Source organism: Rhincodon typus, chromosome 1, assembly GCF_021869965.1.
Source record: "Rhincodon typus isolate 14 chromosome 1, sRhiTyp1.1, whole genome shotgun sequence".
Taxonomy (NCBI): Eukaryota; Metazoa; Chordata; class Chondrichthyes; order Orectolobiformes; family Rhincodontidae; genus Rhincodon; species Rhincodon typus.
The window spans coordinates 79,649,548-79,721,636 of NC_063332.1; the positions used below are offsets into that span (position 1 = coordinate 79,649,548).

The 72,089-nt window shown below is 41.3% G+C and overlaps 1 protein-coding gene across 1 annotated transcript; it reads right to left on the bottom strand.

Moving 5' to 3' along the window:
• Positions 1-13,101: 13,101 nt before the first annotated feature.
• On the bottom strand, positions 13,102-26,841 carry commd8 (COMM domain containing 8). The gene is made up of 5 exons (XM_020532862.2): positions 26,440-26,841; positions 21,810-21,965; positions 19,965-20,117; positions 17,715-17,870; positions 13,102-14,415 (listed from the first exon to the last, which is right to left on the bottom strand). The coding sequence occupies exons 1-5, from the start codon at positions 26,512-26,514 to the stop codon at positions 14,395-14,397; spliced, it is 561 nt and encodes a 186-aa protein (XP_020388451.1). The 5' UTR covers positions 26,515-26,841; the 3' UTR covers positions 13,102-14,394.
• Positions 26,842-72,089: the final 45,248 nt, after the last annotated feature.

The window sequence follows — 72,089 nt, forward strand, 5'->3', positions numbered from 1 at the left end:
GATGGTTTCACTGGGGTCGTGTTCTTGTTCAAGTACTGTTGTCATTGTTTCCCTTGCTAGTAGTATGTCTATTGACGTGAATAGGGCGGTGACATCAAACGATATCATGGTCTCTTCGTCCTCTATCTTTATGTCATTGATGGAGTTGAGGAATTCTTGGGCTGAGTGAATAGAGTGGGGTGATTTATTGACTAGGTGCTTGAGTCTTCTTTGTAGTTCTCTGGCTGATCTGTGCGATGGAGTGCCTGGTAGGGAGACTATGGGTCTGAGGGGCACTTCTGGTTTGTGCACTCTAGGGAGGCCGTAGAATTGGGGTGTGTTGTTTCCTTCGGGTTTCATTCTTAAGAAGTCTGCTTTGTTGATCTGTCCTGTTTGCTTAAGTCTTTGTAGCGTGTATAGGATTTTGTTGCCTAGTTGTGGTGTCGGGTCAGTTTGTACTGGTTGGTATGTGTTCTTGTCAGCGAGCAGTACTTATGCTTTGGAGATGTAGTCCTTTTTATTCATTATCACTGTCATGCGCCCTTTGTCTGCAGGTAGTATAGTGACGTTCTTGTCCTTCTTTAATCTGTCCAGGCCTTGTCTTTCCTGTGTGTCGAGGGCGTTGAGTTCCCTCTTTCTGGTTAGTGTCAGGACTACTGTCTATCTTATAGTTTGTTGTGTTTCTTCGTTGGTATTGTTGGCCTTGAGTGTGGCTTCCAGTGTAGCTAGCCATTCCATTTTGTTGGCATCCCTGTAGTTGTAGTTCAGTCCCCGGTGAAAACGGTTTTTTCCGTGTCAGCTTCCTGTCGGAGAGGTTCCTTATCCATGGGTCAGTTCTGTTGTTGTCGCTTTTGTGGGTAAGTGTAGCTAGCTTGTCTCGCAGGGTCTGTCTTTTCTTGGCTCTTGTGGTCTGTCGGCTGATGTTAATGGCTCGTTCCATGTCGGTTGTCCAGTCTTGATTGGTAGCTTCCTGGAATAACGTTTTTTGGCGCGTAATTTCTCTGTTGTATTTGTAGAGCCGGTTGTGTGCATTGTTTATCATTACCCTTACCATCTTGCGGCCGTTTTGTCCTGCTGTTTTCCGGGCCTGTGGGTGGTTGATGAGTGGTTTGTATTTCACACTGCATGGTAATACCTGGTTCCTGAGGCATCCATGTAGGAAGTAGAGTTGTTCGCGGGTTGCGCTCTCTCGTTTGGCGTAGTTTTCCCATTTCCTTGCCAGTTTGAGCGTGTTGCGCCCGTAAGTCTCTAAGGTTTTGGAGTAGATTTGTAGCTCGGGTTGCGGGTGTTGAGGTTTCATTTGTCATCATTAAACGGACCAAATTAGAAGAGACACACAAACTCATAAACAATACCCTCACCGGAATAAAATTCACCAGAGAGGAGGAGAAGAACAAACAACTCCCATTCCTGGACGTCATGGTAGAGCGCAAGACAAATGGGGAACTGCAAACGAAAGTACACCAAAAAGCCACACACACAGACCAGTTATTGAACTTCAATAGTAACCATCCCAGCACACACAAACGAAGCTGCGTGCGAACACTATTTAAAAGGGCAACAACACACTGCAGCAACATGGAACTACGCCAAGAGGAGGAGGAATACCTCTTTCAAGTGTTCAAGGATAATGGATATCCAAAGAACCGGGTCAGGAGATGCCTACAGGAACAGCATCAGAAAGATTCTACATGCCCCGACACACTCATCACACTACCCTACATCAGGAACACGTCAGAACTCACCACAAGACTTCTACGACCGCTGGGCATCAGAGTGGCACACAAACCCACATCAACCCTACCACAAGGGCTCACCCGAACTAAAGACCCACTCCCCGCCATGGACAGGACCAATGTCATCTACAAGATCCCCTGCAGAGACTACATTGGACAAACAGGAAGGAAACTAACAACAAGAGTACATGAACACCAACTGGCTACAAAAAAACACGACCACTCATCTCAATCCACATGGACAAGGAGAACCACGACTTCGACTGGGACAACACCAAGATCCTGGGACAGGCTAGGTAGAGACAAGCATGAGAATTCCTGGAAGCATGGCACTCCATGAAGCAGGTTATTAATAAACACATTGAACTCAACCCCATATACATTCCACTATGGAGGAAACCCGGAAGTGAGGCAATCCATCGCAACGGACTCTAGAGTTTAAAAACCAGGCGGGAAAACACACCGACGTTTCATCAGAGGCTACACTGAGAATATTACCAAGCACGGTAACAAAACGTCTGTGGAACAACAAACCAGCTCGGCGAGCCAACCAACCTCGACACCCACAACACGAGCTACAAATCTACTCCAAAATCTTAGATACCTTATTTCTTAGGGCAGGTAGCTTATGCTGTGTCAATCAATTAGCTAAATTCTTTTGACCAACGACCATGGGACAACTAGTCATGGTGTCAGATGACCACTATCCCCTTGAACACCTCAATTTGAAGGTTAGTTTTCATTTTTTTCTAAAAACAAAATCTTATTGACAAAAAAAAAGAAACTGCACTCAAAATATGGTATTGTGGTGCCTATATTTCTTTTCTTTAAAGATAAAGTACTGTGAGTGCTGGAAATCTGAAACAAACAATTACAGAATACTAGAGAAACTCAGCAGGCCTGGCAGTGTCTGTGGAGTTAATGTTCCAAATCCAGTATGACTCTTCTTCAGGAATCTTTCAGGACACTTTCAGTGGCTGACAGGAAGCAGATTTCTGTTCTTAACAAGAATTATTATATATTACAAACAAATAACATATAAACAGTTATGAATCACTGACGTATAACTATTGATCAAAACTCTAACCCCCTTATAAACTCCTCTCTACTCATACATACAGACAGAAAAAAAAATGGATGTGATGGATGGAAGTGAGGACTGGGAAGGCAGTTCAATGGTCCCTGTTCACTAGGTTTGCTAAGATAATCCTTTTGGGTTGTCAGGGCTTGCTGCCCCTTGATTCTCCATTTCCAGATAGTTTTATTCATTTGCAGAAGGTACTGGTGGCTGGTTCATACTTATAAAGTCTTGGGCTTTCTGCTTAAAATCTGTAGCTTACACCTATGGACACCAGCAGACATGGTAAGTGGGAGGGAAAGAAGATCTTCTGATGTCACATTAATGGAATTATTGTAAATAGGCTTTGTAATTAAAAGCTTACTTTTCACCATCAGCTGTGTATACAGGGCTTTGTATAGGCAGTAGTACAACATCAAGGGAAAAGAACCTACACATCCTTATGCCTACATGCTGTCTGATGGTTGAAGGTGTGAAGTGAGCAATTCTTGAGTCATGGGATTGGCAGTGGATAAATGGCAGATGACTGCTGCCTTGGTAACAAAGCTCCATCTTTCAAGGTAGTCAAGCTGCCCAAGCAGTAATGGGGTTAATTCATGATTCTCATGATATGGCCAGGAGTGCTTGGGGCAAGGCTTTGCACAATGCAGGTTATTGTCAAAGGGTCTCAAGAAAGTTAGAGCCTGCATGTCTCTTTCAGCTGTAGTGTTTGGATGTGTGTGCAATGGTGTTGCCCTTTGAAGGAGCTCAGTTTGCTCAAAATCTAAGTCCCTCCCTCAAAGAGCAAAGCACTTACTCCAGACGTAGTTGCAGCCATTTTCAGCTCCGTTACGCACTTGTTATTTACAGAACGGTGGACGACAACAGTGATGCACCTCAGACAGTGATTTTCACACTCTGCCTCTCCATGTAGACCTTAAGATATAGGAAAAGAATCAGGCCATTTGGCCCATTGAGTCTGCTTCACCGTTTGATCATAGCTGATGTTTCTCAGCCTCATTCTCCTGCCTTTTGCCCATAAGCCAACTAAACCCTTACTGACCAAGAACCTATTTCTGTCTTAAATACACTCAAAGACATGGCCTCCATGCAGAATTGAGTTCCACAGATTCACCACCCTCTGGCTGAAGAAATTCCTCCTCATCTCACTTGTAAAGGATTATCCCTTCACTCTCTGTCTGTGCCCTCTAGTCCGAATCTTGTAGATGAAGCACCAAGCATAAACCTTTCTTTCTGGTAGCCCTCCGCCTCAATCCTATCTGCATCTTCCCAAGTCCCCACCCAAACCATCTCCAATAGGCTGTATCCACCTACTCTACCCTCCTTCCTCCCTAAGTGTAAACATATCAGATGGTCATGGCAGGTGTGAGAGTGCCCTATGTTCCCCTATTCACTATCAATGCCCTCCGCCCACACAACCCCATTCCCTCCTATGCTGTGCTCTATCTAACCCTCACATATTGAGCTGCCCCCTTCATAACTGGAATCAACTCTCCATCCCAGCAATCTGACTTCAATCACCACAATAAACTTCATCGGCCTCCCTTCCACAACTGAAAAACTGTTCCCCTCCCTGGACTGGTCACACTGGACCCACAGGATTGTTCATGGCTAACTCCTGGAGCACAGGATTATGGAAACCCTGACCGCAACAGCCCTGAGTGGATCCTGACTGTGTCCAAGCCTGTGGGCTCATATCAAAGGCTGACCTACTGTCCAGGACTCCTGGCTAGTGGGTGCCCCCCTGGACTTCACTGCCTACTCCACTTGGACTCCGAGACATGGCAGTAGGGTTGAACATATGCAGTAGTGTGTTTACCGCATACATTTCTGGCACAGTGCAGGTGTGAGAAGTCCATTCCCTTAAGTGATGATCATGACAACCTTGACAAGCCAACTGGCTTTGTGTCTGCCCTAAAAGATGTCAAGGTAGAAAAACTGTGAGTCTTCAAGCTCTGGCTGCGGGGGAAAAGTGCAAAAAGCAAGGCAAGGCAGGGATGCTGTTAGCATCCAAGTAGGCACTAAGTGAGTAAGCACTAAGAGTACAAGTGAGCAGCCTAGTCTAATCTGTGAGGTGAGTGCCTGTCCACCAGCATCAAGTGTCCTGGCAGCAACATTGCAACGGTAGTCAGCAACGTGCCTGAAGTGCACCATCACAGTGCAGAAGGGAACTATGCATGGACTGGAGATGTGCCATGATGGCACGGAGAGGCTGGTGGGTGTTGGATGCCAGCATCTGTAAAGAGGGGTGTGCATGCAGCTGCTGCACAGGAGCTTGCCTTCAGATGGTTGTGCCGGTGTGCAAGATGGCGATCCACGGGAGAAAGTGACAAACTGGAGACATCAGGTACCCATTCAAGACTTTCATGTCAGGAATTCGTAGCATCTAGTTGCTTTCTGGCATGCGGTAGATTTGGAGCCTGTATATTACTAAGTGAGATTTGGTGTTAATGAGGGTGATATGGAGTAATTATCCCTGTTTATAGGACTTCCGCTGCTCGGTAGCAAGTACCTCGTCTCGACATCGGAACTTAGATAGAAATGTGATGGCTTGTTCCTCCTAACACTGAGAAAATCCTTGCTGGATTTCTCACACAATTCTCCAAGATTTCTCATCATAGTCCATGTATTTCAGGTTCCATGAGATCTTACAACATTGTATTTAAATTAATGCAAGATAAAAGAGATAAGTTAACAGCAAAAGTTTGTTTTCAAAATAACTGACAGACGCCTCTACACAAAAAAAAAGCCTAAACCCAACTTGGACAGACTGGTGAGAACACAGGTAATATTTTCCCACTGTGTATGCACTGGGCTGGAACAATCTAATTGGACAGTTACTACCCCATTCACTATATACTAACATACAAAACAGGAGTAGCTGTAGGTCAGATAGTCCCTCCAACCTGCTCCCCATTCAATAAGATCATGAATGATCTGATTGTCCGCACTCCCACTGAACCTTGACAACCTTTCACCCCCTTGTTAATCAAGAATCTATGTCTGCTTTAAAAATATACAAAGATACAGCTCAGCTCCCAAAAACTTAAAAAGCTGAGAGAAAAAAAAACTCCACATCTGTCTTAAACATTGATCCCTAGTTCTAGATTCTCTCACAAGAAAAAACATCCGTTCCACATCCATTTTGTCTAGACCTTACACGCTTCAGTTAAGTTGCCACCTACTCTTCTGATCTTAAGCAGATGGCAAGTCTAGCCTGTCCAATCTTTCCTTTTAGGACAGCTGGCCATTCCACAAAATAACTGTAGCCGTAAAGGACTACGCTCCCATTAGTAACAGACACACAGCAGGTGGTGAATTTAATCTGAAGGTCAACATATTTTATAAAGCAGAGTTTGACACCCCTCTGATAACTAAAACTGAAACACCCAAAGAGCCTCGCCTTGCCCTATAATCTGTTAAAAGAAGTGTGAAAAGTGATATAACCTACCACTCACCCTGAAGCTGTTATAGGGGAGTGGTTAAATGAAATGAACTCCTCCACTCACGCTATAATCAACAAGTAACAATTTATTTATCTAACTTTAACAGTGAACAAATTAACAAACTGAACAATCGCCCCCCACTTAACTACTAAGTATTCCCAAATAAAACAAAATTCTAATAGTATGCTGGTTCAATAAACATAAGTCCCACTTACATAAACCAAATTAATAAAAAAACTTAAAACTTAGTCTCTGAAAATTACATCCAGGATACGTCTTCCAGAATGTTCTGTGCCTTCTCTGCTGTCCTTCAGTCAGGAATGCCTTTCTCTGTCAAATTCTTCAGTCAGAAATATTAGCTAAGAGTGCTCCTATGCCTTTAGTCAGATGATGGTTTTCTGAGAGCTTAGAGCCAGTAATTTTTCTCTTTAGGGCTGCTGGTTGTTAACTCTAACAGATGACAGTTGCACTCACACCAATGTTCAAATACCTTCTTTTTTTATACCTTTGATGACTTACCAATGTCTTACAATAGGATTTGTCCTAGGTTGTCAAAACCATCAGATTTAAATTTAATTGATTTTTAGTCTCTAAGCACCAGGTTTAAATTAATTGGCTGATTCGAACTGGTTGCCTTAATAACAAAACAAGACTATTGCCCGGGTTGCTAACCATATAGCCTTTTGATACAAACGCTTCAATTTTTAAGAACTCTCTGTGCACCTGCAGACATTTTTTCTAAGCTGAGAAAAAGCACATCATCTTTTAAAGGGGCAAGGCACTCTCCCCCCCACCCCCGCCATCATTTTACAAACAAATTCTGATGTCCTGCCTTCCAATCCACAAGTACTCTACTCAACTATTTTGCCTTAGGTAAGGTGGGGCTTTCAAGGTGACTTTAGCCAAAATGGGAGTGGAACCCACACTATCTGTACCACTCTGAATTACAAATTGGCCACCCAATCAATGCAGCTAAATGACCCCCAGTCTGGCAAAGCTCTCACTGCTTCCAATGCACTTACATCTTTCCTTAAATGTTGTGCACAGTACTCCAGATGTAGTCTCACCAATGCTCTTTATAATTGACACATAACCTCCCTACTTTTATATTCAAATCCCTTGGAATAAATTATAAAATTGTATTAGTTTCCCTGATTACTTCCTGTACCTACATAATAACCTTTTGAGATTCATGCACAAGATCACACAAAGCCTTCCTGCATCCTAGATCTCTCTAATCTGTCATCATTTATTGCTTCCTTTTTATTCTTACAGCTAAAATGCGCAATATCACATTTTTCCACATTTACTAAATCTTTGGCCAATCACTTATCCTACACATTTTCAGGTCCCCTTTACAAGTTTCCAACTTATTTATGCATCATCAGCAAATTCAGCAAACACCCCTTTGGTTGCTTTATCCAAGCCACTATTATACATTGTTAAAAGTCAAAACCCTGATCACTGTGGTACACCACTCATTACATGCCAACCAGATAATAACCCATTTAGGCCTAGTTCTGTTTCCTGTTAGTTAGCCAATCTTTAGTCCATGCCATCTTCACAACCACTGGATAGAATACCCCCATACCCTCCTAATTCACCTGCGGGTGTCAGGTCCCAATCCAACAGTTTGCACCATTCTGTTACAGAGTTTTGGGACAGACGAAGTCTTCGTTGACACTGTGCCTGGTTCATCTCACAGACATGGATTCAAGAGTGAAGGACTCTACCCTACTGTGGCCCCAACACAACCTGATGTGTCTTCCAGCTGCGAACTCTTCCTGAGCTTATTGTGGGAACTCTTTTGTAGTCCAGTTGTTATCACTGCTGCCTCACAGCACTAGGAACCCAGGTTCAATTTCACCCTTGGGTGACTGTGTGGAGTTTGCACATTCTCCCCGTGTCTGCATGGGTTTCCTCTGGGTGTGCCAGTTTCCTCCCGCAATCCAAAAATGTGCAGGTTAGTCGGAGTGGCTGTGCTAAATCGCCCATGGTGTCCAGGGAGGCGCAGGCTAAGTGGATTAGCCATGGGAAGTATAGGGTTACCAGGATAGGGTTAGGGTCTGGATGGGATGCTCTTTGGAGGGTCAGTGTGGATTTGATGGGCTGAATGACCTGCTTCCACACAGTAGGGATTCTATCAGCTACTGCTGCTGGGGTGGTGGGGGGGTGGGGTGGGGGGGTGGGGGGGGGCGCGGGGCGGGAGGTGTAATTGTGTCACTCCTGCTCGTCTCCATCGGCCTTCACCTTTTTTAGCAAGGGAGTCACTGTGAGCAACATCTGACCTGTGGCTGCATCCATGGCTCCTGTAGGAGCATGCAGCACCCCAACAAGGAGGGCTACGTATCAGCTTCTTGGGGCTCTTTGAGACCTGGTTATTGTGCTGCCCCAGCTGAGTGAAAAGCACAGAACAGTCTCTTAGGGTTTGTTCCATGCACTCGGAACCAATCCGATCCCATTTCCTCATCAACAATGGAAGCTGCCATTGCATGCAGTGACTTCTATCATTATACTCTCAGAGCAATTGTAGAGGGGCTCAGTTCAGTGCCCCACAGTTCCCTTGAATGTCTCTAGAGTTCTGTGTTGGTTGTGTCCTCTTTTAAATTGTTGCCAAAAATATCAGTGTCCATTGAGATCTCAATCTGCAATTTGCAACAGTCAGTGATATAAGGGACATTGCCTATGACCATCGTTTAAAATCCACTTTCTGTCTACATGCATTTCACACAGTCAATGATATGATTGTAAATGAAGTGTAGCTGCATGTTACAAACATATAATTAATGCCTTTGACCCTCAATGTCCTCCCAACCGGAAGTGCAGCCTGTGTTTTTGCCCATCAAATTGACAGTGACTCTCCCAAAAGAGGAACCATATTATCGCCATTATTACAGTCAAGCCCCGTCAGGATCTTATACATTTCAACCACGTCATCTGTGACTCTTGTAAACTCCAGAGGATATGGGCGTGGCCTGTTACGTCTTTCCTCAGAAGCAATCCGCTCATTCGAAATTGCCAATCTCGTCCCACTACTGACAAGTACAGACTCAGGACCCAGTTTTTCTATCCCAACATTGGGGTCTCAACTCACGATATAACATTCAGCCCGCAGTCTCATGATAAGAGGTTGGCCATTTAGGATTATGACAGAGAAATGACATCATTCAGAGTAGTATGAGTCTTACAAACATCACATTTCAAAGAGCTGTGTGCTTTTCGTCATTGAGTGCATTCAGATTGTAGATTAAAGAGTTTTGGACACTAAAGCAACCACACTATAAGCAGATATGGAGATAAAGTGGAGAAGTGGGTTTAATGTCGATCAACCAAAAACCAATTGAATGGTTGAGCAGGTGTGAGAGGTTTTATGACTTAATGCTACTCCTGTTCCTAATAGTTCTAACTGAATTCACAAATAGCTGTCATTTTACGTATTCATTTCTTTGTTGCCAATTCCGACTTGTGAGGATAGTTATCCTTATCAAAGTAAGCTACCTCCTAAGCAAAGCAAATATAAAAACTTACTGCTTCCACAAGACCATAAAATATAGGAATAGAATTAGACCATTTGGACCATCGAGTCTGCTCTAATATTCGATCATGACTGATATGTTTCTCAATCCCATTCCCTTGACTTCTCCCCATAAACCTTGATTCTCCTATGAATCAAGAACTTATCTGTCGCTGTCTTAAATACACTCAACAACATGGCCTCCATAGCCCACTGCGGCACTGAACTCCACAGATTCACTCTCTGGCTGAAGAAATTCCTCCTCATATCAGTTCTAAAGGGTTGTCCCTTCACTCTGAGGCTGTGCACTCGGGTCCTCGTCTCTACTACGAGTGGAACCACTCTCTCCAGGGACCTCAGTATTCTGTAAGTTTCAATCAGATCCCCTGCCCAATCTTTTTAAAGTCTAACAAGTACAGACCCAGCGTCTTCAACTGCTCCTCATATTACAAACCCTTCATCCCCATGATCAATTCTTATGAACCTTCTCTGGTCTCCCTCCAACGTTAGAACATCTTTCCTGTGATACTGGGCTCAAAACAGCCCTCAATATTCTAAATACGGTATGATCAGAGACGTGTACAGCCACAGCAGTACATCCTTGCTGTTGTATTCTAGTCCTCTTGAAATAAATGCTAACATTGCTTTTGCCTTCCCAACTGTCATGTGGACCTAAAATGTTAACTTGAAGTGAATCCTGAACTAAGACTCCTAAATCCCTTTGTGCTTCAGATCTCCGAATCTGAAATCTTTCCCCATTTAGAAGATTGTCTACGCTTCTATTCTCCATCAAAGTGCATAACCTCACACTTTCCCACATTGTATTCTATCTGCCACTTCTATGCCCACTCTCCCAGCCTGCCCAAATCCTTCTGCATCCTGCTCGCTTTCTCAAAACTACCTGCCCCTCCACCTTTGTGTCATCTGCAAACTTAGCGACAATGCCCTCAGTTCCTTCATCTAGATATTAACATATAAAGTGTATAGTTGTGGTCCCAACATTGACCCCTGTGGAACTCCACTAGTCACCAGCTGCCATCCTGATACAGACCCCTTTATCCACACTCTCTGCCTTTTGCCAGTCAGCCAATCCTCTATCCATGCCAGTACCTTCCTCCTAACACCATGGGCTCATATTTAGTAGCCTCTTGTGTGGAACCTTGTCAAAGGTCTTCTGGAAATCCAAATAGGTCACTTCCATTAGCTTTCCTTTGTCTAACTTGCTCATTACCTCCTCAAAGAATTTAAACAGATTTGTTAGGCATGACCTCTTCTTCACAGAGCTGTGCTGACTCAGCCCTAATTTTACCACGCACTTCCAAGACCTCAGCTATCTCATCCTTAATAATGGACTCTAAAATCTTACGAACAGCTGAGGTCAAGCTAATCAGCCAATAATTTGCTGTCTTCTACCTAACTCCCTTCTTAAACAGTGGTGTTATATTAACCACTTTCCAGTCCACTTTGAACCTCCACAACTCAAAATTGCTGTAGATCACCACCAATGCCTCCACAATCTCCTTCAGAACTCTAGGTGTAGTCCATCTGGTCTGGGTGATTTATCTATTTTCAGACTTTCCAGTATCCCCAGCACTTTCTCCTTAATGATGGCCACTAAACTCACCTCTGCCCCTTGACTCGCTGGTGTCTTCCACCACAAAGACTGTTTCAAAGTACCTATTCAGGTCCTCCATCATTTCTTTGCTCCCCATTACTACTTTTCTCATCTCCTTTTCCAGTGGTCCAATGTCCACACAACTCTTTCTTACTTTTTATATATCTAAAACTTTTACTTTCTTCTTTTATATTATGAGCTAGCTTATCCTTATATTTCAACTTCTTGACCCTTATTGCGTTTTTAAAAAAAGTTATCCTCTGCTAGTTTTTAGTAATAGATAGGGGAAAGGAAAGTGACTCATCACAAGTGAATAATGTTGACAGAATATGACTGGCTGGGTTAAACCAGAATCACAGGTTTTTATCAAAAACATTTCTGAATCTTTAGCAGTGTGGGATGGAATTTTTACTATTCCTATAGTGTTTCTACTAAAAAAATTTCATACCATTTTAAGTGATGTCAAATTTCCAACTGAATTTATATTTATTCAATAGGATGATAAATATTGACAAGAACTTGTTTTGTTATGCAGAGCATACCTCAACTACTTATACTTCAAAAATAAATCAGCAGGCTCTGAGTAGTCTCTCTTTTTCAGATGGATATTCTCTCCATTTCACAAGAACTCACATAAAATAGTTCTCCTAACACAACAGAGATTAGTTTCAGGTACATAGAACACTGACATCCTTTTGAAGGATATCAGTGAACTTCAAACAAGTTCTCAAAAAGAAAAATTTGAGGCATGTTTGGAATTTGCAAATGCTATTACAAGGGATCAAGGGAAAAGACAGGCTGCACCCTGTCATGTACTTGATGCCTCTATTTAAGAGGATGAATTATTAGTTCATGCAAAGTTGATAACATCCACTTTTAGTTCCTCTGCACATTATAGGGATCTATAGAGTTCCAGAAGGATAAAGCAATGAAAATACTTTAATATAAGAATAGAGTTTTGACTTTAGTACAGACTTTACAGATTTTTTGGGGGGTCTGGATTTTAATGGGTTGTCAGAACTAGAGCTTTATTTGTGTTGTTTGTCCAGTCAAAAGGATACATTTTCCCTGTATCTGCACGGGTTTTCACCAGGTGCTCCAGTTTCCTCCCACTTTCCAAAGACGTACGAGTTAGGGAGATTGGCCATGGTAAATTGTTTGCAGTGTCAAGGAATGTGCAGGTTAGGTGGATTAGCCACGGTAAATACAGGGTTATGGGGATAGGGTTGTGTGGTGGGTGGGCTGGGTTTGCCTGGAATGCTTCTTGGAGGATTGGCACAGACTCGATGGGCAGAATGCATCCTTTCTGCACAGTAGGGATTCTATGAATTAATTGCAGGTAAACAAAGGAGCTCTGCTGTTCAAAAAAAAAGTGTCACAAAATGGTGGGACACAGATTTAAAACCAGCTTCAGCTAGTTTCCAAGTGTAGTTGGACTGCTAGGAGGTAGGGGAAAAAAAGAAAAAAAAATCAAATACTAACCTCTTTGGCACGTCTTGGCAAGCTACTTAAAAGCAGGATGAGCATAGACCAGACAGTAAAAGCTTCCCCTTTGCCCCCACAGAAGGAAAGGAAGTTATCAAATAAAATCATAGCTGTAGCTTGAAATAGAGGGGCACAACTGACTGCAAATATTTATTATTCCTATTTCATTCTTGAAACTAGATATCAGTGTGTGGGATTTTAGACAAAAGATGGAGTTATTAAAACTAATTTTGATTTAAATGCTAGAATTTTGTTCACAAGTCTCTTTTTATTATAGACAACTTTCGACGTGAACATTATCGAAGCAACATTCTCCAAATATTCTCATTCCAAAAGATTAAATTATCAAGCACCCTTGTTTACATTTCTTCATGATCCCCTTTTCTTTTTGATCACACACACTTGACTGAACTGAAACTTGTGTAAATGTTTCCAGTAGTCTGGATTCAGCAAAGTTTCATGAACTAAACAAATAAACATTGGAATTCTTGTACCATAGTAGTTCAGTAAGATGAAACTTTGGAATCCTTTGGCGAACTGAACATGGGAACCAGCAACTGCTGCAGCAGAGCAGATCACCAAAATAAAATCCTTCAAGCAAGCAAGTTAACAGAAAAGTGCAGAAAAAAAAATCAGATTGTTTAACATTTTTTACCTCAGACTACAAAAGGAATGTTGAAGGTTTGAATTACCAGGTTTTTAGACATATCTTTGTGGCCACGGACTTCATAAAGTTCCACTTTCTTCAAACTACCTTGCTAACAGACTAGGCCCAGCAACAGGCCACAACTTCTCAGACTGGGGCGATTTGCATCACCCTGCGCTGTGGTATTAGTGTTACTTTGAAGTCTACAAACTGCAACAGTATGTTTGAAGGACAAGTCATCTGGCAATCTGAATGCAATAATTAGATATAAAAATGTAATTAAGTAGGTTTAAAAAAAAATTACAAGAAGTGTACATAGAACTGCGAGATGATTTTCTTGTTGATATAATTATCCTTTTCTCAAAAAGATAATCAATTTACAAATAGTTGACAGAATTGTGCAAACTTAAATTAAGTTACTAGGCAAAGCATTAAAATATTACAGATGAAACAGTAATTGCAATTGTTTCTCCCTCTCCAGAAAATGGAGCTGTAAGATTTACATGAACAATCGTGAGGGAGAGCATATTCTTTGAAATAAAAAAAAATTCTTCAGATAAAGCTCTTGAGTTAAGTAATAAACATGTAAAGAACTTGCAGGTCATCACTCAAAACAAAAAAAAAAATCAGTGCCGTGTATTTCAAATACTGGTGCTAGTGATTAAATCAAATACTGTGCGAGTCCAATAGCTTTAGCTCTGTTGAGTGTCAGAAGTTAATCAAACACTTTAAAAAGAGTTTGAAGTTTCTGTTGTGCTTCAGGCTTGACTTTATTTATTCACAAACTCCTTATGATGCAATTACTCACTGCTTCAGTATCAACTCAAAAGTTATAAGTAGTTCTCAGTTTCCATTTGGAAACTGTACAGAAACAGAAGGCACCGATTATCTCCAGTCATTTTATTTGTAGAACAACCTGTCAAGACAGAAATTGTAAACTTCAGGCCAAGTTATAATTGAATGTGTGTCAAAACAGTTCTCATCTTAAGAATACACTAACATGTTACATACTTTCAGGAACATTCATATTTTCACTTATTTGAGAAGATTACACACACACTAGCTATTTTTGATTTTACAAACATGAGTTTTTGTGTCACATTGTGTCTTCAAGTCTACTATAAACAGGAAGAACTGGCAGGTGAGCTTTGAATTGATAGCTGAAATGCATTAGTGAAACTAATTGGTGATAGTTGTCACGATGATGTAAAATATGGACTATATGTCTTTGAACGCCATCAGCTGATTTAATACCTGGGACTTTTGGGAATTGAGATGGTTTTAAAAATGGTTCTCAAAACACTGTTTTAAAATAGCCACAGCAATCACACAGGTTGGCCAGGTGGGATGAAAGCAAAATGGATTACATAAAAGACCACATGAACTGAAATTTACAATTTATCCAAAAGCAATGTAGCCAACCCCTCCTCTGGCAGTATAAAAAGATAAAAGACTGAAAGAACTGCGGATACTGTAAATCAGAAACGAAAACAGAAATTGTTGGGAAAGCTCAGCAGGTCTAGCAGCATCTGTGGAGAGAAATCAGAGTTAACATTTTCAGTCGAGTGACCCTTCCTCAGTTAAAAAGATCTTAGTTTCCTTTTTGATTTGCACCATGTGAATCTTTAAATGTTATTTAAATGTGGCATTGCCTACAATTATCAAACTACACAAAATGAACACTGCAGACAGCATACACAAACAAGTTGTAATTTCAAGCAGATGTTTCTGGGAGAAGCATAGGAGATGGATTTTTTACTGCAGAACTGAAACATGCTGGAGAAGGATCACCATCTACCAATCCTGAAGAAAAACCTGGTGACCACATGGACTGGAAAGAAATATCAATAAACCAAGAACGTAAAAAATAATTGCAATATTCTCTATTGTTGAAAGTCCACAAAAATCAACATACCATTACGATTTCAGGCTAAAAAAATAATGACACCTCACGGACATTCAAACTGAATTTTTATTAACCTTGGGTTTGTATGGGATTTTATACGGTTAATTTCGAATCTGGGTGCATTGTGTGCACGTGCAAGTGGTGAGGACCTAAGATTCTACACAGAGGTCACATACTTTATTGTCTTTTTATTACATTCTGATCCCAAGAAAAAAAACCTCTTTGTCGTCTTACTTCTTCAGTAAAAGTAGTTAACTACACATTGATTGGAGAAAGGTATAGCTACATGATAAAAATGACTTTAAGTCTTTGCTGCAGCCAAACAGGGAGGTTGAGGAGAGCAGCCAACTAACCCTTCCTCACTTGGGTTGTAATATATTGCAATTGGGCTGTGTGGGGACAGATAAAAATTTATGATGGAAAATTTCTGGTTGGAATCAAAGTTTCCTGCATTTTACTTTCTATATCTTTTAAATTAAGGATCTGAATTTCAACTGAACCGATTCTGGTGGACTGAATATCCCTAAATGGTTATTAAATATCTGATCTCTTTCTTCCAATTTCCAAATAGTCTCAAAAATCAAGAAAATTAGGAACAATTCAAAACATACACCTTTATAGCCAGCTCCTATTAAGCTATAAATATTGATTTTATTCAATTTTCAGTGTAGATGTTTGAAAAATGCTCTAGATAATTCTGCATTTAAATCATCTTAAATTGAAATCAAAGATAAACCTTCAAAGGATGGGCAACAAAAGGCTCTAACCTCAAAAAAGCCCTTCAAGGTTTGCAAGATAACAAGCTTCTCTATCTCTTCCCTCCACTGGGGAAGTCTGTGCAAGTAGCAAGGTCGTTGAAAATCTTTTGTGTTTTTTATTTAATCCTAATTTAAAATGCATTGATTTCAGCAACTGCATTAACCCCTTCCTACAAAAACATGTAATTTACCAGGCAGTTCTTTTGCTTAGTTGGGTGCTGCTTAAACTTTTGCATACTCCAATTTAATTTGTTTGTTCCTGATAATAAAACAAAATTGCTAATTTGTCATTGAAATAAACTTCTGTTAAAACGGATACTTCACAAGCAAAATGAATCCCTGTTTTCTGATTTCCATACATTGGCATTCAACTACGCAGAACTTGCGCTGATTTATTGTCATGTGTGACCTCAGGATGTTCGTAAAGTGCTTCGTAGCCTAAGAAATATTTAAAGCGTAGTCATCATGTATGGAAATGCAAATTAATTTGTGCATAGCTAGTTTCAACAAACAACCATGAGATGAATTAAAAATTAAGCTATTTTAATTATGTAGGCTGAGGAATAAATCTTCATCAACACCCAGGAATAATGGCACTTATTGTTGAATAGTACCAGAAGATCTTTTCTAGCAGACTGTCTGGTGGACTAGTTTAATGTCTCATCCAAAGTAGAGTATCATTGAAATGTGAAGCTAAAGTACACCTCGGTCCCATTTGTAGCAATGAGTGCAAAATAAATAGTGTTGTACACACTGAACAGGGCCATGTGTAGGAAGATCTATCTTGTCCAAAAGAGTCCACCCCATAGCACACAAATTGTTAATGGAATCAAGACAGAACTCAGGAATTTCTTAGCAAATTCCCCCATATTTTAATAACATTGTGGTTCATCAAATCTCATTATGCTTTAAAAGGGATTAAAGTTCTTCACTTTTTCCAATTAAGCCTCAAAATTCACTCTCTCCAGCCATTCCATCAAAGAGTGACTCTGTTCTGGTTGATTTTCCTCCTTCCTGGGCCTACACTCAATATTCATTCACAAGGACTACTCCAGATCTTCACTGACAACTAATTTCACTAAGCCAGTCCTACTCTTGGATCTTTCCCCCAGTTCCCTGCCCCAGAATTCTAAGTCTTTTCAACTGCTCCTAGCAAAAACTGCTTATTAACTTTTTAATTCTCACTCTCAGATTTACTAAAGTTAATGCTCACATGATTTTACCTAGCCCCTCATGGGTTTCCCTTAATACACAGCCACCAACTATTCCACTTTCTCAGTTTCCTGAAACTTGAGTTCTGATTCCAACTTAGTCGTCTATTAATTACCCAGATGAATTTTAACAGTACATAGTCATCCAACTATCCTCTATTTCTGACAGAGTCCCCTCCACAGAATCTGTGCGTAGTACTTCTAAAATAGATACTGCTTCGGTCTCTCTACCACATCTATCCTCACTGTGTGTAATCTTTGAAGTCCTCTTCAGCGATTCCTGAGCTGTCTTGAGTGAAATATCAAATCTTGCATACAGATACAATAATATAAAAATTACCTTATTTGCTGCTTCCAGAGAGTGAATGAGGGTTTGCAGTTCTTCTTTGTCCATCTCAATGGAAACTGGCTTCAGCACTCCATTTTCTTTCACATCAAGGTCAAGATTTAGCAGTGGTGTTTGAAGAAAGGCAATCTTATCACTTGATAGAGGCAACTATAATAATAAAAGCAAGTGAAGCCTATAAATTTAAAGTTTGAATCTTCACTTTGGTTTTGTTCAGTAGATAGTATTAAAATATAGTTCGAACTCGGGGGAAAAAAAATTGATCACCTTTTTCACTACTTATATTCATCTTCCTATTTAAATATCCAAAACATTTCATACAATTTGCATAGAACTTGCACTGTTTCAGTATAATTAATTGGGTCCAGCAGTCTAAAGATCACAATTCCTTGTGAAATTTAAACAAAAATCATAAGCTAGCTCAATATAGGTGACTAGTGTAAAAAATGGAAATGTCTAGCATTTCTTTTCTTTATTCGTTCATGGGATGTGGGCGTCACTGGCCAGGCCAGCATTTATTACCCATCCCTAATTGCCCAGAAAGCAGTTCAGGGTCAACCACATTGCTGTGGGTCTGGAATCACATGTAGGCCAGACCAGGTAAGGATGGCAGTTTCCTTCCCTGAAGGACATTAGTGAACCAGATGGGTTTTTCCAACAATCGACAATGGATTCACAGTCATCATTAGATTCTTAATTCCAGACGTTTATTGAATTCAAATTCCCCCATCTGCCGTGGCAGGATTCGAACCCAGGTCCCCTGAACATTGTCTGGGTCTCTGGATTAACCGTCCAGTGATAATATTACTAGGCCATCACCTCCCGGTTTTACTTCTTACATTAATAAAGCAATCAGCCTTAAGCGAGTATTGAAGTACCCCAAAGCTGGCTACAAAAGGAATTTTACTTTTTTAAAAAAAAAATCATATTACAGTCCATTAGGCTGCTTAAGATTTTGAAAAAAATTCTCTCATGGAATGTGGGCATTGCGAATCAGGCCAGCATTTGTTGCTTATCCCAAACTGCCCTTGAACTGAGCAGCTTGTTTGGCCATTTCAGATCACAGTTTAGAGTCAACCACATGGTCATGGGTTGAGAGTCACAAGTAGCCCAGACCTGGGCAGGGACAGTAGACTTCCTTCGCTAAAAAGGACATTAGAACCACTTGAGCTTTTACAACAAATGACTGTAGTTTCAAGATCACCATTACTCTGACAAGCTTTCAATTCCAGATTTTACTCATCAAGATTAAATTTCACCAACTGCCATGCTAGGATTTGAACCCATGTCCCCAGATCTTTAGTCTGGGCCTCTAGACTACAACAGTTATCTTGGACTCGAAACTTTAACTCTCCTTCTCTCAACATCAATGCTGGCAGATATGGTGAATTACTCCAGCACTTTCTGTTTCTATTTAACATTTTGAGGAGTTGCACAAGTACTGCACCTTGCAACACACATTTGGAAGTATTCCATATAAGAGGATGACACCACAATAGGCAATTGGGAAAGAACAGAGCTGACGCTAGATTCTTAGAGACTTTGGAAATACAGTTCTGAAGCAAAACCCTGCCTTATGATCAAATAAATGAAGACTCAATAAAAAGGGGAGGACAGCACACTTGCCTCCATGTCAAAAAGTGGGAAGTTCAAATCCCTGAACAGAAACATCTGTTAAAAATCTAGGATGACATTTCAGTGCCATAATAATGGATTGTTGTATTTTTGGAGGTGACATATAGAAGAGATCAGGGCTCAATTATCCTCTCAGGTGAATGTAAAAAGTCCTAGAGCATTCCTCCAAGAACAGCAAAGGAGTGTGCATGGTGCTCTAGCGAAATGCTCTTCCTTAAAGAATGTGCAAAACAAGTTATTTGGTTATTTAATTGTTGTTTGTTTGAGGAAACAGTTTGAGGCATTTTGAACACTGCAACATTGACTACACTCCAAAAAGTACTGCAATGGTTTGTTATTAAGAAAAATGTTGAATAAATCCAAATCTTTAACTTCAGAGAAATAACATCGGAAGTGATGTTGCGATTAATCCTGCTAAAGATCCTAGAACGCAAAAAAGGATAATGCAGAGTTAGGGAATATTGTTTACAATTCTGGTTAGGGAAGCAATTAAACACTGGATTGAAATTTAGATTTCCTGTAACGAATGTAATTTGAAGTATACATTGTGGTGACTGATGGTGGAGAAATCTTAGGTTTAAAATGTTGACAGTACATAAACCCCTATACCTTCAGCTGCCAATCAAAATCCTGTAGATAAGCAGATGACACAGCATTTGTTTTCTCAATTAAAGCTGACTGGAGCTCCTCCTTTCTTGTTTTTAAACAGTTGAGTACTGCTTCTTGATGAGGTACACTCAATCCATCCAACAGCTGAAGAATCTAACACAAAATAAAAGTCCAGTCTATTTTATTGTGTAAAATAGGGTTTTTGTCCATAGTATTTCTTTCAAATACAAACATTTTTAGTATGTGCATACGTTGGTTTCAATAATTTTAATTACTTTAGTAACACCTATAAACACACAGATTCCATTAAAGATCTACCAGATGTAAGACAAGCTTGATGTGACTCAGTGCCTAAAAGTAACTTTCATGTCTGCTGAATGTGAAAATTGAGATTCATGAGGTTCCTGTAAATTCAAAACTGTTTTTATGCCCAAGAAATCTGAATTACCCAATACCTTTAAGTTTTGAAAAATGTTTTAGGAGGGAGAAAAGAGCAAGTGAGTATGATTAGTTCAAGGTTTTTCCCTTAATGATCTGGCACAACCTTGTTCGGCCAAACTGCTTCCATTTGTGCATCTCTCTCCGGCTTTGTGTATTCCATCCTTGCAGGTAGTGTACCACCTGAAAAGTTATGGGCTGCCATTTAATCAACAGTTTTCATAAGGATTGGAACAGCTTTCCTTTGACATCAAAACAGTTCAACATAGACAAAGCAACTCTTACTCATCGAAATAAACAGAATTTACATAAACCTACCAATTGCTCAATTACTGTTTGATTACATGAGTAATTTTCCTAGATATTTATCCTATTACTGCTTTGTTAAGAACATTTGTTCACAGGATGTGGTCATCACTGGCTAGATCAGCATTTAATGACCATACCAAATTGCCCTTCAGAAGGTCATAGCTAGCCATCTTGAACTGGTGCAGTCCATGCAGTATAGATACACCTACAGTGTCATTAGAAAGAGAATTCCAGTATCTTGACTCCATGATAGAGAGGCAATTACAATATTGTTTCAAGTTACGATGGTGTGTGGCTTGAAGGGGAACTTGCAGTTGGTGATGTTCCCTTTGCCGGCTATTGTGGTCTTTCTAGGTGGTAGAAGTTGCAATGTTGGAAGATGCTGTCAAAGGAGCCTTGGTGAGTTGCTGGATTGCATCTTGTAGATAAAACACTGCTAACAGTGTGCAGGATCAGTGGTGGAGGGAGTGAACACTTGGGGTAGTGACTGGGGTTGCCAATTAAGCAGACAGTTCCACTCTAGATTGTGCCAAACTGCTCGAGTGTTTTTGCAGCTGTACTTATTTAGTACTGGCAGTTAACTTTCAGTCATCATTTAACTTGTGCATTCTCCGCAGCAATGCCTCTGGCAGAATTCACTTGTCAAACAGCACTACCCTCATATAGTATAAAATGTATTCTCCCTTTACATTAGGACAATTCCAGTGAATACCAATGAGTACAAGACAAAAAGCATTGACAAAATGTGTCTTTCTCTAAAATACTCAAGTTCTGTACAGGTAGTTCTCCTATAACATGATAGTTGCGTTCTCGTGCGACCTCACGCTATAGAAAAGAGTAATAGAAAATTATGTTATAGAGAAATTGCTACAGAAAAATCACTATATTGTACAGTAGAAAGTTTGCATTATCCAAACACTGTCCACTATTCATCTATTGTGTTACAGCCAAGTTGTGTTAAAGAAACACGTGTTATAGAAGAAACACCTGTAATACTAATTCCAGTATTTATTAAAATTGTTGCACTCTATTCTAAAAAATATTGAGTAGATTTTGACCAAAAGCATTAAAATTCAATAAATTCTAAAACTAACCAACCTCTTCATCTGGTAAATGCTTTCCACTGGCATGTTTCACAAATGCTGTGGCTTCCTCTAGGACCTCCATCCATTCTATCAGACTCCAAATGTTTCCATAATCGCGGAATCGTGGAAGTGCACGTCCACAAATACCATCAATTACTCTGTGAATAAACTACAGAAAAAGAGAGAAAAAAAGAAAGCCTCAAATACAAAGACAAATCTGTTGCCTATTCAATTGTATTCAAATTACATATTACCTGCATGAAAAGGCATTTGTCGCGAAGCTTGAGGAGAATTATGTGGAAAAATATCTAACTACAGATACCCTCAGCCTATACTTGTTGGTTCCTCTGTGCTAGCTAGAAGAATGTCTTTCATGCTTTATCCTGTACAATATTTCATAAAATGCAAAACCTCAATTAGCCAACTTTTTAAATATTTCTTCTCACTGTCAGATTAAGTGCAGTTAAAAGTTTCACTTTTGATGACTTTTACTAATTCTTTCCTAATAGATACCCAGAATTGCATACAATATGCTAAACTGTAGTCTAATCTAATTCAAATCTGTACATTTAATGTCACTTCCTTACTTTTATACTCAATGCTTCTCTGTACAATATCTAGAAATTGCCTGGCTCAAATCCATTCAGTTTACAAAGTTGATGGGTGATCAAGGTGCTTAAATTATAAAATAAATTTTATTAGAAACAATTCCCTTCAAATGGGAGAAATCCAAAACATGAAGAGATGATCTTAAAATCCAAACTGAGTACAAGCGAAATCAGGAAGCACTTCACAAAACAAACTGTGAAAATCTGTAACTTGCTTGTTCTAGTGATTGCGGATTTTGGGTTAAGATTAATTTTCAAGACTAAATGCGATTGATTATTCTTGGGTAGGACTACAGTTTAAAGGGGATAAATGCAGGTAAATGGAATTAAAGGTATGGATTAAGTCGTGATGCTGAAGGGACTTGTGTTGTTGAATGTATACTTTGAGTTTAAGAAAGTCCACCTTGAAGCATCCATGTGCTATATGTATAAAATGTTCTAACTCTGCCTGACAGTTGGTTTGCTTTGTGTCTACAAACTACACATTCAGTAATCAGTTGGTTTGCTGTAATGTTTGCTTTATAGCTTTGAATGTGTTTTACTGCTTTAAATAATCTGTTAGTCACGTGTTGGGGGTTGATTTATTTAACATAACATTGTGAACAGTACAGTCTGTTCTGATATAACGCATGTTTCATCAACGCAAATTGGTTTTAATGCAATTGAAGAATTATAGAACGCTATTTGTAGAACACGAACTTTCCTTACCTGTATTGGCTGTAACGTGATTCCATCCCCATCACTTTAAATTTCACAGTTATTGTGCGATTTTCTTATAATGCGAGATCGCATGAGAATGGAACTATCATGTTATATCAGAACCAACTGTAGTATAAAACGTGTTGATGAGGCCTAAGCTTCATTCTTGGGAAAAGAAAATTCTGAAAAATATTTTAACTCACCCAAATTTGTATAAAACTGAAAAATTTTACATCTGTGGCATAATAAAATTTCCGCACTTGAAGTAGAAATAGGCTTTACTAACTTACAAGAACAATTTGGGACTTAACTGTAGTTGTTTTGCTTCACAAGACAATTTTTCAGCTTATTAAAGCAGTCCTTGATTATATTCTCTTAATAACCAACATCTTTTTTCCGTGAGTTTAGCATTGCTTGAAATAAGTAGTGATTATATGTATTGAGAAAGCTGACTTAAAGATCAATGGGCTTTGTGTCATGCAAGGTGAAATATTTATATCTTTTAATATCAGTTAGAGTCTGAATTTTGAAGTAGTGGCATGTGGGCTTTAGTTTGGGAGTAGAGGAGGGATTAATAATTTAACTTCTCAGTATTTCTGAAACCATTTTTTAAAAAACAGTATAAGAAGGCTAACTCCTGGAGTGTTAATGGGAATTTGTTCACTTTCCATTAGAAGGATCAGGGATTGATTTTTTTTTTAGGGGAGCACTCAGCTTGGAAACCTTTAGGTTTCAATTCACAGAAGTCCTGTTTGAAATTGGATGTCTGAAACACTTCTCCTGGAACAAGGACTTGCTTCCAAAAAGTTAAAAATAGGTTTTACTAACTTACAAGAACAATTTGGAAGTTAACTCAAATTGTTTTTGCTTCACAAGACAATTTTGCAGCTTATTAAAACTTAGGTTAGATTCCCTTAATAAATCAACAAATGTTTCCATGAGTTTAGCATTGCTTGGAAAGGAAACTAATAATTTTTTTTTCTTTATTCCTTCATGGGATGAGGGCATTGCCGGCTAGACAGCATTTATTGCTCATCGGGCAGTTAAGAGTCAACCACATTCATGTGGTCTGGAGTCACATGTAGGCCAGACCAGGTAAGGATGGCAGTTTCCTTCCCTATGTGAAACAGATGGGTTTTTCCAACAATCAACAATGGATTCATTAGATTCTTAATTCCAGATATGTATTGAATTCAAATTCCACCATCTGCCGTGGCGAGATTCGAACCTAGGTCCCAGAATGTTACCTGGGTCTCTGGATTAACAGTCCACTAATAATACCACTAGGCCATCGCCTCCCCGATGTATTGAGAATGCAGAGTTAACAATCAATGGGTTTATGACCCTTTGATTAGGCCGTACTTAGGAGTATTACATTCAATTCTGGTCACCTCATTACAGGAAGAATGTGGAAGCTTTGCAGAGGGTGCAGAAAAGCTTTACCAGGATGCTGAGTTTGGCCATACCATCAGTTCTGAGGAAGGATCACTGGACCCGAAACGTTAACTCTGTTTTCTCCTCCATAGATGCTGCCAGACCTGCTGAGCTTTTCCAGCAACTTTGTTTTCATTTCTGATTTACAGCATCCGCAGTTCTTTTGGTTTTTATTTACCAGGATGCTGCCTGGATTAGAGGTTATGAGCTATAAGGAGAGGCTATAAAAATTTGGGTTGTTTTCTCTAGAGTGCCGGAGGCTGAGGGGAAACTTAATAGAATTCTACAAAATTATGAGATGCAGAGATAGGGTTGATAGTCAGAATCTTTTTCCCCCCAGAGTCGAAATGTCTAATACTACGGGGCAAGCATTTAAGTGAGAGGCTGCAAGCTCAAAAGGAGATGTGAGGGGCAAGTTTTTTTAAACACAGAGTGTGGCAGGAGTCTAGAACGCACTGACAGGGATGGTGGTGGGGACAGATACGATAAGGGCATTTAAGGAACTTTTAGATAAGCACATGAATATGTAAGGAATGGAGGGATACGGACCAAGGGCAGGCAGAAAGGATTAGTTTAATTTGGCATCGTGTTTGGCACAACATTGTGGACCAAAGGACCCGCTCCAGGGCAGTACAGTTCGATGTTACCTAAGTGTAAGTATTTAGGTTGAAATTTCCAGACCAGAAGTGTTTACTTACAACCCTGAAGGGGTTTATGATATGGAGAAAGTCGAAGCTTAAACACTCAAGGAAGCAGCTACCAGACTGTCAAGAAGTTGTAATTGAAGGCAACAGATAGAACAAAGAAGAGAATTCACACGCATAATTAGTATTCATTTCAAGCAATGCTAAATTTCTGGAAAAAAATTGTTGATTATTAAGATAATTAATCAAAGACTGTTTTAAGAAGCTAAAAATTGTCTTTTGAAACAAAAAAAGATGGCAATTCAGCACTGCAACATAATTTTGTTGGGATGGATGGAGTGTTCCATTTTAATTGTGTACTGAAATCTTTCAAATCAGGTTACCTTGGTTCATTCTTTTTTATATTTTCTTTTGCTTAATAAACTTGTTTTATTGTTGAATTCAAATCTACATCATTGTCTACTTTTGTTCCAATTAAAAACCAAGTACAATTGAAAAAAAAGCATTCGATCAGTAAAGCCAGATTTCAGTTTAGCATCTTACTGATCCAATACCACCACCTGGGATCATAACACCGGAACCAAAGTTAAAGCTCTTTCATGGGCGCGACGGAGGTTCCGAACGCTTGATTTAGTCTGCATGTGCATATAGACGACCATATAAACATACAAAAATCAGAACTAGGCCATTCAGGCTCTGGAGCTTGTTCGATCACTTAATAATCCCACAGCTGATCTAGTTGCAACTTCAAATCCATACTCCTGCCTACCCCTAACGACAAGCTTGAAAAACGACTGAGAAAATCTTGTGTTTCTCTTACTGCCTGAATGAATATTTCCAGTTTTGTCTGTTTTTATTGCTGTTTAAAAAGTAATCAACGACCACCTTTTAGGCACCTAAATTTTAAAACACCTCGCTTTCATCAATGAAACGAACTAACCCATTGTTGGGGAGTCCCTGCCATTTTCTGAGAGACCTGCGACTGGCGGAGAAACCTCAAATCTTACAAAATAAGAAACACACAGTAAAGAGAGACCAGAAAAGCGGAGAATCCAGACCAAAAGGGGAAAGCGAAACCGAGCGACGGCTGGATGATGTACAAAACATCGGCATTCTTGGGCAACCCGTCGGTCCGTGAAAGGGGCAAGGGCGAGCGGGAACTCTGCTAGGAAACACCGAGGCTCCACCCGCGGCCGCTATCGTTGACGAACAAGAGGATTAGATGGAGGGAGAAGGCTCCCCAGGCCCCTGAGCTTACCCGGGGGCACTCCTCTGCCGCCAGCTTGGTCAATAACGGCAGCGTGGCCGCGCGCTCAGCCGTTGGGCTATCCATCCGTCAACTCGGTCTCGAGCGACAAGAATCCAGGGAACAGCCAAGTGGCAGAACAAGCCCCTCCTCCGCTCAGCCCGACTCCCGACCAGGCTGCGGCTCCCAGCTCGACGTTTCTGGATGTCGGATGAGGGTACAGGCTCAGATGCTTCTCCTTTTCTCTCCGGATTTGAAACTCTCGATTGTCAGCGCTCAATGGGAAGGTTCAAACGGGGAGAGCTATCACCTGCGAAAGGTATCATTGGGCATTAAAAGTGTAACCCGTCCAGGGAAAAATTAGATACTTCAGGATAAAACAATATAAGTAAGTCTACCACCAAAATATTCCCGTCTTTGTTCTTGAACTGAAAGAGTGTTCAAGAGCCACTAGGCATTTCCACTTTCTACCAACAAGCTTTTCTTCCCCTCCTTAATATACTTCAGCCATAACATTTTAATTTATTCTACTACTCTTAACAAGAACCTTGCACGTTGATACACTTTTATTCTTCAAATCTCTGTTGTCACTTTTTGTTCCACTATGCTTGTATTTACCTGCATGGAAAATTTTCTGTTTGAACTCCTAAATCTCCCTTCATCGGAACCTTACCCCTCTTGTTAGTTTGAAAGCCTCGCCATGGCAATGGTCACAGTCTTTAAGAGTCCAATCCCTGATATCTATACCAAGAATAGTAGAAAAGCAAGGGACAAGAGGGAAGACAGGAATTTAAAACAACATCAACTCGAGAAAAAGGTACTGGAAAGCTGCTGGGATAAAAGCCTGAAAGTCAGCTGGACCCGACGGCCTGCATCTTAGGAAATGGATTGGTGAAGATTGCAAATCGTAGATAGAAAGAAAAAAAATCACTTTGACGTTTCAAACACAATGACATCTTAGATAAACAACAAATAAATTCTAACAAAATGCTGTATGGAAAGTTGTTGCTTATACTTAAATAGTGAGGATTTATGGTAATGCCTAAAAATAGACAAAAAATAGAAGAACTGGTTCAAGTCCTTAAACAGGATCAAATTGTCCTAAAGATAGTGCCACAGAGAGTAATGTTTGCACATCTAATATTTCTAATTTATTGTTCATAACTTAAATTCAGAAGTTCAATTCCTATTGTTGAAATGACAAGCAATGTAATTTTAAGATGAGTTTAGAAATATATAAATAAGCAGAACAATCACGTGTTTACAGGGAAACTTGACAAGGAGAGAAGATGGGAATAGATGTGAGGTAAGGGGTTAACTATAGTTTTGCTCTATGATGTGAAGGTGCCAGTACTGGACTAGGATGGACAAAGTCAGAAGTCACACGAATCAGGTTATAGTCCAACAGGTTTATTTGAAATCACAAGCTTTCAAGGCGCTGCTCCTTTGTCACCGGAGTAGTGCTCCAAAAGCTTGCGATTTCAAATAAACCTGTTGGACTATATCCTGGTGTCATGTGATTTCTGACTCTATACCTTTACTCTAATAGCTACCAACCATGCAAATAATGAGCTATGTCATAGTGGCAAAGTTAGAATTGGAACTTGAGTTTATAGGGTTCGGAAGATGTCTTTCCTCATCATCCCTGGTGTACAGTTATATTTAATGAAACTTTTTAGCATTTACTAATAAAAGTGTAGACCTCATCTTGTTACAGTTACAAGGGAAACTTAGATTAAGAAAGATAGGAGGCGTGCAAGGGGACTATAAATGCTAACATAGATTGTTTGAGCCACACACCTTGTTTCTGTACAATATATCTGATATAATCCAATGATGTGGAAGAAAATTACTGTACCAACAGGGAATCACGTTGATGTTTATTGGAACACAATGTGTGTTGTTTGTAATGTTGCATTTTCCTAGTACACACTGAGAGCAAAAGTACACACCACAGAGGGGCAATTTCTTGGTAACAAGATCCTGATTAGCTGGTGACCATGGCTTGTGTGGGACTAGTACAGCAGAAAAGACCTTGTCTGAAAAGACAGACCATCAAAAAATCTCTCTGTGTGGCTTTCTCTCCTGTGTAGAGCTACCAGAAGGTCTTCAGTAATAGATAGCTGTCTTCTACTCACGTTTCTGTGAAAATTCCCTGCTGGAGGAGGAATAAACCACCTTCTAAGACAAATTCTCAACTAGTAAATGAAAGAGCATCAGTGTGCAGACAACTTTGTGTCAATGGTAAAGAATCAAAAGCAATTAGAAGAAATTGAAAGAAACCATTAATCAACTCATGTAGTCCAGATTGGTGTTTCCCTGAATATTTTCCTTTTTCAGCACTTTCTGTGACATGTCTGTCTTTGTGTGTCTGTTTATGAAGGATGTTGGGGGCGGAATTTAAGAAGAGATGGAGTTTAAGTTACAGAGTTATATGTTAACAATTAATATTTCCTAAATTCCATTAGTTAAAGAAAATTTGTTTAGAATAATTTTTTTGGTTCAGTATGGAAACCTAGTGAGTGATTACATTTTACCTGAATTTGTCAATAAGGTAAACTGGGGACTTTGGATAGTTTAATTAAATCTTTTCACATTTTTTACAACTCTGGGAGTTGTGGGGCTTGATTTCCAGCAAACTACGCCAATGAGTCATGGCCAAGTTCGGGGCTCCACATGGAGAAAAGGCAACGTAACATTGAGTGTGAGTTGATAAGCGATCAATGGATAAAAGGAAACACCAGGGTATATAATTGAAAATAAGGTGGTACAAGAAACTACTAAAGCTTTGCTGCAGTTAGAATAGATGACCCTGACAAATTTAGAAGCGATTCCAAAAGCCAGGTTGATTGAATTTGCCAGCAAATGAGAAGTGGAATTACAGGCTAAGTGCCAGAAAATGACTGAAGCACTAACACAGCATTTGAGTTTAATAGAGATATAATATAGATTAGATACTCCAAACAATGAGATATTGTAATCAGTTCGTATTAAGTTACAGTAGTTTGAACATGAGGAAAAAAAGGGGGCTGGAAATGAAATGGAAATAAGAAATCTAAAATTAGAATTGAAAAGGGAAAAAAAAGAAAAGGAGAGAATACGAATATAACCATGGAAAATGCTATTGCTTAAAAAGAGCTGTCAGACGCTGATGTAGGCTCTGATGAGGAAAATTCTAGCTGTGATGCAAAGTCCAATAATTAAATGTTTGTTGTACGGGCCCTACCTATATAATTGAGGAAAAGGATATAGAGATATATTTGAGAAAATAGCAAGAGAAATGAATTAGCCAAAGAAAAACTGGACATTATACATGCAGTGCAAGTTGACAGGTGAAGCACAAGAAATTTATGTTTCACTGTCAGAGGAGGTTTTTAGGGATTATGATTTTTTTTTAATAAAAGCTATACGGGGTGCAAATAAGTTAGTACCTGCTTTCTGAGCCTCAGTTTATAAAGACATGCCAAATACTTTCTTTGAATTAACCTCATATTTAATGAAAATTTCAGCTATTCTAACTTCTTGTTGTATTATTTTGGCCTCTGGTGAATGCCTTTGTTATTCTAGTTAAACCAGACCGAAAATACTGTGAATAGTTTGGTCCCCTTATCTAAGGAAAGATATACTGGCATTGGAGCCAGTCCAGAGAAGGCTTCCTAGGTTGATGAAGGCATTTTCATATGAGGAAAGGTTAAGTATATTGGACCTGTACTTAATGGAGTTTAGAAGAATGAGAGGTGTCCTTATTTAAACATGGAAGAAACTTAGGAGATTTGACAGGATTAATGCTGAGAGGTTGATTTTTCCTGTGTGGGAACATCTAGAACTAGAAGGCATAATCTCAGAGTAAAGGATCACCCATTTAAGGCAAAGATGAGGAAGAGTTTCTTCTCTCAGTGAGTACTTAATCTGTGGAATTCTCTACCACAGAGGCCTGTAGAGGCTGGATTGTTAAATATATTGAATGGTGAAATACACAGACTTTTAATCAGTAAGTAAAACAGGGGTTATGGGGTATAGGAAGGAAAGTGGAGTTGAGGATTATCAGATCAGCCATGATCACACTGAATGACAAAGCAGTCTCGGTGAGCCGAGTAGCTTACTTCTGTTTCTCATATCTTGAGGCGTTAAATTGTAGACAAGGGCAAGTTTGCCAAGAACACTGAAAGTGAAAGATCTCATAGAATTCTGTCTTCTTGAAACTAAATGCAATATCGTGAACATTTTAGGAATGTATGGTTTCATAGGAAATTTGTGCCTAACTTCAACAGGATAACTGGACCTTTTAGCAAATTTAACAAAAACATAAAATGGTAAGCAGATCAAGCAGCTTTTGAACAGCTGAGAGCAATCCTAATAAATCAATCAGTGTTGGCCACTCCTGACTTCACCAAACCTGTTAAAATGGCAACCGATGCTTGTGATTTGAATTAAGTGCGGTCATATTGTAAGATGAGGAGTTAGGAGTAGAGAAGCTAATGGGTTACTTTTCCAAGGAGTTCAACCAAAGTCAGAGGAAGTACTCTACTGTGTAAAAGGAAACTTTGGGATTATTGCAGGCTGCTCAATGATTTGAAGTCTCTGTCATGTTGAAATAAAACTTGAATATATATTGATCATAATTGAAAGGTTTAAAAGGAGAAATACAAGACTTTTGAGATGGAGTCTATTGATGCAACTAATCAATGTCAAGATTGTTCACATTGCTGGTAAAGATAATTTGATTATAGATGCCTTAGCCTGAATGTAAAGTAAATCAGTAACTAATTTAAGAGATGATAGAAGATTATATAGGACTTCAGCCCAACCAGTTAATGGCAGTGTGCATGCTCCATTCAAGCTTCCTCCTATCTTTCCTCGTCTAAATTTACCATCATAACTATCTGTTTTCCTTTTTGTCCTTATACACTTTTCCAACTTTCCTTCAACCCATTTATTCACTGCAATCACTCCCAGTGGTAGCAAGATCCACATTCTTACCACTCTTTTAGGACAGAGATTTTTTTAAATTCCCTTTTGTATGTCTTTGTCATTACCTTACATTAATGACCTGTAGTTACTTTCTTCCCCACAAAAAGAAACATTCTCGCTTTATCCAATCTATCAAAACTATAGTATAGTGATACATGCTGCGTGATGATTGTGGGGTTTTAGTGATTAAAGTACTCTTGAATGTAACGTGACAATGGTTAGATTCTCGCATGTTTGAGATAGTCATTGTCTGGCACTTGTGTAGTGTGAATGTTACTTGCCATTTCACATTGCAATCTGATATTTCATTTAAGTGATTAAAAATGTAGGAACATGGTGTCACACATTTGGAACTCCTTAAGTTGTTTTCCAAGAAGTTTTGAGTAGTTTAAATGACTGGTCTGTGCATACATTATGTTCCAGTATACGTTGTATGTAATTGAAAAACTGAACCGATGAAATATTTGGGAAAAGTGTAGAAATTTAATCCTAAGAGAGAAGATTAGTTTAAATACAAACTAAGTTTACATATTTAGCTGAAATCAAATACAATAGGAGATAAGGATAAAGTGAGGGTTTCCCTGAGCATTTTTTAAATTCATTCACAGGATAAGGGTGTCATTGGCTAGGCCAGCATTTATTGCCCAAAAGAGTCACAATGTTTGTGTGTCTGGAATCACATGTCGGTCAGATCAGTTAAGGAAGGCAGATTTCCTTCCCTGAAGGGCATGAATGAATCAGACAGGTTTTTCCCAACAATTGACAATGGAAGTCATCATTAGACTCTTAATTCCATATTTTTATTGAATTCAAATTCCACCATCTGCCATGAATGGGATCTGAACCTGTGTCCCAGAATATTGCTTGCATCTCTGGATTAATTAGTGATAATGCCACTAGGCCATCACCTCCCCATAATAGGGAACATGACGATTTTACAAATGAGGCAGGAAGAGTGTATGTCATTCTAGTTCCACTGTTATATGGGTTGCAACATAAAATAAAAATACCTTTTACAGTTACCAAGATGACTAGTTAAGTACCTTTGTTATTGTCAAACAAAAAAACTATTGACCAGGTTTCTTAATAAACACAATTACACATTTATTATCAAAATAAAACTTGTTCAATAAATATATAATAATTGGTTAACATCTGGGTTATCTGCCAAAATTTGGAGAACTGTCCCACAAACTAGTCAAGCAATAGCCTGACATAATCATACTCATGGAATCATACTTTGCAGACAATGCCACCCCCCATGACCACCACCACCTCAACACCCACTCCTAGGCTGATGTTCCATTACATCTCCATGTTCAGCACCGTTTGGAAAAAGCACTGAGGATGGCAAGGACATAGAATATACTTTGAGTGGAGTTGTCAAGAGTGCTGGGTAGCACCATTACTGAAAGTGCTGTCTGAGTCCTAAAAGACACAGCTGCTAGACTGAGTCTATGGTGAGGGTGAAGTCACCAAAAAGAAGGCAAATCTATTGACCTCGTCCTTAGCAATCTACCTGTTGCAGATGCATCTGTCCTTGACAACCTTTGTGGAGACAAAGTTCCTTTTGCACATATCTTCCATAATACAATAATGGATCAGATCTAAACCCTGCAGTCCTGCCACATCCAGTAATGAATGGTGGTGACAATTAAACATCTAGCAGGAGGAGAAGGCTTCACAAATATCTCCATCTTCAATAATGGGGGATCCTGAAACATCAATGTAAAAGGCTAAGCTGAAGCATTTACATCCATTTTCTGCCAGAAGTACTGAGTGGATTCATTTTAACATTATCTTGAAATCCGCAGCATCAACAATGCCAACTCTGTCAATTTGATTCACTCCCATTTAACATCAAAAAATAGCTGAAGACATTGGATACTGCAAAGGCAATAGGCTCGGAGAACATCTAGCAGAAGTACTGAAGATATGAGCTCTAGAACAAGCCACACACCTCACCAGGCTGTTTTGCAGTTATATCACTGGCATCTCCCTGGCAACATGGGTGTTGCCCAGGTATATCCAGTTCACAAAAAGCAGGAGAAATCCAACTGGACTATTTATCACCCCTCATCTACTCTCAATCCAAAGCAAAATGATAAAAACTATAGATGAAAGTGTTATGTAGCAGCAGCCAATCAACAATAACCTGCCCACTGATTCTCAGTTTGAGTTCTGCAAGGCCTACTGAGTGTCTGACTTCATTACTGCCTTACTCCAAACATGCACAAATGAGCTGAATTCAAGAGGAAAAGTGAGTGTCACAGCTCTTGGCTGGTGTGGCATCAAGAAGCCTCAGTAAAACTGCAGTCAGTAGGAATCGGGGCACGGGGGGGAATCTTTCCTGGTTAGAGTCATACAACTGCATATGAAGATGCTAGTGACTGTTGAAAGCCAACAATCCGAGACTCAAGTTACACTGCAGGAATGTCTCAGGATAGAGTGCTAGGACCAACTATCTTCAGCGTTTTTATCAATGTTTTTCCCATCATCTTAAGGTCAGAAATGGGATATTTGCTGATGATTGCCTGAATACAGCACTATTTGTGCCTCCTCAGATTCTGGAACAGTTGTGTTTATGTGCAACAAGACTTGGACAACGTCCAGGAAATTTCTATCTACAAGAAGGGAAATCTAACCTCCTGCCCTTGACACTCAATGACATTACCATCCCTGATTCTTCCACTGTCAACATCCTGAGGGTTTCCATTGAGCAGAACCTGAACTAGACCAGGTGTGTAAATACTCTGGTGATAAGAACAGTTAGAGGCCAGGAGCTCTGTAGTGAGTCACACATCCCCTCTCTTTCCCAGTGCTTCTCAAAAATCTACAAAGGCACAAGTCAAGAATGTGATGAAATACTCTCCACATGCCTCAGATGGTTTTGATGTCTTTTTTAAGGATAAAATCTTAATTCAGAAGTGAAAGGGATGTTTTGATGTATTTTTAAGAAGTGAATCTTAAGCAGCTGTCCATCACTATCGACCAGGGACAGGAACAGAAATCATGGGCAATGCTGTTCCTGGCCTTAGCGCTCTTGCTCCAAGCCCCTAGCCCCTGAGCGCATTGCCTCCTCCTACTACTCCCTCTCCCCAGAACCCCTGGTTATTGGTCTCTGATGTACCACCTCTCCCAAGTCCTGCTACCCATGCAAGACAAGATGTGATGTAATCCCACATACTCTGGAGACAGATCAGTTATCTGACATGACAGTCTAACATGACTATGGAGCCTTCCAGTTTTATCATGGTATGTGTGTAGTCTGAACTATGAATTAAAAATACATTATTGTTCTACCAAGTCTTGTTACATAATTGGTGTTTTTGTGCTAAGCAGAAGGATGCAAGTGTTTATTCAACAATCTGGGTATCTTTATGTATTTCACTCTTTGCTTCCCTGTCTGTTAGGGAGGTATAAATAACTTTGGTCAATGGCTGCCTGCCATTGAGCATGTGTAAATCTTACTAAGTGCAATGCACAACAGGTTCCAATATGGGGGAAAAAGAAGTAAATCATGTTGCCTATGTAAAGGGTGGTCTCTCAGATGTCAATAGAGGGCTACTGCAAACTGTAGAAACCATATGGTTTCATATTCAGGAGAGATTGGATAAACCGGGCAAAGTAAATAAACATTTCAGTTGTAAGATTAAGATTTTGAGAATGTTTGGAAAAGAAAAGAGTGGAGAATAGCTGTGTCTGTGCAAGAACAGTCTTGCTGGACCTGTGAGCTGTTGTGACTTTATCCTGTTTGATTCTTTATTTCTGATGCTCTTTGTCATTATGACCATTACGACCATGATGTATTTGAAAATGACTTATATTGTTAAATTATGCATTATGCCAACAAATGAAAAATGTTAGCCAAACATTCTTTATGTACGTGGTGTTTTTCCAAATAGGGTTGTTGACAATTGAATATTTTATATAGTATTAGTTTACCATCAACAATCAGTCAAAGTAATATATAAATGATTAAACACAAATAGAGAAGCAGCTCTGTCAGCCCATTTTGACATTCACTTGAAATGTGTGTGGATGAGCTGAATGGTTGTGTTTAAGCCAAACTGCAACCCAACATTATTTCCTATTAAGTAAAGATCTATGGAAGAAAATAGAAAGCTATAAAATGTGGATGCTAAGACCAATGCTAACAAAATCCATATGCAGACTAAACACATATGAAGAGGTACGTGAAATGGTTAAAGCAAAAAAAAACTTTATAAAAATTGATACTGGTACATAAAATTTGGTTTCTCAGCCATTTGATCAGAGCTGAAAAGCTGCAGAGAGCTTTTGGAAAAGCCAAAGTGGACAGCATCAGAAAGAAGGTTCAAATTGGATGACAATGGCAGCACGGTGGCTCAGTGGTTAGCACTGCTGCCTCACAGTGCCAGGGACCTGGGTTCGATTCCACCCTCCGGGCGACTGTCTGTGTGGAGTTTGCACGTTCTCCCGTGTTTGCATGGGTTTCCAACGGGTGCTCCGGTTTCCTCCCACAGTCCAAAGATGTGTAGGCTAGGTGGATTGGCCGTGCTAAATTGCCCCTAGTGTTCAGGGATGTGCAGATTAGGTGGATTATAGGTGGATGGGTCTGGGTGGGATGCTCTGAGGGTCGGTGTGGACTTGTTGGGCCGTTCGGCCTGTTTCCACACTGTAGGGATTCTATGATTCTATGAGATGTCTCAGGGCAGTTGAAGATAAGTTGTGGTGGATGTGAGGATGGCACAAGACAGAAGTGTGTGGCATTCCATGACAAGATTCCCCCAACAGTAGCTCCAAGCAACAGCAACCATCTCATGGTCAGTTCATGTTAAATTAACAAATATGTGATCTCATTTTGTCTGAAGTGAGAAAAGAGATGAGACATCTGTGGGCATGGAAACCAATACTAAAATACTAAACTATCTTTAATTTTAATTACCATTGGGCTGCAGGGTTCCCAAGTGGAATATGAGGTGTTGTTCCTCCAGCCTTCGGGTGGCATCGTTGTGGCACTGGAGGAGGCCCAGGATGGACATGTTGTCCAAGGAGTGGGAGGGGGAGTTGAAGTGGTTTGCGACTGGGAGGTGTTGTCGTTTGTCACGAACCAAGCGTAGGTGCTCCACAAAGCGATCTCCAAGCCTCAGCTTGGTTTCCCCGATGTAGAGGAGGCCACATCGGGAACAGTGGATACAATATACCACATTAGCAGATGTGCAGGTGAACATCTGTTTAACGTGGAAGGTTTTCTTGGGGCCTGGGATGGAGGTGAGGGGGCAGGTGTAGCATGAGACCATTGGGCTGCAGGGTTCCCAAGCAGAATATGAGGTGCTGTTCCTTCAGCCTTCAGGTGGCATCGTTGTGGCACTGAACCCTGCAGCCCAATGGTCTCAATGTGGACTTCACAAGCTTCAAAATCTCCCCACCCCCGATCTCATCCCATGACCAGCCCATCTCGTCCCCACCTCCTTGACCTGTCCGTCTTTTCTCCCACCTATCCACTCCTCCCACCTTACTGACCAACCCCCACCCCCACTTCCTACCTACTAGCCTCATCCCCACCTCCTTGACCTGTCTGTAATTCCTCCCACCTACCGTCCCCTCCATCCTCACTGACCAACTCTCATCCCAACTCCCTACCTACACTCACCTTTTCTGGCTTCATCCCTGCCTCCTTGACCTGTCCATCTTTTCTTCAACTATCTGCTCCTCTATCCACCTTCTATCATCGCCTCCCCCTCTGTCTATTTATTTCAGAGCCCTCTTCCCCACCCCTCCCCCATTTCTGAAGAAGGGTCTAGACCCGAAACGTCAGCTTTCCTGCTCCTCTGACGCTGCCTGGCCTGCTGTGTTCATCCAGCTCTACACCTTGTTATCTCAGACTCTAGCATCGTCAGTTCCTACTATCTCTGGCGTTTAATGATGACATTTTTCAAGATATCGTTTGCCCTTTGCAATAGATGAACAGAAAATCACCTTACATCTATCCTGCCTTGCAAAATATAATTTGTTTTTCTGTGTGTGATTAAACAGGTCTGGTCGTTCCCTCGCAGGCTGCGCTCTGAATCGATTGAGTTGTTCTTAGTGGAATTTGTCTCTGACGGCAGCATATGTGTCTGAGTGGAAAGTATCTTAGGCGAAAAGTCATGATTTTAGAACTAACTGAACTAGCAAAACAGATGAGCGGCAACGGAAATATGTAGTCCTCATTACTGCAAAAGAATGATTTTAGTTGAAAAGACCTAACCTGAAGCGCATATTGCTGCGGTTATGGAGTTAAACAGTTGGTAAGTCCCTTTTGATTACTAATTCTAAAGGTGAATTAACGAAAATACGAAAGATCAGTTCTTGTTATCCTGTAACAAAACCGGAAATTATTTGGTTTGTTCTCAGATATGTTTAAACATTCAGCTTTAGCTTTTGTATTATTTAATGATTTGAGTAATTCCTCTTTTATTTGGTTAAAACTCACGAAAATATATTTTAGAATGGTTCTAAAGTTATGTGAACCTGGTATAGCAATAATTGAAATGATATATTTTTTTTCTCCTGAGCATTGTGTTGATTATTTTCAAATTCTGAAACTTGTACCAGTAAAAGAAAGGGTATGATTGTGGTTAGTAAGTCATACGGTTCATGGAGTCAGCACTGTGGAGTTTTTGGTATGTATGTACTGTAAAGATTTAAGTGAGCGGAAGTCACAAGTCTTTAAAGCAGAACTATTACAAAGTTCTGTGGGGATTTTTAGAGGAAGGAGTTCAATTTCTTAACTACGTGGTGACTTGTCGGCGGTTTTCCTAGGATTGCTGAAAGCTTTCCAAAAAGATACTTGTCAATCCAGAAACAATCGCAACCTGTGACTTGAAATTTTTAATTAATTATTTAGAAGTGCATAACGAGATATTCGGCCAGAACGAACTGCAAAAGTAGGTGATGTTTGCTTGCTCCACACAGCGCCTAATATTGAATTCAATTGACTACAGTGGAACTGACACTAGGTACTTGCATTCAGCCCGTTTGGTGCCAATGACTGAAATCAGGTTACGATGTGGAGATGCTGGTGTTCGACTGGGGTAGACAAGGTCAAAAATCACACGACACCAGTTTATAGTCCAACAGGTTTATTTGAAGACACAAGCTTTAGGAGTCTTGCTCACTTGAAGAGGGAGCGAGACTCCAAAAGCTTGTGTCTTCAAATAAACCTGTTGAACTATAATCTCGTGTCTATAACCTGTGATTTTAATCTTTAATCAGTTAGGAAGGAGACTACTGATTAAAATGCAAAATCCAGATTCCTCTCAAGTCATTATCCTGAGATAATTAGAGGTTTTATCAATGTATACAAGAGGTGACTTCTCAGGTCAGACAATGCATTTTAGGTGTGAGGTCTTGCTTAGAATCTGTCTATGTTTTAAACTGGGGTCAGGTTTTTTTCTGGAGCAAAACAGAATGTATCTGCAACTACACAAACATCTTGGATGAAACAATTTGTGTGTGTGTGTGTGTGTGTGTGTGTGTGTGTGTGTGTTTGTGTTTGAGAGAGTGTGAGAAGACAGACATGAGATACAACCAATAGGGTACCCTTCATCATCCAGTACTTCCCCGGAGCAGAGAAACTATGCCATGTTCTTCGCACCCTTCAACACATTGTCAACGATGATGATTACCTCACCACGATCTTCCCTACGCCTCCATTTCTTGCCTTCAAACAACTGCCAAACCTTTAAACAGACCATTATTTGCAGCAAACTACCCAGATGACATTGACCAGAACACCACACAACCCTGCCATGGCAACCTCTGCAAGACATGTCAGATCATCGACAAGGATACTACTATCACACGTGGGAACACCACCCACCACATACGTGGCAGATACTCGTGACTTAGCCAATGTTGTCTGTCTCATACGATGCAGGCAAGAATGCTGCAAGGTATGGTATATTGGCGAAACCATGCAGATGTTACGACAACGGATGAATGGGCACCATTCAGTGATTGCTGGAGGGTGGTGTTCTCTCCCAGTGGGGGATCGCATTCAGCCTCTGATCTTTGGGTAAGTGTCCTCCAAGGTGGACTTCGAGATGCACAAAAATGCAAAATTGCTGAGCAGAGGCTGATAGCCAAGTTGCATACCCCTGAGGATGGCCTCAATCGTGATCTTGGGTTCATGTCGCACTACAGGTGACCCCACCACACTATATACTGTCTCACACTCACACACACTTGTGCATTTGCGCACTTACACAGACTTTCTCTCGTGCACGCACACTCCCTCTCGCGCACACGCACATAATCTCTTTCACACACATACATTTCCTCACACACTCACTCTCTCAAGCACAGACACACACATACACACTCTTTCTCTTTCTTTCTGTCTCTCTCACAGACACATGCACGTACACGTACACGGACACACACATGAATTATTTCATCTAAGATGTTTGTGTAGTCACGGATACGTTCTGTTTTGCTCAAAAAAACCTGACCCCAGTTTAATACATAGACAGATTCTAAGCAAGACCTCAACCTAAAATGCACTGTCTAACCTCAGAGGTCACCTCTTGTATACATTAATAAAACATTTAATTATCTCCGGACAGTGATTTGAGAGGAATCTGGATTTTGAATTTTAATCAGTTGGCTCCTTCCTAACTGATGAAAGATTCAACAAGACGGGGCCAGTTTTAGGTTTGTTACCTTGCTGCTTATAATTTTGTGTCTCATACCCTCTGTCTCATGCTATGTCTGAGGAAGCAGCTTTCAAATAAACCTGTTGGACTATAACTTGGTGTCGTGTGATTTCTGACCTTGAAGTAAAGTTCTACCCAAGCTGCTGACCTACTGCTGAATATTCAGGCTAAATGCATTGCTATCTTTTTGCCAGTGAGTGGTTTTCTTTTATATTTCCAATTTTTCTTGGCAGAAAGCACTGTCACATTCAGTTCTCATTCAAGGAATGTTTGGAGCTTGTCTTTGTATTCTTGATAAATAATCCTGAACATGAACATTTGTGGATTTTCACAGGCTTTTCACCTGGGGGAGGAGTGACATTATAGCCAAATCTGTTCTGAAATATCAACACATTGTCAAAAGTAATCCGTTGTAAGATGGTAGAGGCAAGATTGTGTTGCTTCCGTACCACTGCCCTTCCTGAATCACCTATCATAACAATCATGAAGGATTTGTGTAACTCAATATTGCACTGTGCACTCAAAGAAAGCAAGACTTGCATTTATATGGTGCCTTTCATAGCATTAGGATGTTCTAACATGCAATCAATTTAATGTAGGAAGCAGGATAATCAATTGGCACACATCTAGAACCCATCAACAGCAATGAGATTTTTTTTAATATTCATTTGTGGGCTGTGGGCATCGCTGGCTGGCCAGCATTTCTTGTCCATCCCTAGTTGCCCTTGAGAAGGTGATGGTGAGCTGCCTTTTTGAACCGCTGCAGTCCTCCTGCTGTGGATTGACCCACAATGCTATTAGGGAGGGAATTCCAGGATTTTGACCCAGTGATAGTGAAGGACCAGCAATATATTTCCAAGTCAGAATGGTGAGTGACTTGGAGGGGAACTTGGAGGTGGTGGTGTTCCCATATGTCTCTTGCCCTTGTCCTTCTGGATGGAAGTGATCGTAGGTTTGGAAGGTGCTGTCTAAGGATCTTTGGTTTCTGCAGTGCATCTTGTAGATAATACACACTGCTGCTACTGAGCGTCGGTGGTCGAGGGAGTGAAAGCTTGTGGATGTAGTGCCAGTCAAGCCGGTTGCTTTTTCCTGGATGGTGTCAAGCTTCTTGAATGTTGTTGGGACTGCACTCATCCAGGCAAGTGGGGAGTATTCCATCACATCCTGACTTGTGCCTTGGAGATGGTGGACAGGCTTTGAGGAGGCAGGAGGTGAGTTACTCGCTGCAGTGTTCTTAGCTTCTGACCTGCTGTTGTAGCCACTATGTTAATGTGGTGAATCCAGTTGAGTTTCTGGTCAATGGAAACCCCCAAAAGTTGATAATTGGGGATTCAGTGATGGTAACACCATTGAATGTCAAGGGGCCGTGGTTAGATTGTCTCTTATTGGTGATGGTCATAGCCAGGCATTTATGTGGCGCGAACGCCTGGATATTGACCAGATCTTGTTGCATGTGGACATGGACTGTTTCAGTATCTGAGGAGTCATGAATGGTGCTGAACATTGTGCAATCATTGGCGAACATTCCCACTTCTGACCTTATGATGGAGGGAAGGACATTGATGAAGCAGCTGAAGATGGTTGGGCCTCGGACACTACCCTGAGGAATGTCCTGGAGCTGAGATGATTGACCTCCTACAACCACGACCATCTTCCTATGTGCCAGGTATGACTCCATCCACCGGAGCGTTTGCCCCCTGATTTCCATTGATACTGGTTTTGCTAGGGCTCCTTGATGCCGCAGTCGGTCGAATGCAGCCTTGATATTAAGGGCTGTCACTCTCGCCTCACCTCTGGAATTCAGCAGTTTTGTCCATGCTTGAAACAAGGCTGTAATGAGATCAGGAGCTGAGTGGCCCTGGCAGAACCCAAACTGAGCGTCACTGAGCAGGTGCTGCTTGATAGCACTGTTGATGACTCCTTCCATCACTTGACTGATGATCGAGAGGAGACTGATGGGGCGGTAATTGGCCAGGTTGGAGTTGTCCTGCTTTTTGTGTACAGGACATACTTGGGCAATTTTCCACATTGTCTGGTAGATACCAGTGTTGTAACTGTGCTGGAACAGCTTGGCTAGCGGAGCGGCAAGTTCTGGAGCACAAGTCTTCGGTACTATTGCCGGAATGTTGTCAGGGTCCGTAGCCTTTGCAGTATCCAGTGTCTCCAACCATTTCTTGATATCACGTGGAATGAATCGAATTGGCTGAAGACTGGTATCTGTTATGCTGGGGACCACTGGAGGAGGCCGAGATGGATCATCCACTTGGCACTTCTGGCTGAAGATTGCTGCGAATGCTTCAGCCTTATCTTTTGCACTGATGTGCTGGGCTCTTCCATCATTGAGGATGGAGATATTTGTAGAGCCTCCTCCTCCAGTGAGTTCTTTAATTGTCCACCGCTATTCACGACTAGATGTGGCAGCACTGTAGAGCTTAGAGCTATCTGTTGGTTGTGGAATCGCTTAGCTTTGTTTATTACTTGCTGCTTTCGCTGTTTGGCGTGCAAGTTGTCCTGTTTGGTGGCTTCACCAGGTTGATACCTCATCTTCAGGTATGCCTGGTGCTGCTCCTGGCATGCCCTCCTACACTCTTCATTGAACCAGGGTTGATCCCTTGGCTTGATGGTAATGGTTGAGTGGGAGATATGCTGGGCCATGAGGTTACAGATTGTACTGGAGTACAATTCTGCTGCTGTTGATGGCCCACAGCGCCTCATGGCTGCCCAGCCTTGAGTTGTTAGATCTGTGCGAACTCTGTCCCATTTAGCACGGTTTTGGTGCCACACAAAACGAAAGAGGTTGTTCTCAATGTGAAGGCGGGACTTCGTCTCCACAAGGACTGTGCAATGGTCACTCTTACTGATACGGTTATGGACAGATGCAACTGCAGCTAGCAGATTAGTAAGGATGAGGTCAAGTATGTTTTTCCCACTTGTTGGTTCCCGCACCACCTGCCGCAGACCCAGCCTAGCAGCTATGGCCTTTAGGACCCGACCAGCTCGATCAGTAGTACTGCTGCTGAGCCACTGTTGGTGGTGGACATTGAAATCCCCCACCCAGAGTACATTTTGTGCCCTTGCCACCCTCGGTGCTTCCTCTAAGTGTTGTTCAACATTGAGGAGTACTGATTCATCAGCTGAGGGAGGATGGTATGTGGTAATCAGCAGAAGGTTTCCTTGCCCATGTTTGACTTGAAGCCATGAGACTTCATGCGGTCCGGAGTCAATGTTGAGGACTTCTGGAGCAGCGCCCTCCTGACTGTATACCACGGTGCCGCCCCCTCTGCTGGGTCTGTCCTTCCCGTGGGACAGGACATATCTAGGGATGGTGATGGTGGTGTCTGGGACATTGTCTGTCAGGTATGATTCAGTGAGTATGACTATGTCAGGCTGTAGCTTGACTAGTCTGTGAGACAGCTCTCCCAATTTTGGCACTAACCCCCAGATGCTAGTGAGGAGGACTTTGCATGGTCAACAGGGCTGTTTCTGCCGTTGTCTTTTCCAGTGCCTAGGTCGATGCCAGGTGATCTGTCCTGTTTCGTTCCTTTGAGTCTTTGTAGCGATTGGTACATCTGAGTGGTTTGCTTGGCCATTTCAGAGGGCAGTTGAGGGTCAACCACATTGCTGTGGGCCTGGAGTCACATGTAGGCCAGACCAGGCGAGGGTGGCAGATTTCCTTCCCTGAAGAACATTAGTGAACCAGATGGGTTTTCCGACAATCAGCAATGATTTCATGGTGATCAGTAGATTCTGAGTTCCAGACTCTTTTTTTGAATTCCAATGCCACCATCTGCTGTGGTGGGATTCGAACCCGGGTTCCTAGAACATCAGCTGGGTTTCTGGATTAATAGTCTAGCGATAATATCACGAGGCTATCGCCTACTCCAGATATCAAAATACGGCAAATTCCGGGAATCTAAAAATTCTAGAAAAACTCAACAGGTCTGCCAATAACTGGAGGAGAAACAAGTTAAGATTTTGAGTTAAATTAAAGAAAGGTCGAAAGGTGTGTCATATTGGAAGAGTGATGGAGAGGAAGAACAAAAGGGAAGCCCTGGGATAGGATAGAGGGCAGGAAAGGATGAATGACAGAGTTGTAATGGAACCAGAGAGTGGTGCTAGTAGTATTAAAGAGACAAGACATTTTCCAGAGTGAATGTGAATGGCAGAGTAATAAATAGCTCTGTCTGAAAGCAACAAATGTAAAAAACAAATTTAATATCAGTACGTGGCAAAAAAAATCAAAATAGGGGAGAGGGTCATTGTTTGAAATTATTGAGCTCAATATTGAGTCTAGAAGGACGCAAAATGCCTAAATGAAAATGAAACTGTTTCTCAAGCTTGTATTGACCTTTATTGATACACTGTTGCGGGTCAATTGGAGACAGAGTAGTAGAAGGATGAAGGGCAGTGTCAGGTAGGCAACACGAGGGTGAGAGAAAAGTGGAAATTGGAAGCAAAATTGAAGAAATACTTCAGTTCTGGGTGGGAGCAGGGAAATGTACTGACTATCATTAATGAACTGGAAGAAGAAGAAATGTTCCGCATACACCTCAAAATCTCAAACATAACTAGGATCCATGTGGCTACCCATAATGACACTATTTGGAGGAAGTGGAACAAGTTAAAGGAGAACATGTTCAAGGAATTGGTGGTTGAGGAGTAGCTGCGTCTGTGTTCAAGAAGGAGTTGGAGAATCCTTTAGACCATCTGGGGGAGCTCTGGCAGGTAAGGATATTGGGTGTACATAGTGGAATTTAGGGCTAAGAAATGGGAAACTGTTGAAATGAAATCAGGTGTCGGAAGAATCTTGGATGTAGGTGGGAAGAAGCTATGCAATGGAAAAGAACTAGAGGGGAGGCAGAAATAAATAAGTTCAGTGGGGCAAGAACAAGCTTAAACAATGGATCTAACAGAACAATCCTGTCTGTAGGTTTTAGGAAGGAGGTAAAAGTGGGCTGTTGAGATGGGAAGCTGCAATAGAAAGATCTCCAGAAGAAATGAGGTCAGTGACATTCCTTGAAACAATGGTTTGAGTTTCGATGGTGGGATCATGGTTCAGTGGTAGGTTTGATGTGGAGGTGCCAGTGTTGGATTGGGGTGGACGAGTTCAGAAATCACACGATACCAGGTTATGGTCCAACAGATTTATTTGGAAACACAAGACTTTGGAGCGTAGCCTCTTCATCAGGTGAAGTGACAAAGAAGCACACAGAATTTCTGAGTCAAAAATCAAAGGGTCACATGACTGAGGATGTATTAAACATCTGTAATACAAATGTAGATCAGTTACAGGTAATACAGAAGTATTAAAATGTAGTTATAGGGGATTCTATGATCAGGGAATAGATAGTATCCTTTGTAAGCAGGATCGAGAGTCCCGCGTGGTGTGTTGCCTGCCTGGTACCAGGGTAAGGGATATCTCTGACCGGCTTGAAAGAACATTGGAGAAAAAGGTGAGGGGGGGGGGGGTCCCCCATTAGGGGTAGTTGTGGTGTACCTCGGAACAAACAACATAGAAGGGTGAGGGGGTGGTGGTGGTGGCCAGTGGGGAACAAAGCAGCAGGCTAACATCTGTAGGAGTAGATTCCACAGTGTGGAAAAATATGAAAAAATTTTTGGGAAAGGAGAACTCTGGAGAGGTTATTAAAGTTTCCAGCACAGACACACATAGGACAGAGTGGTTGGAGAGGATTAGGAATCAAACTTCAAGCACGCTGGATAAATGAGTGACAATGAGAAGAGGGAAGGTTAATACAGGACTGAAGGTGTTATATCTGAATGCACGCAGTATGAGAAAGAAGGTAAATGAGCTTGTGGCGCAGATTGAAATTGGCATATATGATGTGGTGGGCAACATGGAGACATGGCCTTAAAGGGATCAGGATTAGGAGCTGAATATCCAAGGATATACATCCTATCAAAAAGATAGGCAAGTGGGCAAAGAGGGTGGGGTTGCCTTCTTAGTAAAAAATGAAATTAACTCAATAGTAAGAAATGAAGTTGGGTCAGATAGTGTAGAATCTGTGTGGGTAGAGTTGAGGAACAGCAGAGGTAAAAAATACCATAGTTGGAATTATGTACAGGCCTCCAAACAATAGTCAGGAGTTGGGCCGCAAGATACACCAGGAGATAGAAAAGGTGTGTAAGAAAGGCAAAGTTCTGGTGCTCATGGGGGATTTCAATATGCAGGTGGACTGGAAAAATCAGGTTGGTTGTGGATTGCAAGAAAAGGAATTTGTGGAATGTCTATGAGGTGGCTTTTTGGAGCAGCTTGTGGTGGAGCCCACGAGGGAACAGGCAATACTGGATTTAGTGTTGTGCAATCAGGCAGACTTGATGAGGGAGCTTAAGCTGAAGGAACCCTTGGGAGACAGTGATCATAATATGATCGAATTTACTCTAAATTTGAGAGGGAGTAGATTGAATCAGAGGTAATGGTATTATAACTGAATAAAGGCAACTACAGAGGCATGAGAAAGGAGCTGGGCAGAATTGACTGGGAGAGGAGCCTAGCAGGAAGAAAGTGGAACAGCAATGACAGGAGTTTCTAGGAGTAATTCAGGAGACACAGCAATAATTTATCCCTCAGAAAAAGAAGCATGTTATAGGGACGATGAGGCAACCATGGCTGACGAAGGAAGTCAGGGATAGCATAAAAGCAAAACAGAAAGCATATAATGTGGCGAAGGGCAGTGGGAAACCAGAGGATTGGGAAACTTACAAAGACCAAAAGAGGGCAACAAAAACGAAATAAGGAGGGAGAAAATTAAATATTAGGGTAAGCTAGCCAGTAATATAAAGGAAGACTGTAAGTTATCTTTAGATATATAAAGGGCAAAAGAAAGGCAAAAGTGGACATTGAACCACTGGAAAATGACGCTGGAAAGATAGTAGTGGGGAACAAGGAAATGGCTGAGGAACTGAATAATTAGTTTGCGTCAGTCTTCACAGTGGAAGACATGAGTAATATCCCAAAAATTCAAGAGAGTCAGGGGGTAGAGCTGAGTATAGTAGCCATCACCAAGGAGAAGGTGTTAGAAAACCTGAGTGGTCTATAGGTGGATAAATCGTCAGAACCAGATGGACTACACCCCAGAGTTCTTAAGGAGATAGCTGAAGAGATAATGGAGGCGTTAGTGATGATCTTTCAGGAATCGCTAGAGTCGGGGGGGTCCCAGAGTACTGGAAAATCACTAATGTGACACCTCTGTTTAAAAAGAGAGTAAGACAAAAGACTGAAAATTACAGGCTGATTAGTCTAACCTTGGTTGTGGGTAAGATTTTAGAGTCCATTGTGAAGGATGAGATTTCTGAATGCTTGGAAGAGCATGGTAGAATAGGGCAAAGTCAGCAAGGCTTCATCAAGTGGAGGTCATGCCTGACAAATCTGTTAGAATTCTTTTGAGGAAGTAACGAGCAGGTTAGACCAAGGAGAGCCAATGGATGTTATCTACCTTGACTTCAAGAAGGCCTTTGACAAGGTGCCGCACAGGAGGTTGCTGAATAAGATAAGGGTCCATGGTGTTAGACGCAAGGTGCTAGCATGGATGGAAGATTGGCTGTCTGGCAGAAAGCAGAGAGTGGGGACTGGCAGTGTTACGCCATGGTCAGTGTTGGGATCACAACTTTTCACTTTATATATTAATGATCTAGATGAAGGAACTGAAGGCATACTGGCTAAGTTTGCAGACGATACAATGAAAGGTAGAGGTACAGGTAATATTGAGGATGCGGGGATGCTGCAGAAGGATTTGGACACGTTAGGAGAGTGGCAAAGAAGTGGCAGATTGAATACAACAGGGGAAAGTGTGAGGTCATGCACTTTGATAAGAGGAATAGAGGTATGGACTATTTTTTTCAAAATGGGGAGAGAATTCAGAAATCTAAAGCGTAAAGAGACTTGGGAGTCCAGGATTCTCAAGGTAAACTTGCAGGTTGAGTCGGTAGATTGGAAGGCAGATGCAACTTTGGCATTTATTTGAGAGGACTTGAATATAAAAGCAGGGATGTACTTCTGAGGCTCCATAAGGCTCTGGTCAGTCCACATTTGGAGTATTGTGTGCAGTTTTGGGCCTGATATCTCAGGAAAGATGTACTGGCCCTGGAGCAGGGTTCACGAGAATGATCCCAGGAATGAAAGGCTTAACATATGGGGAACATTTGAGGACTCTGGGTCTATACTTGATGGAGTTTAGAAGGATGAGGGGGGATCTAATTGAAACATATAGAATGCTGAATGGCCTGGACAGATGGATGTTGGGAAGATGTTTCCATTGGTAGGAGAGACTAGGACCCGAGAGTACAGCCTTAGAGTAAAGTGAACACATTATAGAACAGAGATAAGGAGAAGCTTCTTCAGCCAGAGAGTGGTGAATCTATGGAATTCACTGCCACAGATGGCTGTGGAGGCCAAGTCATTGAATATGTTTAAGACTGAGATAGATAGGTTCTTGATTGTCAAGGGGATCAAGGGTTACGAAGAGAAAGCTGGAGAATGGGGGTGAGAAACTTATCAGCCATGATTGAATGGTGGAGCAGACTCAATGGGCTGAATGGCCTAATTTCTGCTCCTTTGTCTTATGGTCTTATGGTCTAAACCCGAGATGCTGTTAAATCTTTAATCAGTTAGAAGGTTTCAGTTGATTAATATGTATTTGTAAATCCCCAAATTTCTTTCAAGTTATCGCCCTGAGAGAACTAAAGGTTTTATCGGTGTAAAGAGGAGGTGATATTTTGGGTTGGACAATGCATGTTAGGTGTGAGAACTTATTTAGAATCTGTTTCTGTTATGGTTTTGAGTCAGGCTGGTTTTACTTCTAAAATAGGAATTTATAAAATGCCACATTGACTTTGTATAAATTGTGTGCTTTTTGCACAAAAGGTAGGAAGAGGTTTATTGGTATGTCCGATAACAATAGCACTACACTTGTCAGCAGGTTTGATAACAATGTCCTTGTTAGACCTGATAGAGTGTGGTGCAGCGATTTTAAATTGTGTGCATAAAATGCTGTTGTCATGTGTACAGTTTTTGGAGAAACGGCCATGAGCGGATAAGAAGGAGGGGCCCGAGTGGATGGAGATTACTGAAGGTTGGTGAAAGGGTTGACAGGTCATGGGGGAACTCTGTGACCCTCCTGATGTTTCAGTGGATAAATAACTGTCATTGTACTGAATAAATAAATTGACCTGGACACCAGGAGAACTCCTCATCAAATAGTGTCATGGAAATTTTTATCTACCTGTGGGTGCAGATGAACCATTAAAATGTTGTCAGCTACATATAATTGTGGGATGGGCAAACTCAACAAATGGTACTTATTGTAGGGTAGTTGTCACCAACTATTTGGTTTGCAGTAATTCTAAGGCGGTTAAACTTAGAGTGTTGCATCTGGATATGGATAAAATAAACAATTCAGATAAAGTTGTAGTTTTGTCAGTTCTGCCTAGTGAGCTGCTGGTAAATTCTTCAGTAATAGGGGAGGTCACGGGAGGTGATGGCTTAGTGGTATTATCACTGGACTGTTAATCCAGAGACCCAGATAATGTTCTGTGGACCCGGGTTCAAATCCCGCCACGGCAAATGGTGGAATTTGAATTCAATAAATATCTGGATTTAAGAGTCTAATGATGACCATGAATCCATTGTCGATTGTTGGGAAAAACCCATCTGGTTCACTAATGTCCTTTAGGGAGGGTAACTGCCATCCTTACCTGGTCTGCACTACATATGACTCCAGCCCCACAGCAATGTGGTTGACTCTGAACTGCCCTCTGGGCAATTAGGGATGGGCAATAGATGCTGCCTGGCCAGCAATGCCCTCATCCCTTGAATGAATAAATGAATAAAAGTAATGGCATGTAATAGTTTCGTTTTCATCATTTTTCTCCTCCATGGTCAACAGTTTGTCCAAATGCATGAAACGAGAAACAACTGGACTAAAAGGTTGAAGCACAGTAAAAGCTAATTTCAATCTCCATCTGACTTTCCACTCCCTGGTTATGAAATGCTGGATGATGGCAATTAATATCCAGAAGGGTAAAGGACGAAGTTTTATTTTCTCCTCACATCTACTATGTTATATTGAACATGCGTATTTTTTAGCCATAGAATTATTGTGTATTTCAATTGCTATTTTTCTTGTGTATGGTAGGTGTGAAAGAAAAAATACTCTTGCACCCTTCTGATGTTTCAGTGGAAGTAATTGTGTCACAAACCAAGGATTTTACCTGTGCTTATTCATTTTTGCTGTAATTAAAACTTAATCACATTTCTGCCAATTGTAAGCTCAAATTATCCATTGTCCTTTTTGACATCCCTTACCCTTCACAAACTTTTCAGAGCTTACTATCACTATCCTGTTATTCAGTAGTGTCCATTCATTTATCTCCCCATCCTCATCCACCTATATTGGGTCCCTTTTCCCCTAAGCAATCATCTAAATTTTTTCTCCTCTAATCCCTTCATGGCCTTACTCCATATTAGCTACATTTGTTGGGTTTTCTGTCACACACATTGGTCCTCAAACTTTGATCTCTGTGAACCGTTCCCTCATTTTCACCAATAAAGCCAAACCTTCAGAGTGCTTTCTCTGAACCTCTCCACTTCATTTTAAAATTTTCTTGTGGCTCATCTTTTTGATCAACCTGTATATCACCACTGCTAAGGTTCCTTCTGTGGCTCAGTGTTATTTTTGATAGACTTCTATGTAAAATGTCTTGGGATATTTTCTGCATTGAAAGTTTGCAAAATGTTTTTGTTTGATCTTGTGTCTGTATTAAGTTAGTTGATCTCAATCAGAATGACACTAGGCATACTACAATAACTATTTATGTCCTAAAGGATAGGGAGGGAAAATGAAGCTGTTGGTCTTGTTCTTATCTATAATTATCCCCTGCTGGATAGTGCATGGAGATGACTACAGCGTGGGATCAAGTGTATAATCAGCTTCAATGGTCCTGAGGGTCAGATGGGCTGTCAACATTGCCTTGTCGAGGTTTATGTTTGAAGATTGCTCATATGGATGATTTGCCAGAGGTTGTTAACACCTAAAGCCAGTGCTACAATCCAGAGAGAAAAGTACAAAAACGTTAAGAGTAAGAGGGTAACTAGAGAGAGGGTAGGGTCCCTTAAAGATCAAGCAGGTCATCTTTGTGTTGAAACCCAGGAGATGGGAGAAATATTAAATGAATATTTCACTTCAGTTTTTATTATGAAAATGAAATGGAGGCTATAGAACACAGAAATGAATTTGATGTTTTAAAAACAGTTCACATTACAGAAGTGGACGATCAGGAGGTCTTTAGAGAATATAAAGATGGATAACTCTCTGGGACCTGATCTCATGTATCCCAGAACGTTGTGGAAAGTAAGGCAGAAATATTTGCATCACCTAAAACTATGGATAAGAAGCCTCATGGCTGGAGGGTGTCTAATGTTTTACCTTTGCTTAAGAAAGGTTGTAAGGAGAAGCCAAGGGACTACAGACCTAGGAGTCTGACTTCGGTTATGGGTAAATTGTTGGAAGTGATTTTAAAAGGTCGGATTTATGTTCATTCAGGGAGCCAAAAATTGATTAGGGATAGTCAGCATGGTTTTGTGTTAGGAAAATTGTGTCTCACAAACTTGATTGAGTTTTTTGAGGAAGTTACCAAAAAGATTGTTAAGGGCAGAGCAGGAGACATTGTTACTTGGACTTTAGTAAAGCCTTCGACAAGGCTCTGCATGGTAGACTGATTAATAAAGTTAGGCCCATGTGATTCAGGGTGAGCTTGCCAACTAAATACATAATTAGCTTAACGGCAGGAGACAGAGAGTGGTGGTGGAGGCAAAAATAGAAATTGCCAGAAAAGCTCAGCAGGTCTGGCAGCATCTGAGGAGAGAAATCAGAGTGATCATTTCTGGTGGAGTCACCCATCCTTAGAACTGCGAAAGGCTGACAAGGAAGGGGAGGGGATCTGGTGGTGGCATCCACTGGAGGTGGCAGAAATGAGGGCCAGTGATCCTACGATTGTGGATACTGGTGGGATGGTAGCTGAGGCCAAGCAGGGCCCTATCACTGTAATGGGAGGGAAGATAAGGGATGAGGGCCAAAACAGATGCCCAGGAACGTAAGTTCTGTAGTCAGCAAAGTTTTATCCCTCTATGTCCCCACTTTAATGAATGTTGGGCACGACATTACATTGAACTCTTCTTACATCTCCTCCATCTGTGTGCCCATTTCTTTGGACAAGAGTCCTCTCTCCATCCCACAGATCCCTTCACTCATCTCCAACGTTCTGCCTCTACCTCGACCTCTCCCTGTGGCCTTTTACTTGCACTCCACTTGAGAACTGAGGAGGAACTGAGGAAGCATCTGTCGACCTGAAATGTTAACTCTGATTTCTCTCCACAGATGCTGCCACATTTGCTGGGCTTTTCCAGAAATTTCTATTTTTGCCTCTGATTTACAGTATCTGAAGTTCTTTCAGTTTTTAGTGGTGGCAGACGGTTGCTTTTCAGACTGGAGGACTTTAACCAGCGCTGTTCCACAGGGATCGGTTCTGGGATCTCTCTTGTTTGTCATTTTATATAAATGATTTGGATGAGAATATAAAAGGATGATTAGTAAGTTTGCGGACAACACCAAAATTGGTGGCATAGCAGACAGTGAAGAAGGTTTTCTAAGATGCAAATGGGTCTTGATCAAGTGAGTCAATGGGTTGAAGAATGGCAGCTGGAGTTCAATCTGGATAAATGCGAGGTATTGCATTTTGGAACAACAAACAAGGGTTGGACTTATGCAATTAATGGTGGGGTCTTGGGAAGTGTTGTAGAACAGTGGGACCTAGGGGTTCAGGTACATAATTCTTTGAAGTTTGCGTCACATATAGACAGGGTGGTTAAAAAGGCGTTTAGCACACTTGCCTTCATTGCTCATTCCTTTAACTATAGGAATTGGGATGTCATGTTGAGGTTGTACAGGACATTGCTGAGGCCTCCTCTGGGGTACTGTGTCCAGTTCTGGTTGCTCGGTTAGAGGAAGGATATTTAGAGAGAGTTCAGAGGAGATTTACCAGGATGTTATTGGGAATGGAAGGTTTGAGGTTTAAAGAAAGGCTGAATAAGCTGGGATGGTTTCCACACGAGTGTAGGAGGTTGAGAAGCGACTTTATAGAAGTTTATAAAATAATGAGGGGTATAGATAGAGTTAATAGTTGAGTTTTCCCTCGGATTTCAAGACATTTTAAGGGGCCTTTTTCAGTCCCTAGTTACTCTTTTGCCCTTAATATACTTGTAGAATCTCTTTGGATTTTCTTTTTCACCTTATCTGCCGAAGCTATCTCATGTCCTCTTTTTGCCCTCCTGATTTCCCTCTTAAGTATACTCCTATACACTCTTTTCAAATCAAGGCATCACTTGATCCCAACTGTCTGTACCTGACATAGGAACTAGGAGCAGGTGCCTGCTGTGATATTTAACATGATCATGGCTGATCTTATCCTGGTCTCAACCCCATTTTCCTGTTTGCTCCCCATAGCCCATTATCCTGCTTTTCATAAGAAACATATCTATTTCTATCTTGAATCTGTTGAAGTGGGTTTGGTTAGCTCGGTTGGTTAGGTGGTTGGTTTGCAATGCAAGGGGATGCCAATTGTGTGGGTTCATTTCCAGCACCAATTGTGACTCTTCTTCTGGGGGCAGCACGGTGGCTCAGTGGTTAGCACTTCTACCTCACAAGCGCCAGGGACCCGGGTTCAATTCCAGCCTTAGGTGACAGTCTGTGTGGAGTTTGCATTTTCTCCCCATGTCTGCATGGGTTTGCTCCAAGTGCTCTGTTTTCCTCTCACAGTCCAAAGATGTGCAGGTTAGATGGGTTACAGGGATAGGGTAGGAGGCTGGGGCTCGATCTGGTGGGATGCTCTTTGGAGGGTCAGTGTGGACTCAATGGACCGAATAGTCTGCTTCCACACTGTAGGGATTCTATGATTCTACTGAGGAGCACATTTTTAAAGTGAGAGGAGAGACAATTAAAAAAGACATGACAGGCAAATTTTTTACACAGAGGATCCTTCGTGTATGGAATGAATTTCCTGAGGAAGTGGTGGATGCAGGTACAATTACAACATTTAAAAGACATTTGGATAAGTACATGAATAGGGAAGATTTGGAGGAATATGGGCCAGGAGCAGCAGGTGGGACTAGTTTACTTTGGGATTACGTTCGGCATGGACTGGTTGGACCGAAGGGTCTGTTTCTATGCTGAATGTCTCTGTGACTCTATACAAATAGTCCCCATGTCCAGCTATTCATTCAGGTTGCATGTGGGAGCAGCCCATGTATTGACAAGGCCTGGTGTGTGGGGGGCGTTGGGGCAACGACATGGGGCACAGTGCTCAAGCTCTAAAATTGTCGAACTTGATGTTGAGTCCAGAAGGCTCCAGAGTTCCTAAGTGGAAAATGAGGTACTGTTCTTCCATCTTGCACTAAGCTTCGCTGGAGCACTGCGGCATGCCTCAGACAGAGCTGTTGGCCAGGGAACACTGTGTTGAAGTGGCTGACAATTGGAAGCTCAGGGTCATTCTTGTGTAGGTGTTCTACAATGTGGACACCCAATCTGCACCCTGTTTCCCCATTGTACAGCAGACCACATTGTGAGTAGCAAATACTGGAGACTAGATTAAGTGAAGTGCTGCTTCACATGGAATGTGTGTTTGGGGCCTTGGATGGTGAGAAGGGAGGAAGTAAACAGCGAGGTGTCACATATTCAGTAATTACAGAGGAAGGTGCCGTGGGGTCGTGTTGCGAGTGAAGCAGGAGTGGATCAGGGTGTCCCAGAGGTAATGGTCCCTGCGAAAGGCTGACAAGGGAGGGGAGGGGAATATGTATCTGGTGGTGGCATCCCGCTGGATATGGCAGAAATGATGGCTAATGATCCTACGATTGTGGATACTGGTGGATACTGCCCACCATTAACCATTCCAACCTGTCCCTCTGGCTGGTGGATTGTGGATACTACTGAAGACAAGGGGGACCCTATCACTGTAATAGGAGGGAAGATAGGGGATGAGGGTTGAAGTATGGGAGATGGGTTGAACCCGGCTGAGGACCCTGTCAACCACAGTGGTGGGGAATTCTTGGTTGAGGAAGGTGGACATTTTGAAGGCATCCTTGTCGAAGTTGGCATCATCAGACCGATGCAATGGAGACGGAGGAATTGGAAGAATGGAATAGAGTCTTTATAGGAAGCCGGATACAAGGATATATGGTCAAGGCAACTGGGTTTGTAGAGGATATTAGTGGCCAGCCTATCCCCAGAAATGGAAACATATGTTGAAGAAGGGAAGTTCTGTATTTAGCAAAATTTAATCCCTTTGTGTCCCCACTTTAATGAATTTAGGGCATGGCATGACTTTGAAGTCTTCTTCCATCACCTTCGTCTGCGTGCCCATTTCGTTGGGCAAGAGTCCTCACCCCATCCTACAGATCCCTTTACCCATCTCCAACACTCTCCCTCCACGTGGACCTCACCCTGTAGTCTTTTACTTACACTCAACCTGTTCATCTGCCCACCCTTAACCATTCCAACCTTTTTTTCTCTGACTGACTGCACTCCATGGTCTCAAATCCACCCCGAGTATGTAATCAAGCCTGCCAACAAGGGTGTTCTGTGTTGTCTGGCATACTATCCTCTACATTGCAAAGGCTGAGTGCCAGGTCTCAGATACCTCTTCCTGTCGTCTCCCCTCCACCGCCCTGCCCGGACCATGACCACACCATGGAATATCAAGCTAGTATGTCCACAATGTCACTAATCTCATTTCATCTGGTTAACTCTTTTCCCCTGCACAGTCTCCCAACCCTGCACAGCCCACTTCTACCTTCTTCCCATAATCCTCAAACAGGACTGCCCTGGCAGACACATTGTTTCTGCCTGCTCCTGCCCCACAGAACTCATGTCTTCCTACCTCAACTCCAAGTTTTTTCTCCCCTTGTCCAGTTTCTTCCCACTTAAATCTGCGATTCCTCTGAAGCTTTACGTCAGTTTCAGAATTTCCAGTTCTTCTTCTTCTTCTTCTTCTACGTTTCGGATCCGGTGACCCTTCCTCAGAACTCTGAGGAAGGGTCACCGGACCCAAAACGTTAACTCTGTTTGCTCCTCCACAGATGCTGCCAGACCTGCTGAGCTTTTCCAGCAACTTTGTTTTTGTTCCTTATTTCCAGTTCGTGGGTTCAAGCCACCTCCTCTTTACCAGGGATGTGCAATCCCTTTACATATCAATCCCCATCAGGATGGTCTCAGGGCTCTCTGCTTCTTCCTGGAAAAAGGCCTGAACCATCCCCATTCACCACCACCCTCCTCTGCCTGGCCGAGCTCATCCACACCATGAACAACTTCTCTTTTAACTGAGGTAACAAGGTGTAGAGCTGGATGAACACAGCAGGCCAAGCAGCATCAGAGGAGCAGGAAAGCTGACGTTTGGGTCTGGACCCTTCTTCAGAAATGGGGGAGGGGAAGGGGATTCTGAAATAAATAGGGAGAGAGGGGGAGGTGGATGGAAGATGGATAAAGGAGCAGATAGGTGGAGAGGAGACGGACAGGTCAAGGAGGCGGGAATGGATCCAGTAAAGGTGAGTGTAGGTGGGGAGTTAGGATGGGGGTTGGTCAGTCAAGGGACGACTTACAGGTCAAGGAGGCGGGGATGAGGCTGGTAGGTAGGAGGTGGGGGTGGGGGTTGAGGTTGGAGGAGCGGATAGGTGGGAGAAAAGATGGACAGGTCAGGGAGGCAGGGACGAGCTGGGCTGGTTTTGGGATGAGGTTGGGGGTGGGAAGATTTTGAAGCTTGTGAAGTCCACTTTGATACCATTGGGCTGCAGGGTTCCCAAGCGAAATGAGTTGCTGTTTCTGCAACCTTCGGGTGGCATCGTTGTGGCACTGGAGGAGGCCCAGGATGGACATGTCGTCCAAGGAATGGGAAAGGGAGTTGAAGTGTTTTGCAACTGGGAGGTGCAGTCGTTTGTTGCGAACTGAACGTAGGTGTTCCACAAAGCGGTCTCCAAGCCTTTGCTTGGTTTCCCCGATGTAGAGGAGGCCACATCGGGAACAGCGGATACAGTATACCACATGGGCAGATGTGCAGGTGAACATCTGTGGAAGATTTTCTTGGGGCCTAGGATGGAGGTGAGGAGGGAGGTGTAGGGGCAAGTGTAGCACTTCCTGCGGTTGCAAGGAAAAGTGCCAGGGGTGGTGGGGCTAGTGGGGAATGTGGAGCGGACAAGGGAGTCGTGGAGAGAGTGGTCCCTCCGCAAGGCAGATAAGGGTGGGGAGGGAAAAATGTCCTTGGTAGTGGGGTCAGATTGCAGGTGGCGGAAGTGGCGGAGGATGATGCGTTGAATCCGGAGGTTGGTGGGGTGGTACGTGAGGACGAGGAGGATTCTGTTTTGGTTGTTATTGTGGGGAGGGGGTGTGAGGGATGAGTTGCGGGAAATGCGAGAGATACGGTCGAGGGCATTTTTGACCACTGTGGAGGGGAAGTTGCGGTCCTTGAAAAACGAGGACATCTGGGATGTCCGGGAGTGGAAAGCCTCATCCTGGGAGCAGATGCGGCGGAGGCGAAGGAATTGGGAATAGGGGTTGACATTTTTGCAGGAAGGTGGGTGAGAGGAGGTGTATTCTAGGTAGCTGTGGGAGTTGGTAGGCTCAAAATAGATATCGGTTTCCGGGTGGTTGTCAGAGATTGAAACAGAGAGGTCCAGGAAGGAGAGAGAGGTATCGGAGATGGTCCAGATGAACTTAAGTTTGGGGTGGAAGGTGTTAGTAAAGTGGATGAACTGTTCGAGCTCCTCGTGGGAGCACGAGGCGGTGCAGATACAGTCATCAATATAACGGAGGAAATGGTGGGGGATGGGGCCAGTGTAACTTCGGAAGAGGGACTGTTCCACGTATCCTATAAAGAGGCAGGCTTAGCTTGGGCCCATGCGGGTACCCATGGCCACCCTCTTAGTCTGTAGGAAGTGGGAGGAATTGAAGGAGAAGTTGTTAAGGGTGAGGGTGTCATTGGAGGGGGACTGGTCGGGCCTGCGGGATAGGAAGAAGCGGAGGGCCTTTAGGCCATCTGCATGGGGAATGCAAGTATATAGGGACTGGATGTCCATGGTGAAGATGAGGTGTTGGGAACTAGGGAATCAGAAGTTTTGGAGGAGGTGAAGGACGTGGGTGGTGTAATGGATGTAGGTGGGGAATCCCTGGACCAGGTGGGAGAAAATGGTAGTTGAGATAAGTGGAGATAAGTTTGGTGGGGCAGGGACAATGGGTCGACCAGGCTCGTTTTCTTCAGGTTAAGCACATATAACCCATTGTCAGCTGCTGTTAGTCCCCATTAGCAGCTATTTTTTTCTCCCAGGCTGACCATTACCCACTGCTTTGTCTGTACAACTGTTTCTCTCTCTCTTTGGGTTCAATCTCCACCTATTATTTACTACCCCACCCCCCCACCCCCTGCCATCTTCTGCATAAATAACGACCTTTTCCTAGCCACCGTGGGTTCTGAAGAAGGGTTGCTGGGTGTGAAACATTGAATCTGCTTTTACTCCACAGATGCTGCCAGCCCTGCTGAATTTTTCCAGCAATTTCAGCATTTGTTTCTGATTTCCAGCATCCACAGTTCTTTCATTTCTTTTGTTTTGTACTTTTATAAGGCACATTCTTCTCCTGGCGCCAACTATATTTTTTTGGAAAATGTTGCATTTATAAGTACTGTAATTACAAACCATCCCCATAAACCTCTCTCACTGCATAGTGCTGCATTCCCTCTATGTTTTTAAATAGAATCATTCTGCAACAGCGCTAAATGTTCTACATTCTGAATGTGGTATTGAAATGCCACAATGCTGTTGCACACCTCCGTAAAATGGCTTTGCAGATATTGGCTGGGTTTGTATTTCATTTCAGGAGGGAGCCAAGGTGACAGGGTGGTAACAATGGAGTAGGTTGGAGGTAGCAGGATGCTAACAATGGATTAAGTCAGAGATGGCAGGACACTAACTTTGGGATGGGGGAAAACAGCAGAGTGCTAGCTGTGGAATTGGTGGAAGTAACAGGGTGCTAGTTGTGGGATAGGGCGGAGGGGAGAGGATGATAAGTATGGGATAGAGTGGAGGAGGAGGGGCGCTAGGAAGTGTGGAGCTAAGTGGGCGCTAACTGTGGAATAGGACGGAGGTGGCTGTATGCTAACTGTGGAATATGACCTGACTAGCACTTTGGAATGTCTTTGTCATTCTGCAACGTCTTTGAGTACTGCTGATCAGTTCCATAACATCTTGGTAGTTAAAAAAATAGTCTGGTGTAACACTAAATCATGTCACCCATGAAACCCCAGATTTGTTTATAATCTAGCTATAACTCTAGGCTGAGTTAGTTGATGTCAGCCAGGACAGCATTTGTCAGTTATGATTTATCTCTGTCCTGAATCAGGGAGAAGACTGCTTTATTTATACTGAGTTCCTATAGTCCCATGCAGGACAATGGGCAGCAAGAGTCTACCACTGACCCCAGTAAATTGCAATCTCTTTTAAGCTTAAGCCTAGGTTCTTGGTGGTCCTCCTTAATTTATTTCACCAGATTTTCCCTTGCTGGCTTGTCTTCCACTTAGTGGTATCCACTGCACTTTACTTAGGTGGGGCATATGTCCAGAAAGCAAAGAATGTCCTAGTCAACATAAGTCACCTCTTCATTGTGATGTCCTGCAGGTGTCTCTGACCACTCCTGCAGCACTTTCTCACTTGTGCTGCCATCTTTCTATGATTTCAAGGATGATATGTTGGCAGTCTGGTGAAAGACATTCAACTTATGTGACATTTTTGCTGTTCTTTTCCATGTCTCATTGGCATAGATTGTGGTTGCTATTATTATGGATATGTGTTGCAGCTTTGTGGCCATGTTGATTGTGTTGGATGCCCATGTCATGTGAAGCCACTTGAAGGTCATTGCTACTTTGCTAATTCTATTGACAATTCTCTCGCTGCTTTTTCACTGAATAAAAATCCTGGAGCTCCTTGCTAACAAGGCTCTACAAGGACCTTCACTGCACTTTGCACAACTCAAGAAGGTTGCTACCTGCTATTTTGCAAGAGCAACTAAGCATGAGCTTTGACAGTTTTCATAGCGGAGGACAATAATATTAACCCGATAATATTATCCCAATAATAGCAGATAATGCAGAGGTTATAGAAAGAGAGGAACTTAGAACAATCATCTTCACTGGGGAAAAGGTACTGAGAAAACTTGTCTGCCTTCAATGCCATAAGTCCCGTGGACCTAGTGGCTTACATCAAAGGAAGCAGCAGCAGAGATGGTGCATCCATTGGTTATAATTCCTTGAATACGGGAAACATTTCAGTGGATTGGGAAAAAGCTAATATAATGCCTTTATTCAAAAAAGGATAGAGGCAAAAAGTAGGATGTTATAGACCAGTTAGTTTAATATGTGTCATTGGGAAATGTTGGAATCAATTATTAAAGAAGTAATAACAGGTCATTTGAAAAGTCAAAATACAATCCATCAGAGCGTGTTTTAAAAAGGTGAAAGACATTCAACTTATGTGACTAACTGGCTAGAATTCTTTGAAGATGTAACAAGCAAGGTGGACAATAGGGATCCTGTAGATGAAGTTTATCTGGACTTCCAGAAGGCATTTGATACGGTGCTGCACAAAAGGTTAATACACAAGGTAAGATCATGTAGGTTTGGGGTAAATTATTAGCTTAGATAGAGGATTGGCTAACCAACAGTAAAAAGAATCAGCAGAAATTAGCCTTTTTCTGATTGGCAAGATGTAACTAGTGGGTACAGTAGGATTCAATCCTCGCACCCCAGTTATTTACATTCTTGTAATAATGCTGTGGATGCTGGAATAGAAAGTACTATAGCGAAATTTGCAGGTGCCGCTAAAATAAGTGGGTAAGTAAGTTCTAACTTGGGCATCAACTGAGAAGAATTTGATATAACCATCCAACCTGCTCCTTGTTTTTTTACTTTGGACTGTGTATTACCCTACCTTCCTGCTTTGAGTTACAAAATCTCAATCCTTTTAATGGAATTCTCAAACTGAGTTGTCCTCTGTCATGTTTGAAGTATTTGGCTGCAATTCACGATGATGGAATCTAGAAATGTGATTATGCAATTTGCTTTGTATTGCAAATGCTCATGTGGGGCAAATTTCCTGACGCACCCAAGTATTTAAAAATGTAGAGATAGCAGGAACTGCAGATGCTGGAGAATCTGAGATAACAAGGTGTAGAGCTGGATGAACACAGCAGGCCAGGCAGCATCAGAGGAGCAGGAAAGCTAATGTTTCAGGTCTGGATCCTTCAAACATCAGCTTTCCTGCTCCTCTGATGCTGCCTGGCCTGCTATATTTGAAAATGTATTTGTCCGTAATGGTTCAGGCTTCCTAAAAATAGTTAACTTTTGTCCTCAGTCAAAAGGCAGCTTCCATAAGCAGAATGAGGCTCCTATATATTGAAATCTACACCTATTTCAGAAGAGGTACATATTATGTGCCCATGATTATCTTGTGAAACTAGCTAGTGTAGATCATATAGGGTGCATTCTCTTTTTCAAATGGTGGAAAACACCTGTCTATCTATACAAAGCATGTTGGCCAAAATGAATATACAGATTTTAATTGGAAGTGGAAAATAGAATTAGTGAGAGACAGGTTAAACACTGCAACATTTTTTAAAACCATGGGATTTATTGCTAATACACTCAAGTCTAATTGTAGCAAGCTTTTTTAGAATATATATTTAATATTTAAATACTATTACAGTGTTACAGTGGACGCAGCTGAAGATTTTTCCAATTTTTAGATGCACTTAATGTTGACTTGGCCAATTTCCCTTATTGTGAGGAGCTGATGTGTTAATCTGAATTGTCTTTAAATTTTATTAAACCCCTTGCACTGATTTGTGTTTTTTAAAATTTGATATATTACACCAAAAAAATCCATTTGGACCTGGCTGGTAGTGGTCCTTGCATGATATCCTAAAGGCTGTGCTTATTGAATTTGTCCCTTGAGCAGACTGTCAAACATTTGGCAGTACCTCATCGCCAGAACTTTCAAACAAGTGTCCTTCCCATCAGATTTTTCATATACACATCTGGAGACTTGACACCACAATACACTAAGCTTGAAGCACCCATGGTGGGAAGGGGATCATTAATCACGTCATTCTGGAAAGTATTTTTGCCAAGAAAGTCTTGAAAAGGATGTAATATTTTTTTCTTTAGAGATTCATCCCAGGTAGCACTGTAACTTGGAACTCCCTACTCTACAGTTATTCCCATTTGTATGTAGAGACATACATCAATGCTGGTGGAAGACCTTTAACTCAGTAAAGAAGTTTTTTGGAATTTATGAAAAATTTTGAAATTCTAGTGCAATGATCAGTTGCAGATCCAGGACTGTGGGCTGAGGGTTGCAGTAAACCTTAGGGCAGCTTCTGCAAAGGTTCAAATATCAAAAAGCCACAACCTATCTCCTTCTGCTGTAATGTTTCTCCTATTTTTTACTTCCTGTCTGGATATCCAAGTTCAGTGTGCAGAATGTTTAGAGAAGAGACGATGTCATACAGTGGAGGCTGATGATTCATTTGGAGGGCTTCCCAGCAGTTGTGCAGCCACGCAGCTTGCAGGGAACATTGCTCTTTCTTGGTACACTGACAGTCTGGGCCTTTGGGTCATATCTCTTGGGCTGAACTATGAAATGTAAATGTAAGCTGTAATTGTAAATGTACTGAGGCACGTCAGCACTATGCGTTGTATTGAAAGAAATTGATTTGAATTGCACTTTATATAATGTCAGATTTAAGGTGTTACATTGATATACCTTTTATAAACTTCTAACGAAAAAAGAATTTAATATTGGTTCTAGAACTTCCTCTATTTACCCATGTACTGTAATAAACAAGATTGACTAAATTTACTCAAAGTTTATAGAACTTTACAAAATATCCAGGGAGAAAATGTTTGTAGAATAAATATTCAGTGTATGTTAAATGATTTTCCTAAGATAAGCATAATGATCGTGGGGGAAACACAAGTGCTGCCATGTTCCAGTGCAGACCTGGCCAGAGCAGAATGAATCAATGTGTTACTTTGAACCAACCTTGCAAGTTGTTCTTAACAAACCAGTTCAGGCTAATTTTTATTTTTAAAGCTTATCTGTGGAATTAGGAAGGAGAAATTGTTTTTGTTCATTTTCTTGGCTTCTATTCAATCTGGTATTCTCTTAAAGGGAAGTATTTGTCTCAGAGTATGGGAATATGGTGGACGTGTGCTTGTGGGATCTCTTTTGGGACAGGAATCTAAGAATGAACTGAAGTTGTTTCTAAGTTTCAGTTCAGACATCTGTTTATTTTTCATTTCAATCACTGCTTCTCCTCTCCCCTGGTACTGCCTGTACTTGCCCAACAGTCTTCCCAGTGACCAATTCTTTTGTCTAGCCATAGTGTGTGCTAGATATTGTACTAATGCTGTATGGTTTTCTTTTTAAAACAATAAATCTGCAAAAATAAAAACCAAAAGAACTGTGGATGCTGTAAATCAGGAACAAAAACAAAGTTGCTGGAAAAGCTCAGCAGGTCTGGCAGCATCTGTGGAGGAGGAAACAGAGATAACGTTTCGGGTCCGGTGACCCTTCCTCAGAACAAATCTGCAAATATGTGATTCAACCAAGGTGCAGAGTATGTCTGAAAAATGACCATTGAGGGAACCAGTAATATTATAACTCTGTATTTTGATATCAAATCATTATCGTGTATTTGTTAATAGATAGCAACATCTAAGTTGCTAGCTGGAATTATGTTCTTACCTGCATTTAGTGTATGTATCTCAACAAAATTAATATGCCAAGATTGAGAAACCCATTGCATTAATTGAAGAAAAGCAGGAACAGTTTTCCCAATGTCCAGTTCTATGTTTACCCCTAAACCAGTAACCAAAGCAAATAATCTGGTCATTCACTTTATTGGGTGTAGGTGGGATCTTAAATGCTGCATTTTCAAATTGGCTGCTATGCTACCTGCTTTGTAATAATGATTAGAGATTTTAAAAATACTGCATGGACTGTGAAAGCATTGAAATATATTGAAATCTTGAAAGGCACTAGATAAATACAGGTCTTTGTTTCTTTCCAAATCCTGTATTGGACAGGTCACGTCTGACAAATTTGATTGAGTTATTTGACAAGGTGACAGAAGCAGTCAATGAGGGTAGTGCTATGGATGTTGCATGTTTGGATTTTCAGAATGATACAACGGCACTTGGCAGGTTGGTTAGCAAATTAGAAATTTCCAGGATTGATGGGCTCTTGGCAGCATGGATAAGATGTTGGCTAAAAGATAGAAAACAGAGAATAGGTGTAACTGGGTATTTCTCAGATTGGAGACGAGTTGAAAATGGTGTTTTCCAGGAATCGGTGTTGAGACCCCTGGTTTTTCTGATTTATAAACAATGTGGAGATGAGTGTTAAAGCCAAGATTTCTAAATTTGCAGATGATACTAAGCTACAAGACTAGTGAATTGTGAGGTTGAAACAATGACTTCAGAGGGACATTGACAAGTTGACCAATTGGCAGATCACCTGGCAGATGAATTTCAATCCAGAGAAATGAGTTAATGCATTTTGGTAGCAGAAACACGGAGAGCTGTCTGTCATTGTTATTTCCTTTTTCTCATTTGGTCTGTATCCTTCTAATTTTCCTTCTGCAAACTCTCATAACTGAGAAAATAGCCAAACCCAAACTTTTTGTCTTTCCTTGATATCCACTAATGATCTTTCCTCTTCCACCATTCTGAGACCTTCATTGCTATTGTTTCTATCCAACTGATGTGCTCCCCACGATTCTCCAGAATGACATTTCATGACTTGCTAGACTTTGGATACCTCCTTTACTTAAGGTCCACATGTTAGCCTTGTACAACAAAGTTATTCCAAATCATTGAAATGTACAAAATACCTGAAACTATAGACAGAGTAGATACAGACAAGATGTTTCCCCTGTTTGGGGAGTCTCGAACCAGGAGGCATAATTTAAAAATTGGGTGATGCCACTTAGGTCTGAGATGAGCAGAAATTCTTTTACTCAGCAGTATTTGAAGCTTTGAAATTCTCTAGGACAGAGAGCTGTGGAAGCTCAGTTTTTTTAGTATATTTAAGATACAGATTGGTAATCAGAAATCTATCAATGGCATACAGGGTTATGGAGTGGGGGTGGGTAAAAGGCATTAAGATGTTCGATCTACCATGATCATATTGAATTCCAGAGCAGGCTGAATGGCCTACTCCAGTTCCTTTGTTTCTAAGTCAGTTTTGATTCTTAAAATCTTTATTCATTGCAGCAGTGAACCATTTTTGATGGAGAATGCATTCTTTGTCAATGCTATTCTACCTCTGATTTATTTATGGCAGTAACAGTCTTCTGACAAGACACACTTTTTGGGTGTTTAAATTGTTATACCTGTTATTGATTTTTAAAACATGTTTACTTATTGATGGATATAGATGTTGCTGGCTGATCTAACATTTATTGCCTATCCCTGATTGCCTTTGAACTGAAAGATTTGCTAGACCATTTCAGAGGGCAGTTAGGAGTCAGTTAGTTTGCTATGGGTCTGGAGTCACATGTGGGCCAGACCAGATAAAAATGACAGATTTCCCTCCCTAAAGAACATCAGTGAACCAGATGGGTATTTGTGACAGTCAACAAAGGTTATATGGTTACAATTAGACTAGTTTTTTAATTACAGATTTTTTTTTATTGAATTCAAATTTCACCATTTGGTCCCAGATAGAGCATTTTGATCAACTCTGGGTGGGCATATTTTGGAGGGAATGTTGACAAGATCTTGGGGAAATTTGTTAGAATGGTGCCAGGATTGAAAAATGTCAATTATAAAAATTGGAGTTTTCTTAGAAAACATTAATTACTTTGAGAGTGAGAAGGAGAAATTATTGCTGGTGGCAGAGTGGTAGATATCCAGAGGACACAGATCTTAGTTAATTGGCAAAGAAACCAGAGACAATACAAAACATTTTTTTTAAATGACACTGCTGGAAAGGATATTGGAAGCCAATTTAATAATAACTTTCAAAATGAAATTGGATAAAGAGTTGAAAATACGTGAAGAATATGTAAAAAGCATAAGTGAGTAAGACACTGAAAAGGACCTGATGCAGAATAGCATCATCATTGTACTACTAAAAAGTCAGAATTGATTTTAGTGCCATCATTTTGAGTTCCTTGTCAAATACAATGTGGACCAATGTATTTTTATACCAAGTAATTTGGCAGTTCTCTCCAAAAGAGCTGTTCATTACTAGTTGAAAGTCGCATCTTGGATCCCTGAAGCACTTTACTCTTGGTGCATGTAGATTTGCAGTGTGGAGCCATTGGCGTCATGGTGATATTAAAAGGACGACATTCATGAAAGTGTATCTGGCAGACTTTTGCTTACGTATACCATAATTGATTCTACAAGGTGTCATGATCATGATATACACATGACTCTTCTGCCTTTCCTGCATTACCAGATCTAAAAAGAAGAGTTGTGAGATAACTTGTCATAAGACCCTAAGATCATACGATATAGGAGCAGAATTAGGTTATTTGGCCCATCGAGCCTGCTGCATCATTTGATCATGGCTGATATATTTCTCAATCCCATTCTCCTGCCTTCTGTCCAGAACCTTCATTTCCTTACTATTCAAGACATATCTATCGCTGTCGTAAATAAACTCAATGACTTAAGCCCAGAGAACCATGGATGCCTAGAAATATTCAGAACTGGATTTTAAAAAAAAGAAGAGACGTGTAACATGTGAAAATAATTTTCCTTTAAAAACAAATTATAGATTGTATATATGGAATATTTTGTAATGAATCTGCTTTAGGACTCTGATTAGGAGCATAAATAACTTATTTTCATGCGTTATGGTGTGAACAGTTTTGATGCAGTGACAGTGTTTACTATGTCCTTTGTATAGGATGCATGGTACCTGGTAATGTGTGCATAATAATAACTTAGATTTATGTAAAACATTTTATAAAACAAAACATTTCAAGGCACTTCAAGGGAGTGTTTTCAAACAAAATTTGCTGCCAAACCATATTGGATGTGAGGATAGGTGTCCAACAGCTTGATCAAAGAGTTGAGTTAAGAAGCATCTTGGAAGAGGAGAGAGAGACAAAAGGGGTAGTAGGAACTGCTGATGCTGGAGTCTGCAATAACAAGGTGTGTATCTGGATGAACACAGCAGGCCAGGCAGCATCAGCGGAGCAGGAAAGCTGATGTTTCAGATCTGGACCTTTCTTCAGAAATGGGGGAGAGGTAGGGGGCTCTGAAATAAATGGACAGAGGGGGAGGCGATGATAGAAGGTGGATAGAGGAGCAGATAGGTGGAGAGAAGACGGACAGGTCAAGGAGGTGGGGATGAAGCCAGTACAGGTGAGTGTAGGTAGCGAGTTGGGATGGGGGTTGGTCAGTGAGTAAGGAGGGATGGATAGGTGGGAGGGAAGACGGACAGGTCAAGGAGGCGGGGACAAGATGGGCTGGTCTTGGGATGAAGTTGGAGTGGGGAGATTTTGAAGTTTGTAAAGTCCACACTGAGACCATTGGGCTGCAGGGTTCCCCAGCGGAATATGAGGTGCTGTTACTCCAGCCTTCGGGTGGCATCGTTGTGGCACTGGAGGAGGCCCAGGATGGACATGTCGTCCAAGGAGTGGGAGGGGGAGTTGAAGTGGTTCGAGACTGGGAGGTGTTGTCGTTTGTCATGAACCGAGCGTAGGTGCTCCACAAAGCGATCTCCAAGAGTCCGCTTGGTTTCCCCGATGTAGAGGAGGCCACATTGGAAACAGCGGATACAATATACCACATTAGCAGAGGTGCAGGTGAACATCTGTTTAATGTGGAATATTTTCTTGGGGCCTAGGGGGGAGGTGTAGGGGCAGGTGTAGCACCTCCTGCAGTTGCAGGGAAAACTGCCGGGGGTGGTGGGGCTAGTGGGGAGCATGGAGCGGACGAGGGAGTTGCGGAGAGAGCGGTCCCTCTGGAAGGCAGATAAGGGTGGGGAGGGAAATATATCCTTGGTCGTGGGATCAGATTGCAGGTGGTGGGAGTGGCGGAGAATGATGCGTTGAATCCGGAGGATGATGGGGTGATATGTGAGGACAATGGGAATTCTGTTTTGTTGTTATAGCGGGGAGGGGGTGTGAGAGCTGAGGTGCGGGAAACTCGATAGATGCAGTCGAGGGCGTTTTCGACCACTGTGGAGGGGAATCATATGACTTTTGACATTTGGAGTACAGACGGAATCAAGTCTCTGGCAAGTACCTAATTAAATATCGACATGGATGAAGATACCTCATAATTATCTGTCAAATTCTTACATTTCATTGTTTAAGGATGGGCCAACACTTAAAGACTTAAATTTTCAGACTGCCTGGTTCCATGCTTCATAATAGACAAAAGCAAACTTCAGAACTTAGTGGCCATTATTAACTCTTCTTTGTATCACACTGACCTCCCTGTCCAACTTAGCAGTGGTCTGATGATTGAAGATAGTTTCAGGGAATGTACCCGTTATTACCCCAGGATCCAGTATATCTTTCAGACCAACAGTTGACATCCAGTCTGTGAGGCAGACTCTGAAACTAGCTGCAAGTCATCAAGCAGCCAAATTATTTAACCTATTACAGTTTCAAAGTTCACTTGAGAACCAACTTCTTGGATTTTAAACTACAAGAAAACTCAGTCTTCACTTTAGAAGATCCTCACTTAAACTTTAAATCACTATATTCATACAAGTAACCACAGGCTGCCATTTGGGAGACCTGAACCAAGGAATTAAATATGATATGTAAAAGTGGTTGTTGTTTTCTACATCCAATATTTGAGTGTAAGTGTGTGAGAATCAGTTGCCTTCTTTATGTGAAAGTCTCAAAAGTTTGCTGCTCAATGTTTTAATTGGAATGCAAGTTACAAAAATTAGAAAAGGCACATCTCTTCTTCAACCAAAATATTCTGATTATGGACAGTTAGGAAGTGCATATATTCTGTCCATTTGGGGTGGCACGGTGGCTAGCACTGCAGCCTTACAGTGCCAGGGACCTGGGTTCGATTCCACCTTCGGGCAACTGTCTGTGTGGAGTTTGCACATTCCTCATGTCTGCGTGGGTTTTCTCCAGGTGCTCTGGTTTCCTCCCACAGTCCAAAGATGTGCAGGCTAGGTGGATTGGCTATGCTAAATTGCCCGTAGTGTTCAAGGATGTGCAGATTAGGTGGGTTATAGAGAGGATGGGTCTGGGTGGGATGCTCCGAGGGTCGGTGTGGACTTGTTGGGCTGAAAGGCCTGTTTCCACACTGTAGGGTTTCTATGATTCTATGACAAAAATGTGAAGACTTTGGAAGCTGATTATTTGAGTATATTTAAGGTAAAGATCGATTTCTGATTACCAGTGCCATACAGTGGCCAGTTGGGCAAAGGCAGTGAAGCGTTCGATCAGCCATGATCATACTGAATAGCAGGGCAGGCGCAATGGGATGAATGTCCTATTTTTATTCTAATGTTCCTAGTAAATAATAAAGATGACCTGGAAAAGATACAAATGTTTTACCCATTATTATTGAAAAAACTTTGATAAGGGAGTAAGCTCAAAGCCTAAACACTACATAAGGAAAGATATACTTACCATAGAGGGGGTGCAGCAAAGGTTCGCCAGACTGATTCTTGGGATGCTAGGTATGTTGTCTGAGGAAAAGTTGGGTCAATGGGGCCTTGTATCCACTGGAGTTCAGAAGAATGAGAGGGCATCTCATTGAAACATATAAAATTTTGACAGCTGCACCAACTGGATGCAGGGATAATGTTTCCCCTGTCTAGAAGGTCCAGAACCAGGGATCATGTTATCAGGTTATGCTGCATGCCATTCTGGACTGATGTGAAAATTGTTTTCATTTATGTTGGTGAAGAGGTGGAATTCTGTTCCATAGCAGGCTGTGGATACCAAACTACTGAATAAATTAAATTAAAGTAATAAATAGATTTCCAAAGCATAAAGGTGTCAGAGAGAGAGCGTAAGTTAGGCATTTGAGATAGAAGTTTCGATGTGATCAAATGATATAAATTGAATTTTAATTGTTCAGTATGATCATAACAACCTCAGGAAATGAAATGGAGTTGGTGACTGTGAAATGGAGTTTACAATGGATACTGTAAACAATAGCTTCAGTTTTCCCAATATACAGTTGAAGAAAGCTTGTGCTTATCTATTTCAGATGTTGGACAAGCAGTCTGATAATTTAAAGATGGTGGCATCAAGAAAGGTGACTGTGAGGGGTACTGGCTGTCACCAGTATACATGTGGCACTGGTGGGGTTCTGTGATAATGTTATCATGGAATGCTTTGGTAAGAAATGAAAACACAAAGGATAGTTCTTTGAAGAAGGGAGAAAAAAAGACTTGCATTTATATAGCCTTTTTCATGATCACCAAGATTCTCAAATTGCTTTACAGTCACTACTGAAATGTTTTTGAAATGTATTCACTATTTAATGTAAAAAAATTATGGCAGCTAATTTGCAAAGCAAGCTTGTACAAGCAGGAACATCATGATGACCAGATCATCATTTTAGTCATTTGTTTAAGGGATATATGTTGGTCAGAGCACCAAAAATAGCTGCCTCACCCTTTCTTTTTCGCAAATTAGTGCCTCAAGATCTTTTACATCTCCAAGATGGCAGATGGGACCTCAGTTTAATGCTTTATCCAAAAGAAAGCTCCCGTGAAAGTGCAGGACTACCTCAGTTATGCAGTGAAGCGTGCTCATGTCCAGGTTACAGTTTTTAAGAGTCAAAGCCAGGGATCTTACTTTTAGCCTGTGTAGCATTTGATGGAATTTATGCGATTGTCACTTAACAGCAATTAGTCTTTTCTGACTTTGGTTAGGATTACACGATTTTACTGCATACGACTAAATTTACCTGCCTTTTTAAAAAAAACTTAGAAAGTTAAGATGTTTTACACCAATGTTTTTCATTATAAATCATATAACGATGGATTGTTTCCATTATGAGAAGAAAGTGACAAGGTTGCAATTTAGACTAATAAGACAGTTAAGAGGATTTTAGATTTTGAATTTCTCTCTTCCCCCATCCCCCCCCCCCTCTATAGATTTGGAATGAGAATTACCTTTTATGGAAAGTGTGTTCATACACAATGGAGGTGTATAATAACATCTCTGAACAGATTGATTGAAAAATATTGGTAAGATCGCGGTTGGGATCTTGTAACAAGGTGGTAGTCTCCCAGCCTCTGAGCGAGAAAGCCTAGTTTTAAGTTTCATCTGTTCAGAGATGTGTCATAAAACATGTAGGCAACAAAACAAAAGATAAAATCATGATGATCTGATTGTGGCCTCTACTTTCTTGTGTATTTATCTTTGCCTTTTGACTTGTTTGTCAGTCAAGAAATAGTCTTTTTCAATCTTAAAAATATTAAATGACCCTGACTCCACTGCTGCCTGAAGAAGAGTAATCCAGAGATTCGAAAGGCCTCTGAGAGAAAATATTTCTCCTCATCTCTGTCGTAATCGGGAGGTTCCTTATATGTAAACTGTGCCTGTGGTTCTGGATTTTCCTACAAGGAGAAACATTGTTACAAAATCTACCCTGTCAAGTCTCCTCAAAATTTGATATTCTTCAATAAGATCGCTTTCATTTTTCTCGTTTGTAGTGATTATAGGTCTAATCAACTCGAGCATCTTCTAAATAAATTCCTAATTACCAGAAATCAACCTTGTGCGTCTTCATGTTGTCATGAAGATAAGATTTTTAGTAGGAAGAGTCATTAGCAAGGTATTATTGCCTTACAGGTTTTTCTGGATAGCATAAAAATGACAAATAGATCAGTAAGTAAGAATCTGAAAGAGAGTCAGGAGAGAGATAGAGACAGATGCTTTCTGTTGACACTAC

Bases quoted from the DNA above. Each gene is read 5' to 3' on its own strand.
- commd8 (XM_020532862.2), bottom strand. From the start codon at position 26,514: ATGGATAGCCCAACGGCTGAGCGCGCGGCCACGCTGCCGTTATTGACC. The intron at 20,118-21,809 runs GTTGGTTAGTTT...ATTTTGTGTTAG, and splicing joins AGCATTTACCAGATGAAGAG to ATTCTTCAGCTGTTGGATGG. The intron at 14,416-17,714 runs GTAATTTTTATA...CTGTCTTGACAG, and splicing joins CTCTGGAAGCAGCAAATAAG to GTTGTTCTACAAATAAAATG.